Source organism: Oryx dammah, unplaced genomic scaffold (assembly GCF_014754425.2).
Source record: "Oryx dammah isolate SB20612 unplaced genomic scaffold, SCBI_Odam_1.1 HiC_scaffold_10, whole genome shotgun sequence".
NCBI lineage: Eukaryota > Metazoa > Chordata > Mammalia > Artiodactyla > Bovidae > Oryx > Oryx dammah.
The window spans coordinates 8,148,038-8,220,126 of NW_024070194.1; the positions used below are offsets into that span (position 1 = coordinate 8,148,038).

At 45.4% G+C, this 72,089-nt stretch overlaps 4 protein-coding genes across 4 annotated transcripts in view; all 4 read left to right on the forward strand.

Moving 5' to 3' along the window:
* The window catches only part of SLC13A3 (solute carrier family 13 member 3), an 84,216-nt gene extending 81,358 nt beyond the window's left edge, over positions 1-2,858 (forward strand). The window contains exon 13 of the mRNA XM_040248201.1: positions 659-2,858. Within this exon, the coding sequence (XP_040104135.1) occupies positions 659-835 (177 nt within the window). The 3' untranslated portion in view covers positions 836-2,858. The remainder of the gene's footprint in view (positions 1-658) is intronic.
* A 5,306-nt stretch (positions 2,859-8,164) lies between these two features.
* Positions 8,165-15,357, forward strand: LOC120869423 (osteoclast stimulatory transmembrane protein). The gene is given in 5 exon segments (XM_040248739.1): positions 8,165-8,208; positions 11,067-12,078; positions 13,869-14,354; positions 14,356-14,455; positions 15,350-15,357. Coding segments are annotated over 5 exon segments (1,650 nt in total).
* Positions 15,358-25,056: 9,699 nt separating this feature from the next.
* Positions 25,057-29,985, forward strand: LOC120869424 (thyrotropin-releasing hormone receptor-like). The gene is given in 5 exon segments (XM_040248740.1): positions 25,057-25,065; positions 25,281-25,403; positions 25,550-25,729; positions 25,731-26,363; positions 29,590-29,985. Coding segments are annotated over 5 exon segments (1,341 nt in total).
* A 41,608-nt stretch (positions 29,986-71,593) lies between these two features.
* Positions 71,594-72,089, forward strand: part of LOC120869425 (zinc finger protein 2-like) — an 11,604-nt gene continuing 11,108 nt past the window's right edge. Inside the window, exon 1 of the mRNA XM_040248741.1 lies at positions 71,594-71,720. Within this exon, the coding sequence (XP_040104675.1) occupies positions 71,594-71,720 (127 nt within the window). The remainder of the gene's footprint in view (positions 71,721-72,089) is intronic.

A 72,089-nucleotide genomic window follows, 5' to 3' on the forward strand; every position in this document is an offset into this window, starting at 1 on the left:
GTTCTTAGCTGATGTAGGGTCTCCAGGCACGGAGACCCCAGCAGAACAAAGGGAGAGAAAACAAGAGTGAGCGGCAGGAAGAGCTGACAGAGCAGAGAGGCAGCAGGGACCTGGGGAGACAGACATTCATTCCTTCGTTGGTTCATTCACCTTACAAGTGTTTGCTGAGCACATTCCGTGTTCCAGGCGCGGGGGTGGTACCTGGTAGGGGAGACACAGGCCTGCCTCCAAGGAGACAGGAAATGCAAAGCAAGGGGGATGTTTAATGATCAAAGCAGGTTGTTTTCAAGTTGTGTGATGCTGGGTGAGCCAACTGCTCTGGGCCTCATTTTCCTCTTCTATAAAATGGGAATAATAATAAGAACAATCCTAAAAGGGTTGCTTTTGGGGTAAATGACATTGCTCTATGACAATTGCATGTCACAATGCCTGCCACCTAGAAACCACTGAATGAAAGGGGACATTTTCAGCTCCTTGAGGGTCAGCCTAGGGCGTGTAAAGATGGAAGGGTCTTGGGTGTCAACCGTCCTGGGTTTGTGCTCCCCCTCCACCTCTCCCAGGTGTTCCATATTGGGTGAAAGACTTTCTGACTCTCAGTTTCCCCATCTGTATAATGGGCCTCGAGTAGAACCCTGCCTCACTCTGGGCTCCCTTGCAGGTGCGGACGGGACTCCTGATGAACCTGATGGGCGTCCTGCTGCTCAGCTTGGCCATGAATACTTGGGCACAGACCATCTTCCAGCTGGGCACCTTCCCAGACTGGGCCGACCTCCACTTAGCCAACGTCACAGCACTGCCATCCAGCTTGGCTAATGGCACATATCGGACCCTCTGAGCCCCCCTCAGGAACTCTCTTCGGGCTGGGCCCTCCCAGGGGTTTCGCCATCCTCTGCTGCTGGGACCCCACAGGCTGATCAAGCAATTCTTCTCTGTGATCCAGTACACGGCAAGCAAGGGTGACTTCCAGTGGTCTACTTGGGTCCACAGTCTTGTTATCTAGGATACCTACTCGTCTCCCACACAGTTCAGGGAGCCACTTCCTCCCAGTTCTGCTGCCTGAGAAACAAGCTCCTTTATCTCTGAGTTGATCTGTGGTTAGGATGCAAGAAAGCCCAGTTTCAGCAACAGTAAGCCAATCTGGAATGGCATTTGTCTTGAACAGCAGGGGCAGGAGACACCACTAGCATCCCTCACTGACAATGCGAGGTTCATCTGGAGAGAGCATCCTGCATTTAGGGGTCACCTTCCTTCCAGAGGCTGGGGCTGCCATGTCCCCGTCCAGCTGTTCCAGCTGTTCCCAGCTGGTGTGTGCTCTGCTTGGTGGGGGCCCTTTCTGTACCAGTTGTTTGAATATCGGCCTTGCTGATACCTAGAAGCCAGGTTTATTTTCAGTCCCTGGAGACGGGGGGAGAGACCGATGATATCCTGAGGACATGGAGACTGAGCAGAGCCTCTTTGCTGTTTCTCTGGGCTCCTGAGCATACAAGGGGGAATTCTAGACCTTTCTACCTAAGCTTTTTCAGATTTTCCTGATTAATCTGAATCAGTGTGGCCATAGTTCCAGGGTCAGGCCAAGCGTGGGCCGTTCCCCCCAACAGGTGGCCCATGGCTCCTCCAGCCAGGCACCTCCCACACGGGCCTTCTTCTTGTTCCCAGAGCCGCTTTTTGCCTCCCCACCCCCATCCCAGGTGGTAAGCATGTGTGATTAGCAAGGGCCACGTTTTCCAGGGGAGAAAGAAAAGTCAAAAGAGAAATCAAGGCCTTGTAAAACATCCAGTGTCTTAGGCAGGGAAACCCCGTAATCCTCTTCTACAGACAAGGATAACGTCCCCTGAGCTGGGGGCTGGTGGGGCCCGTCCTGAAGGATGTGCTCCTTCCATGTTTCAAGCGGGAACATCTCGGCACCCCCCACCCCCGGGAACAGTGCAATTTGGACACGACAGGCACTCAGGAAATCTCTCTGCGATCAGCAGCCAGACGTCAGCTCAGCTGAGGGCCCAGAAAGCTCACTGCCCCCCTTCCCACGCCTCCTTCGGGGGATGCGGTTCTGTGAGCAGCTCAGCTGGGGAGCCACACCCTGGGGACTATGCTTGTTCTTGGAACAGTACGTGTGAGTCATGGACCTTTCCCTGGGAGTGGCAGGGAGGGGGAAGAAGAGGTTCTCCTCCTTCCTGTAGGGGGTTCCTTCAGGATTTAGTCACAGTTACAGCCCACTGGGCTGGGAGGTGCCCTCCCATACGAAGGGGTAGGGGAGAAGTTCATTCACAGAGAAACCCAAGGCGCCTATCACCAGATGAATAGTGATTTCAAATACTTCTGATTGAAAATGCTGTAAAATAAAGAATGTTAATCAACCCTGGGCCTGGAAATCATTTTATGGCTGCAAAGCCCCACATGCTGGAACTTGGGGTGTCACAGAATTGACCTCACGTCCTTACTGCTCTCCCTTCTCCACTCCACTCCAGCCACACACTCCAGCTCTCCTGCCTCAGGGCCTTTGCACGTGCTGTTCCCGTTGCCTAGAACACTGTGCTCCCAAATATATGCCTGTTTCCTCACTTTATTCAGGTCTCTGCTCAAATGTCACCTCCCCATAGAGGCTTCCTTCGCCATCGGGTCTAAATATCACCACATTACTTTTTAACCCCTTGCCCTGCTATAGTTTTCTTAGTATTTAGTCAGGATGCTGTATTATTTTCTTTTTTATTAATTTTCTCACCCTCTAGAATATAAACCTATGAGAATGCAAACTTTCTTTTGTTCGGTGCTGTACATCCAATAGAACAGTTTCTGGCACATAGTAGGTGCTCAGTAAATATTTGATAAATAAATCTATGCTAGAAATTATGACAAAACAATCTTACTCTTTGACCCAGGGTTTTTTTGGCTTATTTCTTTATTCATTTATTCTTCCTTTTTTTCATCCAACAGTATTTATTTAGAACCTATTTTATGCTAGTTCACTGTCCCTAGCCACATAGAACTTATCCCTGGAGACAGGCAGTAGACAGGTAAACAAATAAGGTGACTCTGGGTCATAACATAGGCTAATAAGAAAATGAACTGACCAGTGTGACAAGTCTACTCAGGCTATGTTAGCTGGGGTGGTCAGGGAGGACTTCTCTGAGGGAGCAGCACTGGACCAAGGCCAGGAGGAGTCAGCCATGTGCTCACCTTACTGTGGGAGGCAGCGGGATGGCAGGGGTGGTACAGAGTCATTAGAAATATACCAGTAACTCATCTGTAACACACAAGAAATATCCAGAACTCAAAAGAGACAAAAACTTAGCAGGAGCTTACCAGTGGTTACATAACAAATCAGCCCAAAGTTCAGGGCCTAAAAATGTAACACATTTCTGCATTTAGTCAGAGTTCATCAGTATGGTTTTATCTCTACTGTACATGGTGTGGGTGGGGCCACTCCTCTGGGGGTTTTGCTGGAGCTGGAATGTCCATGGTGGCTTTGGACACCTCAGGGGTCATGTGGCTTCTCAGGAGCTCAGCCTGGACTGCTGTACACGACAGCGGATTTCTCAGAAGGCAAAAGCAGAAGCCACAAGGCCCCTTAAGGCCTGCGCTTGGGAGTCCAAAACATCAATTTTAATGCATTCTATTGGTCAAAGCAGGTCACAGGGTTAGCCTGGTTCAATGGGAGGGAAATAACTACGGTCCTTGATGGGAGGCGTGTCACCCACAAACAGGGGAGAAGATGGCTGGCCACCAACTTTGGAGGCCTTCCATCATGGCACTTAAGAGAAAATTGAGTGAAAGATACAAATATGCCATTCTGAAAAGGGATGTGAAAGTGGCCAGCAGGTTTCTAAAGAGATGCTCAAATCGCTTGTGATCAGATGTGTGCGAGTTAAACCAAGACTCAACAATGCACCCATCAGACTAGCAAAAACTAGAGAAGTAGACGGTGAATGATGGTGAAATGGGAAGACACAGAAACCCTCATGTTCTGTTGGCAAGACAGCGAACTATCGTTGTCGTCCTGGCAAGCACCTTGGTAGTAATCAGGGAGAGCCACTACTGGCATTCCCTGTGGCCCATCCAATTCTTGGGCTTATATCGCAGCAAAATTACCACCTGGATCCCTGAAGAGATAATATGGGAGGATATTCATGCCAGTGTTGTTTGAGGTACCACGGGGATGGAGGCCATCACTGGAGAAGGGGGGCTTATTTCACACGGGGGAAACATGGCCACAGGTGGGAATGATGAAATGCAGAGTGATAGAGAGGAAGTGGACAGATTTCAGCATGTCCATCAAATGGAAGAGCAGAGTCATGTGAGCAGAGGAGTGGAAACCCTGATGGGAAATAGAAGGGAGGGAAATAAAAATCACTGAGTAGAAGTTCAGTGAACCGCATTGGACACCTGGCTCCACCCATATCATCTGTATGACCTGAAGCAGATCCTTGTCTGTTTGGACTTTGGTTTCCCTATCTGAGAGATGAGCATCATAGTCAGGGTCTCAAAAAGAGATGGTAAACACACAAACTAGCTCATGTGAGGAGATTTTAGTAGAAGGTCTAGTTGCAAGGTGTGAGCAGATGGTCACTTATGGAAACCACAAGAGAAAACATGGACCCTGGTGGTGACGGGCGATAGGGCCAACCACGGAGAAGCACCTTCCAGCCCTGGGGCTCAAGGACAGATGCTGACCTGGAGCTGGAAACTTTAGTCCAGGGGCATATCTAGTCCTTGGTGACCCCATAGGGAGGGAGCCCTGGATCTCCCTCCTCCCCTTTCTCTCTCAACTCTGCTGGGGCTCCCCAACCCAGCTGTATTGGTCAGGGTTCTCCAGAACCAACAAGATGCGTATATATGGAAAGAGTTTCAGTTCAAGTCTAAGAGGAGTCATGGGGTGTCAGTCTTTTGTTCCTTGCAGGCCTTCAACTGATTAGATGAGGCCCACCACACGAGGTAGAGCAATCTGCTTTATTCAAATTCCATTGATTTAAATGTAAAATCTCATCTGGAAACACTTGCACAGAAAGACCTGGAATAATATTTGACCAAATATCTGGATACTGTGGCCCAACCAAGTTGACACATAAAATTTACCATCATGCCAACAGATGCCAGGATGCACGGGGATCCTTTGGTAGACCTCATCCAGGTCCCCAATACTTTTTTTATATTGATTACATGTTGAAAGGATAATACTTGGGAGGTAGTAGGTTGGATAAAATATTTTATTAATTTTAGTTTTGTATAACTATTAGAAATCTTTTAATTATGTATGTGACTCACATCATTTCTCTTGGCTAGCACGGCTGACTTGATAAGAATCTAGCCACCTCTCTACCTTCTCAAGCCAACGGGATGAATGGTGGCAACATACTATACCCACAAGCTGTAAAACTCAATGACTCTGATATTCTATGGACTTCTGATTATGATTCTAGATCTGAAGACTTACCACTTCCTCTTTCTGTTCTGTCTTATGGCTCTGAATCCTCTACCCAGAAATTCCCCTCAACAAAGTTCATTCTATTTTTGATGATTCAGACACTCCTTCTGGATGTTGTGGGCCTGAACTCAGACCAGCACTTATATAGGCAGAATTGACTGCCTACATTTGCTGAAAAAAGCCAAAAATATCTTCTGCCCCTTCCCTCCCTTTGCTCCCATCCTCCCAGATTTTATGCATCCACTAGAGGCCCTGGAGAGATGACAGTGTCTTCCCAAGACTCTCCCTTCCAACCACCACAAGGATCTGAAGTTTCCTTTGTGATGAGGCCCAGGCCAGGGCTCTGGTCCAGTGGGCATCACAGAGGCCTGTACAATCTGATCTGAGAAGCCTGGGGCTCACTCAGGCCAAGCTGTTAGCCGAGGTTGAAAGGAACAGGCCTGGAGAGTTTGTATATTATTTACTGGACCCTGTACATACATTATCACATTGAATTCTCAACCCTAAGAAGTAGGTACTAGTATTCTCTTCATAGCAGAATATATTAAAGTTCAGAGAGGGACAGTGTCTTTCCCAAGGTCACACAGCATACTAAGCGGCACAGCTGGCATCTCAGTGCAGGTCTACGGCCTCCAGCCCAGGGCCCCTGCAGCAGAGAAACAGCGAGACAGCCCCCTGCACCAGTCCGCTGAGGTTTCCTGCAGAGCCTGTGGTTCAGCGGCCCTCACACGGGCCCACAGACCTACCAAGATTGGCCTGCACATGGTCTTGCATTTTTTAAAAAAAGCTAGCTTTTAAATTGGGAGACTTTCCATAAAAATGGGAATGAGTGGCTTCTTTGGAAAAACTAGCCACTCTGGTAATGTTAGGCCTCATTTTCAAGGGGCTTCAACACAGTTCAGGGAGCAGAGTAGAAGCTACACTTCTCAAAGGGTCTCCACGTGGCAGCTCACCGCTCTTTCCATCGGGCTCACCCTGCTGCTTGCCTTGCAGGTGCCTGCGTTTCCTGCTCTTGATCTACTCTGGGTCCCCAGTCCTTGGCAGACTTGACGGTGGCCCGGCTTCCCAGGCTGTGATCCGGGCAGGGTGTTAGGCCCTCTGAGGGCTGCAGGTGTCTCATCCCAATTGCATGACTATGAGAATGTCACTTCCCTTATCTGAGCCGTGGGATGCCCTCCCTCAGGCCTGAGCAAGGGACCCAGCCAATGTCCTTAGAAGGGAAATGACAGGGAGTCTGGAATGTTGCCTAGGTGTGCCCCCTGCACCAGTCTGTCCTGCAGGGTGGGGCGCTGGGGGCTCAGGAGAGGCCTCCTGGGCAGATGGTCCTGCTGGCAGTGATGGGCACAGAGACCCCGGGTCGGGTGAGGGGCAGGGGAGGGGTGCCTGCTTTCCAGGAGAGATTGGCTTTCAGAAAAGCCTGGAAGTGTACCTGCAGGGCAGTGACTGCAGTAGAGCCCCCACACAGGGGATTCACGTTGAATGGCTGCTCTTGCCAGGGCCGGATGCATCCCAAGGTCAATGTGAATCTTGTGAATTCTTCCCTCCTCACCAGTAGGGCCCAGGGGCTGACCAGGAAATTCTGGAGCAAGACTGCTGACTGTAAATTGTGGCTCCAGCTATTACTAGCTAAGTGGCTGGATTGAGGGACTTAAGTCTCTGGATCAATTTTCTGAACTGAAGAATGGAAATAACAGCATTGTTGGGAGAAACAATTCTGTGGGTACGAATAGAAGCTACTTAGGAGTTTGCCTCATCCTTAGCAAGTGCTCAATAAATGCTAACTGTTCTTATAAGCACTCTTTGTTAAGAGGAGGAAACTGAGACAGAAAGGTGAGGTCACTTGCCCAAGGTCACACAGCTGGTTGGGTGGGGGTGGGGGGTGGCAGCGGGACAGAGCTGTGATTCAAAGCCCGGTCCACACTGGAATAAAGACAGGAAGGGAGCTGAGAGAGGGTCCAGAGCCACTGATGGTCAGAAAGAATCATAGCAGAGGTCCAGTGGTCTCCTGTGGGTTTCCACCCGCTAAGAGCTAGGGAGAAGGCAATGGCACCCCACTCCAGTACTCTTGCTTGGCAAATCCCATGGATGGAGGAGCCTGGAAGGCTGCAGTCCATGGGGTCGCTAGGAGTTGGACACAACTGAGCAACTTCACTGTCACTTTTCACTTTCATGCATTGGAGAAGGAAATGGCAACCCAGTCCAGTGTTCTTGCCTGGAGAATCCCAGGGGGGGAGCCTGGTGGGCTGCCGTCTGTGGGCTTGCACAGAGTTGGACACGACTGAAGCACCTTAGCGGCAGCAGCAAGAGCTAGGGACCAGGCTCCTCTGGGGGCACATAACTGTTCAGTGGGAGGGAAAGGAGAAGCTGAGCTGAGGTCTATCCCCAACACCACCACCAATGAGCTGCATGGCTTCCCTGAGCCTCAGTTTCCTCTTCTGTGAAATGGGACTAATTCTACCTTCCTGCTATCAGGTTTAGTAGAGTTGCTTATAAAAGACCATTTCTCTCCTCCCATACGTTCCACCAGCTCCTGCCGGCCAGAAGGGGATGAGGCAGCTTGCCCAACCCCCTGGGAGGTGGACCCAGGCAGGGCGGGACAAGGCCATCAGGAGCACTTGATTAAGGGCAGAAAAGCAGAAGTGACAGGGTTTCCCAAGTCCTGGAGGACACAATTCCCCCCACTTCCCCTCCACCTGCCATCGCTGCCTGAGCCCGCCTGCCCACATCTGCTGCTGTTCAGGAAGCATGAGGCCCCCCGGGGGGACATTTGGACACCTCATCAGGACCAGGTACGTCTGGGGACTTTGGACGCTGGGGGCCACAGGCAAGAAAACAGTCAACAAGCCTGATGGGTATGAGCCTCGGTCTCAAGCTCTGCTGTTCCCCGGTAGTGTGACCTCGGCGAAATCTTCACCTCTTTAAGTCTCACTTTCCTAAGCTGTGAAATGGGAGAACTGAATGAGAAAATGCGCACTTACTGCTTGCCATCGTGCTTGGCTCAGAGTAAACACCCAGTGAATGGCAGCGGATTCCTTATTCTTTACAACATTCAATGCACACCATGGTACACAATATGACTTAGAACTGGTTTTCCATTCCAATATCATTTAAATTATTAGCTATCATTTTAACAGCTATCATGTTCTGAATATGAATTATACAATAGAAAGCTTAGCTCCAAATTAAAATGCCATCAGGGGCTGGGAAGACTGTAATTCATCCTTCCTATCCTCAAGTGGGTCCTCAATGCTGCCCAGCATGTATATAACTTCCCTAGTTCATTTACTCGCTGACTCTCCTGGACAAATAGTTTAAACCTTCTTCTCCGTCTTCAAATTTCCATCATCTCTTCCAGCATTCTCACCATTAATGCTGATCTGGCTTCCTGCTACCCTGAGCAAACAGAAACAAACATGTAACAGTCTACAAATATTAACGGAGCACCCACTATACATCAGACCGTATTCTAGGTACTTGGCGAATATCAGTGATCAAGAGAGACCAAGTCCCTATACTGGTGAAACTGATGCTCTCACGATAGAGCTATGGCTGACATGGTCCTTGCTATGTGCCAGATACAAAATGACCCTGTGAGGTACCACTTATGTTGTACCATTTTACAGATGAGAAAACTGAGGCTGGTAGAAAGAAACTTGCCCAAGGTCACACAGATGCTGAGTGGTGAAGCAGGGATTGGAACCCAAGCAGTCTGGAGGTCACACACTTAACTATTGCTCTGTTCCGTGTGGATCAGATGATCCTGACACATATACATGTACACCTTGCCTGTCCGTTCATCATCACCGGCACCCATTTTCTCTGCCATCCTACCTACTACTGAGGATGAAAGGCCCCTGGTCCTTTCTAAGACCAGCCCTAGCTTCCACGCCCTGCCACCCACTGAGGGATATTACTCCAGGGATCCTCCCCTTCATCACTGTCTCCACTCTTGATTGGATCCTCCATCTGCCAACATGCTAGACTTTCTCTAACTTAAATGAACTTGGTCCCATTTCCCACATCAGCTATTATACCATTTCTCAGCACCGTTACTGCACAAATGACCTGAAACTGCTGTCTGCACTTGTGTCTCATGTTCTTCTCTGTCCAGTCTCCCATGGGTCCACTCTGGCTAGGTTTGGTTCAACATGCCTCCACGCTGCCCTTGTCCACGTCACCAGTGACCTCCAGGTGGCTAAATCCAATGGTCATTGCTCAGCCCTCATCTTTCTTGACCCACCAGCAGCACTTGGCACATTGGATTACTCCCTTCTTCTTGAAACACTTCACTGACCTGGCTTCCCAAGCCCCACTTGGCCTGGTTCTCAATCTCCTTCTCACCTCCTAGCCCATGAACTCTGGAGTGCCACGAGGGTCTGTCCTCGGAGCTCTCTCCTTCCTGGCTACACTCGGTCTTAAAGAATTTCATCTTCCCCATCTTTAAAGACCATCTATCAGTCCATGACTCCCAACTTTCTATCTCCTGCCTGGTCTCTCCTCTGAATTCCAGACTGTGTTTTTAATCATACACGGCAGTTCTGCCAAATGGCTGAACCGGTGTCTCAGTTTCTCCTCTGCCCCCTCCACTCAAGCCTGTTTCAACCGCAGGTTTCCCATCTCAGGAAACATCACCTCAGGGCTTTCAGCTGATCAGGCACAAAACCTCCCTGTCATGCTGACTCCCCCGTTCTTTCTCTCCCACCCACAGCCAATCAGTCTGCCAGTCGTGTTGGTTTTTCCAACAAAACATATCCAGAACCCAGCTCTCCTTACTATTCCTCTGCTGTCACGCTTCAAAGGAAGCTCTATGAGGTTAGAAATTCTCTGTTTTATTCATTCCTGTTTCTCCAATGACTAGCACATAGTAACTGCTTAACAAATGTTTGTCAAATGAATAAATAAGAGTATAATAGAAGAGAAATTTTCCTCAGATCAGCTGGTCCACTCTCTCCATCCTCTAAATTATAGAGGAGACACTGAGGTCTATAAAGAAGGAATGTCCAGGGTCACACAATGAGCTGACCAAAACTATGAAGTCAAGTGAAATAGCACCTCTCCCTGGGACTCCCTTGATAGCTCAGATGGTAAAGAATCTGCCTGCAAGGTGTGAGACCTGGGTTCGATCCCTGAGTCAGGAAGATCCCCTGGAGAAGGGAGTGGCTACCCACTTCAGTATTCTTGCCTGGAGAATTCCATAGACAGAGGAGCTTGGTAGGGCTATATACTCCATGAGGTTGCAAAGAACTGGACACAACTGAGTGACTAACACACCCAGCACCTCTCCCTATTTCTCTCTTGTGCATTTTCTCTTTCATCTGTGCTTCTTTCTCCGTGACTCTTTCAGTTCCCTGTATCAGTTGCCCTCACAAGACAAACAGCCCAGATACATATCCTCAGTAATCTGGGTTCTTTTCCTCATAACTCAGTGAGAATAGTCCTGGGGAAGGCTCTGATTGGCTCAGCTTGGGTCATGTGGGTTTGGGATGGATTACTCTGATTGGCCCACCAATTGGGAGGTGTGCCCACCTCTGTAGCTAAGGGGGTGGAGCCTGTTAACACTTGAAGAGTTTATAGGACAGGACCCCTGGGGAAACAGGCAACCCTCCAACCCTCCTGATAGAGGTTCCCCCGATTTACTTTTGTGCAGGTGGAGATACTGGTACCTGGGGCTCCACAAGGCCCTTGCCCTGCTGCAGGCCACCTGGATTGCCTACTCCCAGCCTGTCCCAGCCAGCTGTGGCCAGCTGCTGACCCAGGTCCTCCTGTGTGGTTCCCTGGCCCTTGCTGCCGCGAGTCTGACCTACTGCTGGCTGGCGTCCTCGCTGCTTTATCCTCTCGGGCCCTCGACCATAGTGGCCACTGTCTGCGGCCTCCTGGCTTTCCTGGGGCTGGTCCTGGTGCCCCCCGCCCGCTGCCTGTTTGCACTCAGTGTGCCCACGCTGGGCACAGAGCAAGGCCGCCGGCTTCTCCTGTCCTGGAGCACCGCCACCCTGACTGTCGCCGTGGTGCCCAACGTCCTGGCCAACCTGCGTGCTGCTGGGCAGGTGCTGAGGTGTGTCACGGAAGGCTCCTTGGAGAGTCTGCTCAACACCACCCACTGGCTGCAGACAGGATCCCAGGCACTGGGCCCTGACGGCCAGGCGGGCAGCCAAGGCCTGACGCTCCAGGCCCAGGGAGACAGCGCCGCTGCCTTCCGGCTCCACGTGCTCAGGGTCACCCAGCAGGTCCTGGAGGACTTCTCTGGCCTGGAGTCCTCGGCCCGGGTGGTAGCACTGGGGACCCAGAGGGTGGTCACTGGGCTCTTTATGCTGGGCCTCCTGCTGGACTCAGCCTGGTACCTCCACCGCTACCTGACCAACCTGCGGTTTGATAACATCTATGCCACTCGGCAGCTGACCCAGCGGCTGGCAGAGGTCGGGGCCACCCACCTGACTGCCTCCCCTCCAGCCTGGCTGCTCTGGGCAGCCCAGCCGAGGCTGTCCCAGGCGGAACTGCTGAGCTGTCTGGTGAGGCTGGGGCTGTTCACCCTGCTCCCACTGGCCATGGCGGTGATGGTGGCCCTGGACCACGTGGCCTTCCTCCTGGCGCAGGCAGCCGTGGGCTGGGCTCGGGAGCTGCCCGCTGTGCCGGTCACGCTCACCGTCAAGTACGATGTAAGTGCTGTGACCGGAAGGTGTGAACAGAGTCATTTCCTTGAGGCAAACGAATGCTGTTGTTTAGTCGTTCAGTCGTGTCAGACTGTTTGCCACCGTGTGGACTGTAGCCCACCAGGCTCCTCTGTCCATGGGATTCTCCAGGCAAGAATACTGGAGTGGGTTGCCATTTCCTTCTCCAGGGGATCTTCCTGACCCAGGGATCGAACCTGCATCTCCTGCATTGCAGACAGACTCTTTACAGTCTGAGCCATCAGGGAAGCCTAAGGGAAAGGATAGGGTTTGTTAAACCCTTGACTCATAATGGAGTTTTACTTGCCTGCACGTCTTTGTCCTTGGATAAGCATGAGATCCAGAGGCTTTGGCAGATGAACGCATTTAATTCTCAGGACAGACTAAGGCAGTGGGTTCTGTTTTCACCCCTTATCACTCTGGATACTGATACCCAGAGACATTCACAATAACTTGCCCCCCAGAGTCACTCTTCACGTGTGACAGCATGTCCCAGCCTCATTTTTCTCTTGTGTACAAACTGGATCAATCCTCCTTACCCTACAAGATTACCATGAGCCTTAAAAAGTGGTAGTCTCTAGAAGTGTCTAGTAGGCTCCATGCCACATAGGAGATGTGTAATAAATAGTGACTGTTATTAATAGATCACATCTATAGATAATAGACTAGAGGTGACCTTGCCAATGGTCAAGATCAGGAGTCCACCAACAAGAGCCACAGGCCAATTCTGTCAGCTTGCTGTGTTTGTAAATTGAGTTTTATTGGACTCAAATTAGCCACGTGCATGTATTGTCTATGCCTGTTCTATGAAGCCGAATATTTGCAAGAGGGATTGTATGACCTTCCAAGCCTGAAATATTTACTATTTTAATAGTGATATATAAAATACCATCTATTTACTATTGGAAAAATTTACTATCTCATCTAGTTTTGTGATTTTTAATCTTCTTTGGCCACAAATCTTTTTCTTTTTAATGGTGAGATCTCGCACAGAAGTCCACTGTGTAAAACGTGCCAAAGTATCAGACTCTGAGCTAATAATATTAGTAGTTAATATTTATTGAATACTTATTCTGTATGGGCTCCCCAGGTGGAGCTAGTGGTAAAGAACCCACCTGCCAATGCAGGAAACATAAGAGATGTGAGTTTGATCCCTGGGTGGGGAAGATCCCCTGGAGGAGGGCATGGCAACCCACTCCAGTATTCTTGCCTGGAAAATTCCATGGACAGAGGACCCTGGTGGTCTACAGTCCATGGGGTCACAAAAGAATCAGACATGACTGAGCATCCACATACGTATTAATAGAAGCAGAACATTGAGACCCACTCTGGCTGGGACTGACCCCTTGGCGGGTTGCATGTAACTCTCAGGGTGACCTTAGGTTCCCATCTTTTAAATGAGGCTCTTGATAGAATCAACCTCATACAACTGTGTTTATTTGATGGTTTAGAATGTCTGAAGTATGCACTAAAGGCTCAGAGGAGAGAAAACTGCCCATAGGCATGAACTGGCTTTCTCTAAAGCATTCTCTGCAAAGAGAATAATAATAATAATAAAATAGCATTTGTCTGGTGCTTTTCATTTGGCAAAAAGCCTGTTTCTGATTCCTGTTCTCATTCGGCCCTCCTCAAGTCCAGGAAGTAGGGGTTACTTCTGCGCCCAGTTTGCAGACACGTAGGCAGGGAAAGTTGGACCCGTCCAGCCCCAGAAGCATCTGTTTGTGGGGGAGGGAATGGCCAGGGTGTCTGCTGACTTTAACTTTCCCTCCTTTCTGAAGGCTAAGTACACCGTCCTGGGCTTCATCCCCTTCCTCTTCAACCAGCCTCCTCCAGAGAACCCTTACCTCTCTGCCCACAACTCCTTCCAGTGGGAGCTGCGCTTCACTGCCCCCGGCTGCCCGCTGCTGCCCGCCCAGCGCCCACACACGGCCGCGCCCCTGGCTGCAGGTGCCCTGCAGCTCGTGGCTTGCTCCACGGTCCTCCTGGAGACCTATGCCCGCCGCTTGCGGCACAGCATCGCTGCCTCCTTCTTCAGGACCCAGGAGGCCAGGAGGGTCCGCCACCTTCATGCCCGCCTCCAGCGAAGATATGACAGGCACCGAGGCCAGCCAACACAGCCGCAAGACGCTTCCTCCTGCTCCTGACCCCCAGGCCGGCAGCAAGCGCCCAGCACAGGTAGACAGACCTGCAGGACGCCTGGAAGGACACGGAGCAGTGAGACTGAGGGGAAAGAGCTTTGGCGTCGCCCAGACCTGAGTTGTAACCTTGGTCCCTCTGCTGCCTCCCTGTGTAACCTTGGGTAGATTGCTTCCCGTCTCTGAGCTTTGGTTTCTGTATCTGAATAAGGACTGCATAATGGCACCCCACTCCAGTACTCTTGCCTGGAAAATCCCATGGACGGAGGAGACTGGTAGGCTGCAGTCCATGGGGTCGCTGAGAGTTGGACATGACTCAGTGACTTCACTTTCATTTTCATGCATTGGAGAAGGAAATGGCCACCCACTCCAGTGTTCTTGCCTGGAGAATCCCAGGGACGGGGGAGCCTGGTGGGCTGACATCTATGGGGTCACACAGAGTCGGACACATCTGAAGCGACTTAGCAGCAGCAGCAACAACAATTAATGCGACCTGCTTTGCTCATGGAAACGTAGTAAGGATGGGATGAGACGGTGGGCAGCAAAGGCCTGGATAAACAGAAAAGGATGATACACAGTGCAGACAAGCTTCCTCTGGGCAAGTGGCGGTGGGGGGGGCTTCTGTCCAGGCTGCCCACTGCATTGGCTGCTGTCTCCCGTAGTTGGAAACTTTGCACCCTCATTGTGTCTGAAATGCCCCCTGGAACTTATCTATATGTTCCTGAATCCTCTGGACTTATTTATAGTCATTAAAATTTTCTCGGTTTTATAAATATATTGTCTTTATTAAATTCTAAATTAGATTGTTATTCCTTTCCTTCCAGTTCCTTCAGGGGTTTCCAAACTAGGGTTGCCAAGTTTTGCAAATAAATGTATATGATACCTGGTTCAATTTGAATTTCAGATAAACACCAATACAGGTTTTGTATAAGTACATCCTGAAGATACTTACATGAGACCCATATTTGTTGTTTATCTGAAATTCAAATTGATGGGTAATTGTAGTTTATGGCCACTTCATCCCTATCGAAATTATAATACTGTTGCAACTCCTTACCCTGTGGGCTTGGTACTCCCTGTCTTTCCCTCTAGGTCATTTTCTGCCCTTCTCTCTCTGCTCTCTTTCCCAGGCATCTGACCTTTAGTGATTCTGTCACTCCCTTGAGCTCTGACCTCTGACCTCTGGTTGGGCTCAGCCAACAGTATGCGCTGGCAGGAGGTCTAACGTGGGAGTGGGGTTAGAGGTCAGGATGTTAGTCTGGGAGACCTCCTGGCAGAGGCCTGTGTTCCCGCTCTGCGTGACCCCTGTCCCGTGGCTGCAACTCCTGCTGCATTTTCAGAGGTACCAATCTACCAGGTACAGGGCTTCCCTTCACCAAGTCCCCACCTTTGTGTCTTCATTAAACTCTCCTAAGTGATCCCTTTGAGATCTCTTTCCTGCCTGTGTTACAAATTCTTGACTGAGTCAGCCTCTCCCTCCCTTGCATGGACTTAAGCTCCCCAGAGGCTGGTTTGCACCTCAAGGCGATGTTCTTGCTATTCCCACATCCTGGAACACTCTTCCTTCAATCAAGGCCGGCTTCTTTGCATCATTGGGACATTAGCTTAAGTATCACCTCCTCAGAGAAGCCTTCCCTGACTACTCTACCTAAAATTGTCCCATCCCACCTAGTTCTCCTCTATCTCAGGAGTCAGCAAGCTCCAATCTGTGGGCCAGATCAGGTTTGTTTCCATGAATAGGTTTTATTGGACTTTTGATACACTTATTTAAGTAGTCTCTGTCTTCCTTTGTTATGATGGGAAATATGAGTAGTTCAGACATGGTGTAGGAAATCTGAAATATTTATCATCTGGCTCTTTAAATAAAATGGTTGCTGACCCCTGATCTCTCATATTAAATTGTTCCATCATCTTTATACATAATTCTACCAATATCCTTTATTGTCTTACATATGCATTTGTATATTTAGCTCTCTCCTTTTGTTTGTTTGTTTACTTGAAGGTGTGTTTCATGACATACCCACAAGCATGCAAACTCCATGCTATCTGTCTGGTCTTCCACAGTTTTCCTAGCATCTCAAGCAGAAGCTGAGCAAGGGCTCAGTAATGATTATGTACACAGCCAGATACCTGGCGGTAGAATGTTTTAAAATACTTGCTTATTCACTTATTTGGCTGCACTGGATCTTAGTTGCACGCGGGATCTTTAGTTGAGGTATGTGGGAGCTAGTTCCCTGCAGGGATCGAAGCCTGGCCACCCACCTTGGGAGCTCGGAGTCTTAGCCACTGGACCACCAGGAAAGTCCCAGGAGGTAGAATTGCATTCTTTCTTGCCTCAGCTCCTTCCTGAAGATCTGGGGCTTGCAGGAGGGGATGGTCAGGCACTGGAAGCAGGCTGAGTTTGTGGCCAAAGGGGAAGATGCTAAGCAGTAAGAGCACATCCCAAGCCAAGTGTTTCCACTTGAACAGCCAGTATGTTTGGGAGAATCGCATCAGACTCCAGCCATCAGCTTTGCGTGCCAAGGCCAGCTCCCTCAGGACCAAGCATGTGGTAGACAGAATAACTCCCCCCCAAAGCGGTCCACGCCCTAATCCTCAAAACCTGTGAGTATGTTACCTGACATGGCCAAAGGGGTTTTGCAGATGTGACTGTCAATGTCTTGAAATGGGGAGATTATCCTGAAATACAGTGTGCAGGGGAGGGCAATGTCATCACAAAGTCCTTACAAGAGGGAGAAGGAAGGACAGAGTCGGGAAGAGGGGATATGATGGCCAGAGCAGAGGTTTGGGTGATTTTGTTGTGAGGGAGGGGCCGTGAGCCAAGGAGTGTGGGCAGCCTGTCGTCCCAAGCTGGCAGAGTAGGAGAGAGTGGGGCTGTGGGGTGCCCAGAGCCAAGCACTCCTCTCTCCCCTGATGGCCTCCGCTCCCCTCCAGATTCTGGCTAGAGTGGATCTGCTGCTGCTGCTAAGTCGCTTCAGTCATGTCCGACTCTGTGCCACCCCATAGACGGCAGCCCAAATCCTGATTAAGTACCATAAAGCCATGAGTTGTCTTTTGTTGCTGTTTATAACAATAGAGATTTAAAAAACAAAATAGGAGATGCAATCTATTCATCATCACTCCTAAACATCTAAAAAAAGTTGTTTTGCTTCTGAGTCAGTTTCTAGGTCTTCCTTTGTGTGCAATCTGAGTAATGGTCCAGATAAGGTCACATACACACTCCTGTATTCAAAATGGATAACCAACTAGAACTTTACTGCATAGCATGTGGAACTCTATTCAATGTTATGTGCCAACCTGGGTGGGAGTAGGGTGTGGTCACATGTATACCACATGTAAAAAAGCTGGCTTAAAACTCAACATTCAAAAAACTAAGATCATGGTATCCCCTCATGGCAAATAGATGGGAAAACAATGGAAACAGTGAGAGACTTTATTTTCTTGGGCTCCAAAATCACTGCAGATGATGACTGCAGCCATGAAATTAAAAGATGCTTGTTCCTTCGAAGAAAAGGTATGACCAACCTAGACAGCATATTAAAAAGCAGAGAGAGACATTACTTTGCCAACAAAAGTCTGTCTAGTCAAAGCTATGGTTTTTCCAGTAGTCATGTATGGATGTGAGAGTTGGACCATAAAGAAAGCTAAGCACTTTGAAGAACTGATGTTTTGAACTGTGGTGTTGGAGAAGGCTCTTGAGTGTTTCTCGGACTGCAAGGAGATCAAACCAGTCAATCGTAAAAGAAATCAGTCCTGAATATTCATTGGAAGGACTGATGCTGAGGCTGAAACTCCAATACTTTGGCCACCTGATGTGAAGAACTGACTCATTTGAAAAGACCCTGATGCTGGGAGAGAGTGAAGGCAGGAGGAGAAGGGGACCACAGAGGAAGAGATGGTTGGATGGCATCACCAACTCGATGGACCTGAGTTTGAGTGTAGTACTCCGGGAGTTGGTGATGGACGGGGAGGCCTGGTGTGCTTCAGTCCACGGGGTCGCAAAAAGTCAGACGTGACTGAGTGACTGAATTGAACTGATACCCTAATACAAAATAAAAAGTTTGAAGTTTGGAAAAAAAAAGAAATATGAAACTAATTTGATCTAATTTGAAAAGAACTAATGTGACCTAAACTGGGTGCCCTCTCAGTTAGGGTTTGATTACAGATTAAAGAAAATTAGATATTTTAAGCCAGGAGATATTTAACACAGGGAATGAGTCCTTATGAAAGGTTGGAAGTACTAGAGGAAAGGACTTCCAGGAATGAGGGTCCAGAGCTGCCTTAACCAAGGAACTTGGCTCTGGGATAAATCAGGAAGGTAAGAAATCAGGAAGCAGGGTTCAAACTGCTGGCTCTCAGGATGTACTCTCTTAGCTGTGTCCACGGATGAGAAAGATGCCTCTGTAACCAGAGCCAGGCTGCATGTGGGAGACTTGCCCCCCAAAACATGGATGCCTAGGCTTGGCCTTTCAACTCCCAAAATACTAGTCCCCTAATACTGAGATCCCTGCACCTCTAGGGCAAGCGGTCCATAGCACGGGCCACATGAATAATGCATCCCCAGGTGAAGGGCTGAGCATCCCTACCTTGCATGGCTGTACATGGTGATCGGGCTTTCAGGACACTGCTAACCAACAGAAACAGAAGCAACGAAAGTGCAACTCTACTTTTACTTCACAAATTGCACGCGTGTGCTATGTCGCCTCGGGGTGTCAGATTCTGTGCGACCCCATGGACTCTGACCCAGCAGGCTCCTCTGTCCATGGGATTCTCCAGGCAAGAATACTGGAGTGGGTTGCCATGTCCTCCTCCAGAGGATCTTCCTGACCCAGGGATCAAACCCGTGTCTCTTACATCTCCTGCCCTGGCAGGCGGGTTCTTTACCACTAGCGAGAGAACCCCAATCACACTGGAATCCAATCTGTAAGGCTGGGAAACAGATTTCAGTTTTCCAAAGACTGAAAAACTATACTTTGAGAAGACAGGCCAAAATAATGACTTTGAAACTTTTTTGACCTCAGCCCACACAGGAAATTTCTGTTTCTTTGCAACTACACACACACACACACAAATAAAAGTTTAATGAAAAACAGTTTTTTAAAATTATTTCTTCATTCGTTTGTCCGCGTCGGGTTTTCGTTGCGGCATGTGGGATCTTCCTTGTGTCATACGGGGTCTTTGGTTGTGGCACGTGGACTCATTCATCTCACACACGCTCCAGAGCTCACAGCCTCAGTATTTGCCCCATGTGGGCCTGGTTGCTCCACAGCACGTAGGATCTTAGTTCCTGACCAGGGATCAAACCTGGACCCCCAGGGAAGACCCCACGTTTAGTCTTACCTTGTGCAATGCACTTTGATGTTTTTTCTCCTGTCCTATTCTGTCCCAGTCCATGTAATCATATCTGGTTCTGTTCTATTCTAGTGCAGTCTGTCTATTCCATTATGGCCTCCTCTACTCCACTGAATGCTACGGGTTAAGGTTTTACCCATTTGAAAACCCCATTGCAAAGGAGGATTGATTGGCTATTAGGAAGAAGAATGGATTGGGTATCACATTTGCCCTAGAGATGGATACTTTTCAGATGGGAGGCAGGCAGGTTAGAAATAAGAGGAAAAGAGAAAATATTCATAACGTTGCTACCCTGGAGGATGAAACACTGAGACACAGAGATGAGAAAAGGGGATTTTAAAAAACATTTTTGTGGTGTATTACTCCCCTTGGGGTTTTCTCCAGAAACTCCACTAAAAATAAAATTCCTTTCCCTTTCACTCTATGTTGCTACCAAAGTGTCTATCTGAATGCCAGGACTCAAGGCGAGCCCAGGGAGCCGGGTTCCCTGCAGTCACATGTCATTACAGAGGGGGGACACACAGATGGCGCTTCAAGCCAGCGCCTCTGATCCCTCCTTTAATGGAACTGACCTCCAAAGGCACATCCCGGTGGTTGGGTTTTCACAAGGATGGAGAACAGAAATCCTGCCATCCGCCCCTTCCACCCCCACGCCCTCAGCTCTGGGGTATTTTTCGGCTGTGAGTCAGCAATTGCACTGAGCTGGCCACCCTCCGGCCACTCTTCCACCCACTCCCCAAAGGTGTTTGTCCTCATCCCCGAGGAGCACGCTGGTCTCCCCGACACCCAGCCCCCATCACGTCCGTTCTCACAAAGCTGCCTTGTCATTTGCGTGGGCAGTGACTCACCCACACATTTTTAAAAAATTTCCCAAGTGTTACATGAACTTTAGCCCCTATAAAAAATGAGAGCATTACAGATAATAATAGCTAGCGTTTGCTGGGTGTGGGGAGTTTGCTAGTAAATGCTTAACAACTGGCTCTAAAAAAAAAAAAAAAAAAGCCCTCATATATAGTGTTTGCTGATTTCCGTGGTGTAAATACTCCTACCATGTGATTTCAAGCAACCCACATGTTGAATAGGAATAGATGCCTGCAACTGACTCTCATGAGCTGGCTCCAGCACGCCATCAGATGTGCCCCAAACTCTATAAAAGCCCCATGCACATCATCTGGCTTAAACTTCACAGAAGTGTATGAGATCAATGGTATTACTGTTATCTTTTTTTGGAGGCAAAGAAATTGAGATTCAGAGGGGTTAACTATTTTCCCCAAAGCCACACAGCTAACCAACAGCAGAGCTCAGACTCGACCGCTTAGTTAGTAGCTGTGTGACATTGAACAAATCACTAAGTTTCTCTGTACATCGTTTTCCCTTCCTTTCAGTGGGAGCTAACAGAACTTTCCTCTATCCATGTGAGATACGCATGGAAAGAAGCGTCTGGCCCAGGCTTTACAAATGTACGGAATTCACCAACATTTCATGTGCTGTGTGCTGTGCTAAGTTGCTTCTGTCGTGTCTGACTCTTTGTGACCCTATGGACTACAGCTCCCCAAGCTCCTCTGTTCATGGGATTCTCCAGGCAAGAATACTGGGTTGCCCTGCCCTCCTCCAGGGGATCTGCCCAACCCAGGGATTAAGTCACAATCACATCACTTACATCTCCTGCACTGGCAGGCAAGTTCTTTACCACTAGCACCACCTGAGATGTCCAACATTTCTTACATTTACTCAACAAATATTTATTGGACAACTCTGTATATTAAGCCCTGTGCTGCTGAGGTCTGGGGATCCAGTGGTAAAGAGGACACATGAAGCTCCTTATGAAACTTACATCCTAGATGAAAGACTGGCAACAAACAAGGTAATAGATTAGCAAGATAATTTCACCTGGAGACGAAGAGGGTGGTCAGCAATCTCAGATGGGGTGGCCAGGGAGAGCCTCTCTAAGGAGATAGCTTTTGATTTGAGGCCTGAAGGATAAGCAGGACACAGACCTGCAAAAAAAAAGGGAAAGAACATTCCAGACAGGAAAAGCTGCAAGTGCAAAGGCCCTGAAGTGGAGACAAGTTTGATGTTTGTGAAGGACAGAAATGATGAGGAGGAGGTTGTCAGATTGCTTGTCTGAGGCTCAGCTCCTTTCAGGACACCCACCGGGCTCCCTGCTGGGTGCCCGGCCCAGAAAGACGGAGCAGAGTAAAGGCCAGTTCCAGCCCTCCTGACAGTCCCACACTTTACCTCGGGAGCCTCTTCCTCTTTGGCCTAGAGACTGGAAAACACGGGGCTGGAACCTCCTTCTGTCTTCTATCCCAAGAGCCCCCTGACATGAGCAAAGGGACCATCGTCATCCCCAGTCTACAGATGAGAAGCCTGAGGTTCAGAGAGGATTATGTGATTTTCCCCAGAGTCACAAATGTGAATGTTGACCTTTCTCCTACTCTGACTTCAGAGCAAGTCAGATGGGCGAGGTGGTGCTAACTTCCCTTGACTGAGGTGATGGAGAGAGCCCTGGGGTCTCCAGCCGGAGACAGTGAATGGTCCAGGGACCTGGAAAGCTGGCAGCAGCTGACGCCCTCTGCTGGCTGCCACAGGACCATCCTTGGGATGAGTGCAGGAGGAAAAGGTACCAGGTAAGAAGGCCAACAACTCTACTGCCCCACCTCACTGCCCACCTGGAAATGCCAAGGTGATCCTAGACGTGAGTTCAAGTGCTGGGTTCCAATCTTGGGTCAAGGACTGGGCAACTCTGCAGCATCCGCTCTCAGGGGCTCTTGTCTCTTCCCTGTTGATCAGAAGGAAGCCAAGGAGGGGGGGAGCAGTCTGTGAAACAGCAAGACCACCCACCTGTGCTCAGGTCTCAGACCAGAGGTTCTTCATGCAGCAATTTACAGGAGTGAGAGGAAGGAGGCTCCCTCTCGTAACACCATCACAACCACTGGACTGCAGACGGCCTGGTGTGTCCCTCCTGTGACTCTCCTAGAGTCTTCCCTCCCCTCTCTCCCTCTCTCTCTCTCTTTCTCTGCCCCACCCCTCCCTTCCTCTAGAGCTGGTTATGTAAGAATATAACCTCCCCAGAGCACCCCCCCCAGCAATAATCCTTCATGATTCATTAACTAGAATTAGTCTCTCGCTTCTTTCCACCCTGATCACTGGGAGGGGAGATGGGACTAGCAAGACTGGCTGAAATGTTTTTCAAAGGATGGGCCACAAAACGTGGATCAGGAACCAGATTAACAGATGGCGACCAGTCTTTCTAAAAAATAAAATAGAATAGAAAATACCAGCACACGTTGCTCATAGTAAGCCCAAGTGTAATTTTGTAAAAATCGTTTCAGCTCGTTGTGTGCATGTGAGTGTGAGAGGTATACTAAGATACTATATAAAATTTATTTTCTGTGGATCCTGGGTGAAAAGAAAACTAGTAAGTTAAATTGTTTGGGATAGAATTGATGATGGACAAATAGAATGATCAGGAACTCTGCTTAAATGTCACTTTCTTGGGATTGCAGTTCCATGACTTTCCTGGTGGTCTAGTGACTAGGACTCTGTGCTTCTGATGCAGGGGGTGTGGGTTCAGTCACTGGTTGTGGAACTGAGGTCCCACTTGCTACACGGTGTGGTCAAAACCTAAAATAAAAAGAAAAAAAAAACTGGCTCTCCGACTCATGCTGCTATAGTATCTTCAAAACTCTTATGACACGTGTCATTATCTGTTGGCTTCCTGCCTTCCTCCCTTACTATACTATAAGTGCTAGGAAGCCAGGGGCCAAGTTTTTTTGTGTTCACAGTGGCCCTAACTGAAATGCCTTCAGAAGGGCAGGGTCTGGTGGAAGGTTTAGAACCAGATGGATCTGGTTCCAACACCGACTTTATTAGTAGACAGTAGAGACTGTCAATTAACACCAAGTAGGTCACTTCATCTCTCTAAAACTCTGTTTCCACATCTGTAAAATGGGAGCAATCACACCCACTTTGCCTAATTCTAAGTTGGCTATTCATAACAACAACCCAGCTCAGACCCTAACATAACAGAAGACCATCGGTGCACATGTGTTAAATTATTGAGTGGGTTTCCCTTCCCACTTTGATATTCTTTGCTTTCTGATAATTGAGGACAGTTTGGTTCACTTGTGTTCCGTTATCATTATCTGACAACCACCCATGTTATAGAGCTCACGGACTGTGTGTCAGAACTTTGAACAGGGCAGAGTGGGGGTCTAATAATACTTTCGCCATAGGACACAGAGAGTATAGAATTACATATTTGGGGAGCACACAGAGCATCGCCAGGCAATACCCGGTGGTTCATACACATTAGTCATCATTTGTGATAAAGACTGACAATGAGGACGATGGAATCTTGGCTGGTGCCCCCAGAATACTCCCTTGGCAAGTTCCCTCTCATTCTTTCTTCGTCCATTTATCAGATTTGTAGACAGAGCAAGCTCTTCAGAGAAGAAGGGGAAGAGGAAGGGGGAGGAGAGGGATAGAGCGATAGATGGATGGATGATAGATAGATGGATAGACAGAGATAGAACTGTAACTACTCATATATTTGCCCCTTGCCACAGTCAAGCACAGCTAAGTGTTTCACATGGATTTTCCCCACATCAATCATGTGAGCCTCCCAAGGACACTCCGAGATGTGTTCTATCATTATTATTCCATTTCACAGATGAAGAAATAATTTTTAGAGAGCATAATCCACGGATCGTCGGCAGCAAACAACTGTCAGCATCTGCTAGGTGCAGGCAGGAAGCTAGGCTCCCTGGAAGCAGCCTCTGCCTCTTATGAAGCTGAGTGTGGTCCCACCTTCAAGGAGCTTCCTCTAGTGAAGAGTCAAGTCCTTTCATTCATTCAACTACCCGTAAGCATCTTTTCGGCAGCAAGAACAGAGCTTAAGATTCCTAACAGGTTTGTGCCCTGTGAATGGCACCGTCTAGACGGGAGAGACTCTTGTGGGGCGGGGCACCCTCCAAGAATGTACAGGTCAGCTTCAGGAGGAAGGAAAGAAAATTGGGAAAAGTAAGCAAGAGAATGAAATGGCAACCTACTCCAGTACTCTTGCCTGGAAAATTCCATGAATGGAAGAGTCGTTGGGATCGCAGAGTCGGACACGATTGAGCAACTTCACTGGTTTAGGAGGAGACAGGAGCAACCCAAGTACAGAGAGGCAAGTAGCTTTCCTTTCCCGCAGCTCTGGGACTCTGCTCCCCGTTTGTCAGGAGCAGGGCTGAGGTTTCTGCCAGGGAGAATGGGATAGGATCCCGGAACTGTGTTGGAAACCCAGCGGGTCTTCGACTCCCCAACCCACCAGGCGCCCACCTCCGGGTCCAGAGGAGACGCTCCTGTAGAGAAAGAAGGGCGGAAGCAAAGCCCAGGGTAGGGGCGCACGAGCAGGGCGCACCGTTCCCTTTTCAACTTCCGTTCCCCACCGCACCGTCCCCGATCTGACCTCGTGCGGTGCCGAGCTGGGGCAACCGGAATGAGCCAAGTAGCATCAGTGGAGAGGACAAGGGAACAGTAGAGGAGCCTGCCTGGGGGAGTCGTGCAGAGCCGAGCGAAGTCCGTGCACCGAGCTTCATCGACTGGATCCCCGAGTCTAGAGTCCTGAGCCTCCAGAACTGGAGAGGAAAGGTAAGAGCTGAGAGCGCTCCAGCAGTTGGTCCTGAAGGACGCGGAATTCGGGTGCCCGGTCCCCTGCTACAGGGCGACCCTACAATCCAGAATGCTCTGCTGCAGTCAACCCCACCCCGGGAGCGATCGCGCCAACTGAGCAGCACAAGCCTAATTCCTGATGCCTCCGAGTTCCCAGCGTCCCGGATGGTGGCAGTGAGACCCTGCCTGGAGTTGGAGAAACCAGTTAAGCTGGAGACAGCTGCCAGACCCGCCCCTCCTCCCCGAGACGCATAGCTTCCTTCAGGGAGATTCTCCCAGGACACCTTTGCACCTGGGAGTCATTCCCCAACTCGCTGCAGCCTTCGCGGGGCAGCACAGACCGGGGCGCATGGAGAAGCCCACCGAGCACTCAGCGCGGAAACTCGTCGGGCCCGGGCTTCATGCCCCGCCCCCCACTGACTGTCCAGGCAGTGACCTTGACCCTGGTGCCCCTCGTGTGCGCCGTGGGGGTGGCGGGCAACGCCATGGTGGTCCTGGTTGGTGGCCCGGAGCCTCCACATGGTCACGTCCACCAACTGTTACCTAGTGAGCCTGGCCACCGCGGACCTGCTGGTGCTCCGGGCGGCTGGAGTGCCCGCTGTGACCGAAGCGGCCTCCGCCCGGGTCTGGATCTTCGGCGACGCCGGCTGCCTGGGCATCACCTACCTGCAGTACGTGGGCATCAATGCGTCCACGGGCTCCATCACCGCTTTCACGGTGGAGCGCTACCTCGCCATCTGCCGCCCTCTGAGCGCCCAGGCTCTGTGCACCGCGGCCCGAGCCAAGCGCATCGCGGCCCTGGTGTGGCTGGGCACCGGCGCCTACTGCGTGCTCTGGCTCTTCCTGGTGGACACGCGCGAGACCGCGTACGCCGACGGCGTGCGGGTGCAGTGCGGCTACCGCGTGTCTCGCTCCCTCTACCTGCCTGTCTACTTCCTGGACTTCGCGCTCTTCTACGCGCTGCCCCTGGGCTTGGCCACCGTGTGCTACGCGCTCATAGCGCGCGTCCTCTTCGCTGGGCCACTGCCTCCTGGCGACCCCGGACGGTCGGGCTCTGTGCACCAGGGCGGCCCCGCTGGCCAAGGGCACTTGTCTTTCCGTGGCAGGAGGGGTGCCCTCAACTCCCGGAAGCAGGTAGGGCCCTCCTCCCCCCTCTTTCAGACCCCTGTACTGAGCCTGCAGCAGATGGGTGGATGGCACTTTGGGCCCTTCTGGAGTCAAAAATGTAGTGAAATGGTTAGTGGCTCAGTCGTGTCCGACTTTGCCTCCCCGTGGACTGTAACCCACCAGGCGCCTCTGTCCAAATTCTTTAGGCAAGAATACTGGAGTGGGGAGCCATTCCCTTCTCCAGGGCGGGGGTCTTCCCCACCCAGGGATGGAACCCAGGTTTCCTGCATTGCAGGCAGATTCTTGACGGTCTGAGCCACCAGGGAAGCCCTCTGGAGTCAAGCTCAAATCCAGGTCGTGGCACTTATTGGGCTTGTTTTGGGAGAGATCACTTCTGCCTTTCTGAGCTTGTTTCCTCTCCTGTTGTATGAGATAAGGGCAACGTGGAGCACTTTGGAGTGCCCACAGAAATGGAATAATTCATTTAGAGTCAATGTCACAAACGGGCTTTCCTCTTGGCTCAGGTGGTAAAGAGTCTGCCTGCAGTGCAGGAGACCAGGTTCAATCCCTGGGTTGGGAAGATCCCCTGGAGAAGGAAATGGCAACCCACTCCAGTATTCTTGCCTGGAAAATCCCATGGACAGGGAAGCCTGGCAGGCTACAGTCCATGGGGTCTCGAAGAGTCGGACACTAAAGGCTAAATTCATGTTGGTTTATTATTATACTTCCTCAGTGAGTCCCTCCACCATAGCTGGTATTCCCCTTCTTCTACTGATGAGGAAAGTGAGGCTCAGAGAGGTGAAGTGACTTTCCAAGACAATTCCACACCCTCTGGTGCTAAAGCTGCTTCAGTGGACAGTCTGAAAGCACAAGAGGAGAAAGGATCCTGGGGAGGAATCCAGCATTTACTGAGTGCTTGCTGTGTGCCTGATTATCTGACGGTTCCTGAAATCACTCCTGTTTGGGAGGTTTAGTACCTGAATTTAAGGACAAGGCAACAGGCAGAGAGGACAGGGGAGGGACCGAGGTGACATGGCGGGGACCTGGGAGCAGGAACCCAACTGCCCCTCCCTGGACCTTCATCCCGGTTCCAGCAGTTTCACCATGCCACGGGGTTTCCAGGAATGGAGGTGGGAGGAGCGCTCTCTGGGTCCAGCTGGTCTTTATCTTCAGCCTGCCACCCCGACCCACAGCTCATGTGGGAGGCAGAGGCACCTCGTCCTGGCTGAATCACTCCTGAGCCAGGCAAGAACCATCTGTGCCATCTCCCTCCCTCTTGGAATGGGCACACTGTTGAGGGCGCTCTTCCAACTGCCCACAAAAGCCCCTTTGGCCCATCCTGCTTGCAGAAAACTTAGATCAAAGTAGTTTTTAGAGGGAAGGTGGCAGGAAGGCTGAACAGGTCTAAAATAGAAAGTTTGGGTTCCAGACAAATGCAACTCCTGTCCTCACACTTATTTACTACTGTTTCTGCTCTCAGGCTCAACCTGGAAGGACTGGGATCAAAATCCTGCCTGACCTTTGCTGTAGGTGAAACTTACAGAAGTGAAACGAGTATTCTAGACCTAGGTTCTGGCCCCTAGCTTTGCTAATGTCTTGCTGTGTGGCTTTGGGTAAGTCACTTCATCTTGCTGAGACTTGATTTCTTCCACTGGAAAATAAAAATAATTATAGTGTCTATCTACCTCAGTGGATGGTAGTAACTATAAATCTGATGTATAGTAAGTGTTCAGTATATGGTACCTATTGCTATTGTTTTGTTGGGGCATTCATGTTTTATTTTTATAACGTTGAGTTTTTACACCAACTCCGTGATGTATCACGTCATCATCTCAGAGGAAACTGGGTCACAGAAAGGCTGCCCAAGGTCACAGAGTTGGTAAGTGACAGAACCCAGATTTGAACCCAGGAAACCTGGCTCCAGAGCCCACCACGCTGCTGGCATTTCTCACCCAAGCGAACGCAAAATAGAATGGAACAGGATCTGAATTTGGTACAGTCAGAAGTCAAGACCTTCTAGGGAATTCCTGTGATTTTTCATGGTTCCTGGAGAATATTATATAACAAGAATTTATTGACTCAGCCAGAGCCAAGCCTCTTAGGAGAGGAACTAAACTCACAGACTCTAAGAAGTAATTGTACGCTGGAAAACCAGGCTAGCTTCTGCCTTGATGAGAAAGTTGTCTCTCTCCTGTTCCCCGGAGCTGATTGAATGTATCCAGGGTTTGCTGGTCACAGAACCGGTGACAGGACTATTTGAGCAGTTGCAGCTCATTAAGCTCATCAAGGACTATTTGAACAGTTGAAGCTCATAACGTTTGCCACCATGTTTGGTCTCTGGAGGGGTCACTGAGGACTCCAGGGTCCGGCGCTGGTGGGCGCTGCTAGCCTCCGCAGTGTTAGTGATGTCCCAGCTCCCTTGACAGACGCCCCCTTGTGGCGATTTCATTCCAGAATTTAGAAACTGCATCTTTTGAAACACCTTCCAGTGTGCCCTCCTCTTGGAGGCTTCATTTAGTCTGCTTTGAGGGAAGCGCTGCGGAGATCTGAAGAGTTAGGAAGTGAAGAGGAGGGAGCAGGGAGAGGCAAACAGGTGGCCAAGAGCAAAGGCAGGAAGGAGAGTCAGAAGGGAGGGGGCAGGGTGAGTGAAAGAGCCGGAAGGAAGCGTGTGGCTGGGTCTGTTGGGGAGAAGCGATGTAGCTGGAGAGAGGGACAGTCCGAGGCCAAACAGCTGGTTTGCAGTGGAGCAAGGATTCTAACCCAGCTGTGCCCGCTCTGAACCTCACACAGTTGCAATAGTGGTAGTAGAGGTTATATTAGTAGCAGCAGCAGCAGCAGTAAACCCACAATAAACCCACAAAAGCATCTCTCATATGCCTGGCACTATTCTACATTCTTTACTGGCATGAACTCCTTCAGTTCTCATGTCCACCTATGATGACAGCAGTACCGTGTCTCCATCTTATAGAGAAAGGGCCTGAAGCTCAGTGGATGAGTGAATTTGCTTCCAGTATGTGGGAGCCGCCCATTCAAAGGCTTTGGAGGTGGATTGGAGCTGGGAGGTATCCAAAGACTTGAGCAGAGCAGAGAAGGATACGGAGCGGTTTTCTCGGTGAGGATGGAGTTGAAGTGAGGACATGTGTCCAATCACAGATTGGTCAGGCCCGGACACTCTTGTGTTACAGAGAGACCTGGAAGCCAGGATTCTCCCTTGGCGCCCATGCGTTTCTTGTTTTCCTGTCTCACCCGGCAGGTCGCCAAGATGCTGGCTGTGGTGGTGGTCCTTTTCGCTCTGCTGTGGCTGCCCTCCCGCGCCCTGGTGGTGGCGAATTCCTTCCTGAGCCCGCCCTACCTCAACCTTGGCTTCCTTCTCTTCTGCCGCCTTTGTGTCTACGTGAACAGCGCTGTCAACCCCATCGTCTATGCCCTCATGTCCCAGCATTTCCGGGAGGCCTTACTGTTTCAGTGCCACCTGGCCCGGCCCAAGCCCCCGCCCCAGGAGGCCAGCCCTGTTTATGACAGGGTCGTCGGAGACTGTTCCCAGGACAGACTGGGCTCTTGGAAGAAACCAGGGAGCGTGATGTCCATACAGGAAGGGGATCCTGCCACTTCACGGCGAGACCCCCCCCATTTACCCCTATTGAGGTGAAGGGGTCTCCATGCATCTGAGGAGACACGGGATTGGAGGAGAGAGTGGTGTCCAGGGCTGCTCAGGAGAGGTGCATGAGCTGTGCACTGCACAACCCTAGGGGTCTCTATTTACATCATAGACAGCCTAGATTTGTGTATTTAGTAAAACAGTTTCAATAAATATACAAATATTTAAATAAATATACAAATTCAATAAATATACAAGTCTAATAGATGCTCCCAAATATTTATTATATGAATAAATGAATGAATGAAAATGAATGTTGCTCAATCGTGTCTGACTCTTTATGACCCCATGGACTATACAGTCCATGGGATTCTCCAGGCCTGAATACTGGGGTGGGTAGCCTTTCCCTTTCTCCAGGGGATCCTCCCAACCCTGGGATCGAACCTAGGTCTCCCCTATTGCAGGCGGATTCTTTACCAGCTGAGCCACAAATGAATAGATAATGAATAAAAACTAATTTTAATCCTAATACTCAAGACCCGTTGCTGAGATCTGGCTTCCAGTTTGAGGAAGATTTGAGGTGCAGATTGTGACTTGTTGTTAAGTTCTTTGTTGGCAACAGAAAGTATCTCTGGCTAATGAAATCAGAAAGGAATTGGTTGGAGTTGGAAAGAATTGTAACCAGGATAACACCAGGGATCCACATGGCAGGAGTTAATGGGCAGTGACTTCATGGCATCCATATCAGAATGAATCAACTCCACCTAGACCAGAAGTAGGATGGGTAGCTTACTGGACCATCATTCCATGGCTGACACTGACGGTTATGTGGGCTGAGTACTGCTTGGTTCCAGTGGGCACCACCCAGCAGTCTAAAATGGACAGATCCCATGAAGTTGTGCAGTGCACAGCCTATGTGAGTGTATATGGTAGACCTTAATGGGAATAGGGTTGTTCCCCAAAGAAAAATGGGAGTGCTTGTTATCAGGAAAAAGTGGTATAGATGGCAGGAGGACCAAACAAAAGCCATCTGCTAAGTCGCTTCAGTCGTGTCCGACTCCGTGTGACCCCATAGACGGCAGCCCACTAGGCTCCTCCGTCCCTGGGATTCTCCAGGCAAGAATACTGGAGTGGGTGGCCATTTCCTTCTCCAACACATGAAACAGCGAAACAACTAACAATAATAGATATCCATCACAGAGGAGTCGACCCAGATTAACAGCCGCGGGAGCCTTCTGCCCTCAATGGCCGCTGATCTGCGATAATACCTCCACCTAGTGGCCACAGTGGAAACTGCATAATCCAATATCTGCTTGCGCGTTTGCCTTTTTATTGGTTTCTTTTCTTTCCTATCTGCCCTCCAGCCATCTACCCTCCAGCCATCTACCCCCTCTCCTACCCCTCCCCTCCCCCTAGACTCCCTGACTAATCATCACCTCCGAGGACCAGTCCCTGAGCTCTGTGATGACAAGCCTGAGGCGTGGAGTTGGAGACCTAGGAAGCTATAGAACTCAAGACCCCAGCCCCTTTCCCTGTTTCCACTCATTCTTGCAATATCTTTCTAAATTTTATCTAAATTTACACAATCATATGTATTTTATGTACCTAACTTTATCTAAACGTGTATATGTTAAAAAAAACACCAGAATTATGCTTAATAGATTTGTCTTATGTTTTATCTCTTTAAAAAATATTATGTGGACAATTTTAAAAGTCTTTATTGAATTTGTTACAATATTTCTCTTGTTGTTATAGGCTGGCTTTTTGGCTGACGGGAATGTGGACTTCTAGCTCCCCGACTAGGAATCTAACCTGTGTCCTCTGCCTTCACTCCCCACTGCTGCAGCAGGGACCCCAATAAAGCCTTGCCTGAATTTTTTGTCTGGCTTATCGATTCCTATTGATTAAGGAGACCAAGAACCCTGGTCGTTAACACTTTGTTACACAGTCATAGAAAACTAATACAAACACAAAGATCTTCACAGTTTTTGCCCAGTGCCATAGACTGCCGGGAGAAATGTCAGTAACCTCAGATGTGCAGATGACACCACCCTCGTGGCAGAAAGTGAAAAGGAACTCAAAAGCCTCTTGATGAAAGTGAAAGAGGAGAGTGAAAAAGTTGGCTTAAAGCTCAACATTCAGAAAACGAAGATCATGGCATCTGGTCCCATCACTTCATGGGAAATAGATGGGGAAACAGTGGAATCAGTGGCAGACTTTACATTTTGGGGCTCCAAAATCACTGCAGATGGTGACTGCAGCCATGAAATTAAAAGACGCTTACTCCTTGGAAGGAAAGTTATGACCAACCTAGATAGCATATTCAAAACCAGAGACATTACTTTGCCAACAAAGGTCCATCTAGTCAAGGCTATGGTTTTTCCATTGGTCATGTATGGATGTGAGAGTTGGACTGTGAAGAAAGCTGAATGTTGAAGAATTGATGCTTTTGAACTGTGGTGTTGGAGAAGACTCTTGAGAGTCCCTTGGACTGCAAGGAGATCCAGCCAGTCCATTCAAAAGGAGATCAATCCTGGGTGTTCATTGGAAGGACTGATGCTAAAGCTGAAACTCCAATACTTTGGCCACCTCATGCGAAGAGCTGACTCATTGGAAAAGACCCTGATGCTGGGGGGGATTGGGGGCAGGAGGAGAAGGGGACAACCGAGGATGAGATGGCTGGATGGCATCACGGACTCAATGGACGTGAGTCTGAGTGAACTCCGAGAGTTGGTGAGGGACAGGGGGGCCTGGCGTGCTGCAATTCATGGGGTCGCAAAGAGTCGGACACGACTGAGCGACTGAACTGAACTGATAAATTCCCTCTTTTCCCTCTAATATTCTTGTCTGCATTCAATCCTTCAAGCCTACTCTTTCCAAGCCACTAAACCAGGCAACCATGCAACACACATTTTTCTGATTGCTCCCCTATGAGATCCAGGCCATGGCAGAAGGCTTTCTCACATGTGAAATGCTCAGTGGGCATACTCCCCAGTGCATTTTCTGATGTTGAGTGGGAACAGCAGCAGGAAGAATAAGGGACTATCAGCTTCTACTGTTTCTGCTGCTGCTAAGTCGCTTCGGCCTGTCTGACTCTGTGCGACCCTATTGAGCTAGCCCACCAGGCTAGAATCCATGGGATTCTCCAGGTAAAAACACAGAAGTGGGCTGCCATGCCCTCCTCCAGGGGATCTTCCGGATACAGGGACTGAACCCGCATCTCTTACGTCTCCTACGTTGGCAGGCGGATTCTTTACTTGTAGCGCCACCTGGGAAGGCCTTCTGATGTTCCTAGAGGTTTAAGAGAAGCATAAGGCCTGGGGAATGACTTGCATTTGGGGGGACATTTCACATTCTGTCATCTTCACTTCTCATCTGTAGTCTTCGATGAAGTTCATATGCTCCTTTTCTTTTTGTATTAATGGTTCCGGGCAATCACCCAAGCCGGGTGATGACCCCAGAAACTCCTCTATGGAACCCCCGCTGTGGGCGGCAGCCGCGGCGTCTTATGGAGAATGTAGTCCGGAAAAGCGTGGACCGCCCCTTGTGGAACCCTGGGGAGGACGGCCCAGCGGCCTCTTCTGCGCACGCGCCGTTGCCAGTGAGCTACCTACCGTGCTTTCCAGTTTTCTGCCGAGTTCGTGTTCCAGTTCTGTAGGCTGTTCCGGGGAAAGAGTCCTGCAGCGTCCGGAACCCGCCATTCCGTGGTCACCTGGGCGAAGCGGGTGCACCCGCAAGTTAAAGGGTTGGCAGGGAGCTCTGAGCCCTCGGGGCGGGGGGCGAAGGGCTGGGCGGAGCTGGCCTTGGTACGCGGAGAGTGGACGCGCTCTCTGCCCGCATCCCTTTCCAGGGACGCCCCGAGGTGGGTTCCCCTATGGTCGATGGTCGGGAGAAAGGCTACAGAGGGCAGAGCTCCTGACTTGCAGGCCTCCTGACAGGAGCTCCCTGCAGCACCCCTTTTGAAAAAAGAAGGTACTCTGAGAAGGTGCAAGGTTTGTACATAGCTAAAGAAGGCAAGGCAAGAAGGCAATGGCACCCCACTCCAGTACTCTTGCCTGGAAAATCCCATGGATGGAGGAGCCTGGTAGGCTGCAGTCCATGGGGTCTCGAAGAGTCGGACACAACTGAGCGACTTCACTTTGACTTTTCACTTTCATGCATTGGAGAAGGAAATGGCAACCCACTCCAGTGTTCTTGCCTGGAGAATCCCAGGGACAGGGGAGCCTGGTGGGCTGCCGTCTATGGGGTCGCACAGAGTCGGACACGACTGAAACGACTTAGCAGCAGCAAAGAAGGCAAGAGGAGAAGGGGGCAGCGACAGAGGATGAGATAGTTGGATTACATCACCGACTCAATCGACATGAGTTTGAGCAAACTCCAGGTGATGTACAGGGAAGCCCTATGTGCTGCAGTCCATGGGGTCGCAGAGAGTCGGACACAACTGAGCCAGTAAACAAATAGCTAAAATCTTGTCCCCAAAGTTCCACTGATGCAACTTAGATCTGCAGCCTGTTGGGCTGGGTTGAAGAGTAGTGGAGAACAGCAGGGAAGGGAAGGAATATTTATTATAGAAACAACTATTATAATCATTGTATTAGTTATTTTATACTGTGCATATATTGGAAGAAAAAAATGTGAGCTTCAGTTGGCGGGAATGGCCAGGGAGCAGATTTGACTGGAAAAGATTTCAGGGGGCTGGGGGGCCGGGGTGATGTCCGCTGTGCCGCATGAGGTTTTAAGAGCACGATATTTGTGTTTAGACCAGATCCTGTCACAGTAGAGCACTGATTCCCAGGGCATCTTATTTACACTCATCATGTTTTCTCATCTAAAAAGTGAGCCTAGGAATAATATCTGCCTCATTGGGTTGTTCTGAGGTAAAACGAGATAGCACTTGTAAAAAGCAAGCCCATGGGACTTCCCTGGCAGTCTAGGAGTTAAGACTCTGCACTTCCGCCACAGGGGTCTTGGGTTGGATCTCTGGTCAGGGAACATAAGAGCCCACATGTTGCAGGGAGCAAGCCAGAATACAATACATTCCGGACTTGTATCCCTTGTGATCAATGTTATAAAGACTTTTAGATATCTCACTCAGTCCACCCAACCAGGCTGTGAAGTTGGCATTACCTCACCTTTAGGAGCACATTTTATAACTTTGTTCACAGGGAGCTAAAGTGATTTATTCCCTGGTAAATGAATAAATTTTAAAACTGTTTAAAAACCTGTTTTAGTGAGGTCTGTTTTACTCCCAGTCTCATTGTGGGGCTTTATTTGTGGGGCTTCCCAGGTGGCCCTGGTGATAAAGAACCCACCTGGCAATGCAGGAGACGCAGGCTCAATCCCTGGGTCAGGAGGACCCCCTGCAGGAGGGCATGGCAACCCACTCCAGAATTCTTGCCTAGAGACTCCCATGGACAGAGGAGCCTGGCAGGAGTCCACGGGGTCGTAAAGAGTTGGCCATGACTGAAGCAACCTAGCATACATGCATGATCTCTATAATATGTATTGCCCCCTGCCTACCCTCATTCGGTTTTTTCTGGCATGATGACTTGCCTTCTGTATGCCCTAGGAAGCAATTATACTATGTATTTTGATAATCACAGCATTGGACCTATTTTCCTTAGGTCATAAGGTATAATCAAGGCTTCTCAGCTCGTTCCGCCTCCTGCAGCTTTGTCTCACTCTGCAGTCTTAATTGGACTTTAGAAAAGGTCCAGCTCACCAGGCACTTGAACACTGGGAGTCCAAATGCAGAGTCCAACTGATGGAAATGTGGCTGCTATGCCCAGGTAGAAACAAAACCATCCCAGTGAAGGAAAAAGCAGGAGGCCCCAAGGACAGAAATCACACCTGGAAGAACATATTTCTAAACTGAAACCTCTCCCTAGGATTTTAAGGCAGAGACCGAAGAATCCCTGAAAGAAGAGTTTGGGGGCCAGAATTTTCCTCTCCAGGGTGAGCAAAACCTGGGTGATCCACCATATTAGAAGACCATTGATTGATCATTGTGATTCATGAAAGCCTCAGTTCAACTTTCAGAAGAAAAAATGTGCATTACAATGGAAGGGCAAAGGAAGGGTGCAGATGTGTTAAAGAGAAAAAGACACTTCCTGAGGATTCATCCCATAGAAAACTGTCACTTTATTCTTTGGTTGCTAAGTCACCTCTGACTCTTTTTCTACCCATGGACTATAGCCCACCAGACTCCTCTGTCCATGGGATTTCCCAGGCAAGCATACTGGAGTGGGTTGCCATTTCCTTCTCCAGGGGATCTTCCTGACCCAGGGATCAAACTTGAGTCTCCTGCATTGGCAGGCAGATTCTTTACCACCAAGCCACGAGGGAAGCAAGCCCACTACTTCCATTTTCTCAGTATAAAAAGTTCTACGTGATCATTTCAGAACTCTGACAAGTGGATAGTCCCTCACTGCATTGCTTCCTGTGCTTCTTGGACCAGATGGATCAAAGGGCCATTTTCTTGGTAAATAATAGTAAGAGCTGCTGTGTTAGATGTCTCATGATTCCATTCTTCATTCTTTCTTATCCAGCTTTGAAGTCATCACTCTTGGTTCTCTTCTTTGAAGATAAACAAATCCCAGGTTAGTTGTTTAGGGATTTACTTCCCACGTTTTGGAGTGGATCTCAAGAGATTTGAGAAATGGAGTTGGTCATGGATAGATCATGCCTGCTTGATGATGCTGCCTCCATAAAAATCCCAACAGAATGGGGTTTGGAGAGCTTCCAAGTGGAGTTTCTGGGTGAATGACAGGCCCAGAAACCCCAGGCCCCTTCCCACATACCTTGCCCTACACATCTCTTCCATCTGGATGTTTGTCCATATCCCTAATTTCCTTTTACAATAAGCTGTTCACCTGAGTTGCTCTAGCAACTTGCTCAAGCAAGTTCTGTGAATTGCTCAGGCGAACTCCAGCAGGCAGTGGGGTGTGGTCAGAGGAACTTCTGATTTAGAGCCGACCTACCAAAGCACAGGTGACCACCTAAACTTGGGATTTGAAGTTAGGGATGAGGGGCAATCTTTTGGGACTTGGGCCCTTAACCTGAATCTGACACAATCCCCAGGTAGATAGTCAGAATTGGGTTGAATTATGACCCCCAAGCAATATCACAGAACGGCTTGGTGTGGGAAAACCCCCCACATCCCTGGTGCGAGAAGTGTCAGTGTGGTGGTAGTGTGAGAGTTAAGGAGAACACAGGAGAACTGAGTTTTTCCTGCACACGGGGGTTAAGACTTCAGTGTATCTTTCGTTGGGGGCCAGGGGGTAGCTCACATCAACACCCTGTTGGATTCTATCCTCAAATGTGTGACAGTGAAAACTCAATTTAAATAAGGAATTAATTATTAAAAGCAAAAAGAAAAAGTTGTACATGCTAAGTTAGTGTTTAGATGACATTTTAAATCTCTATATAAGCAGTTCTCGCTCTCTCTCCATTTATCATACCAACAACTCTTATTATTTTCTTAAACAGTAGAAATATCTTATGTGGTTTTAGAAATTTTTTCAGCTGAAACTTTCCAATGAGAATGTCTTGAATGGCCTAACTTTTGCATAATGGCTATTTCCTGTTTTTATTTTCTAACTTTTTCCTTTTTCATGTAGTTAGAGACTTAGGGTTTATAGTGATTATTCCCAGGAATCATGGCAACAGATATTAAAAAAAAAAGTTGCCATTTCCTTCTCCAGGGATTGAACCCAGGTCTCCCACATTGCAGGCAGATGCTTTAACCTCTCAGCCACCAGGGAAGCCCTCCCCTACCACCCCCCCAAAAAAACATTTATTGAATCTAGGTTTCTATTGAATCTGTTAGCAAATTTGGAATACTAGACTTTTTAGAACAAGCTGTTCTGTTAAGCTTCTTTCTTTCCTCCTTATAATATAGACTCCAGAGTTAAGAGCCATGTTGGAAATTCTTAATATATTTTAAACACGTAGAATAGTTCCCGTTTAGCCAGAATTTTAAAGACTGAAGGAGTAATTGCCCCATTTTCCCCTCCTTACCCCAATAACCATTTTACATTTTCATAATTACATTGATCACATTTATTTTATACTCATCTTTTAAACTTCTTTCAGTTGCATTTTCTTTGTATATATAACTCAGACACATAATTTTATAGGTTATTTGCAAAAAGTGAGCTTATGTCCATACCCTTTCTTAGAGATTAAAAAAAAAAGCACATAAGGAATTGACATGGGATGAGAAGCTGCCTCCAGTGATTACACAACAATTTAGCTATGTGGCAGCCACTATAATACTCTAATATCTGGGAAAGCAGAGGTCAGAAAGATGAGAGAATGACCCTCAAAGAAGAAACTGAATGTCCTTCCATCAATTTCTATGGCTTGAGACCAGTCCTAAAGAGACGTGTTCGAATACACCCAACCCCACTTGACTGAACAGGGCTAAGCTGCCACCAATGATTATGGGAACTGATTCAGAAAAGCGTAGATTTCTGACACAAGAATTGAATGTATGCATTTCCCACCAGTGTTAGCAGGCCCTAGAAAATTTGTGACTTATTTTTCAGGGAATACAGGAAATCCACTTATTTTGAATAACACTACTATGGATTCTCCAAGTCCTGAATCGAAGTCATAGAATTGTTGCCATCTCTCCTTCTCCTCTTGGTTCTCTGGATACATTCAATAATGGTGCCAACTACTCCAGGAAGCTGGATGTCTATGAATTCTATCCATTTAGACAAGGAGCAGAAACATTGTCTTGTAGCCCACTGACCCACCGCCTTTAAATTTCTCATGTCTTCCCTCTTAACTTTCTCTTAGGTTTTTAAATTGTGACCCACCTTTTGTTTTCATTGTCCACTGGCAAAGTTTCTTCTTCTCTGAAGTTTCAATTCCAAAGAAATGGCTTTTGTGGTTCTTACTTACACCTAGATCAGAGTTGTATCCCCTCCATACAAAATAGAGAGCCACCTCTGTTAAAACTAGGATTTTACTCATCCAGTGAAAATAGATAATGAACAATCAGCAAAATGAGTCTACTCTTGTTACTCCACCCTCAAGCTGCCTATGAGTCTACTTCCCATCATAGGAACTGCTGTTTTCAGGTTCAAATTCTGCTTGGGCACATTTAGCTGCTTTTGCTCAAAGAACTGAGTCAGTGAAATACAGAAAATATGTCTCTGATCACATCTCCCCATTTCTTCAACTTGTATTTAAATTTCTAAAATATTCCACACAGGATGAATTCATGCAGAAGAATTGGACTTTGGCTAACACCCTTCCCACATTGATCTATTTGGTTTAGATTTTCGATTTCTAGTAAAAGGTAAATGATTTCTAAATGCCTCCCTACCTCTTCTGCAGTCAGGGATTCTTTTTATCATGAGTTTGCAGATGTCGAGACAGTTTCGAATTTAGACTGAACGCTTTTCCACATTGGTCACATACAAAGGGCTTCTCTCCAGTATGGATTTTCATGTGCTTACTAAGATTTGAACTATGGTTAAAAGCCTTTTGACATTCACTACATTTATAAGATTTCTCTCCAGTATGAATTTTTTTATGTCGGTTAAGGTCAGAGTAATAGCGAAAGGTCTTTTCACATCCATCACATGGAAAGGGCGTCTCTGGCCTCTCTTCAGAATGACTTTTCTGGTGTCTAATAACATTTGACTGATGTTTAAAGGTTTTTTCACAAACATTACACTTGTAGGGTCTCTCTCCAGTATGGGTTCTTTGATGTCGTGTTAGATATGAGAAACGGATAAAGGTCTTTTTACAATGATCACAGATGTAAAGTTTCTCCCCAGTGTGGATTTGTTTATGACGCTTAAGATCTATGAGCTGGGTAAAGGTCTTCTCACATTCATTACATGAAAAGGGCTTCTCTCCAGTATGAATTTTCTGATGTTTGTTAAGATTTGATTGGCTTTTAAAGGATTTTTCACAATCATTACATTTGTAGGGTCTCTCTCCAGAGTGAACTCTTTGATGTAAGAGAAACTGAGAATATGGGTTGAAGTCCTTTTTGCAGTGATTACATGTGTAATATTTCTTTCTAGTATGAGTTTTTTGGTGTTGAATTTTTTCTGAGGAACTGTGAAAGGCCCTTCCACAAAACGTACAGACAAAGAGTTTCTTTTGTGCAGGAGTTCTCTGATGCTGAGTCAGTCGTGGGCTATTGCTGGCATGAAATCTCTGATGTATAATCAAGGATGAAAGGAACTGGAAGGCCCTCGGACACATGTCACACTTGTGTGGTTTCAGACTGCTGTGGGTGCTCTGATGCTGAATGAACTTTGAAGCTCTGTTAAAGGTTTTGCCACACTGGTCACATTCAAGGTGTTTATCCAGAGTGTCGATGCTCTGGAGCCTTGTAAATGATGTGCGGTGCCTAAAGGCCTTTGTCTCTCCGTCGTCTCTGGGGGCTTTCTCTACCTGGTGAATCCGCTGGTGTTCAGCAAGCTGTGAGCTACAACTGAGTGCCATGCTGCAGTCGTCACATTCATAATGCTGAACGAAAACAGAAAGTTCTTGATATTTCGCTTGGTGAGGGTTCTGCCTGAAGGTACTCATAAATTCATAAAGGGCATGATAATCCACCAGTGCTGGTTGACATGCTAATGGGAAGACAGCGGGAGAAAAATAAAATTAAAGCCAGGCATCACAACAAAGGAGACCGCTAGTCGGGGAGTGGGGACAGAAGGGCTCAGGACTAGGGACTCGGGAGGGGAGCAATGAGAAGCTGGAGTTTACCAGGAGAGGAGCGCAGAGAGAAGTGCTCTCTGAGCACAAGAATAATTGAAGTGGTCAACATATATCCAATGCAAAATGTCTCTAAACTGGAAATGCTTCTTTTTGTAACTGAAAAATGATTTTCTGCCATTGTAATCACCAAAACGGAAACGTTTCAAGACTCTAAAAGCAGCCACAGGTGATTCTAAGCAAGGATTAAAGTTTTACTTTCATTAAGGTCCTTTAAATTTTCTCTCTAGAGATGCAGCAATTTGTGAAAGTAATTAGACTTTAAATAACTTTCCTTTGAGCAACAAACTGGGAGAGGGTCTGTCTGTGAGTAAATATGAACCTGGTCTATCCATTGTATTAATATTTAATATTTTACTGCAGGACAGGGCTATTATTGATTGGGCCAGAGCTCTACTTGGATGTTTGAGCTCTGTTCATTTTGTTATTTCTAAGAACACTAAGAACAGTCATATATATACACTTTGTTAATTTGTTGAAATGTATTCTAGACAGATTCTTAGTAATGAAAAGGAGCCTTATTGTTTATATATACCCACACCTACTCAAGTTCTTACATTGCATGAGCTCATCATTACTTTCCATATCTTAATCACTCTAGACTTTATCAACCTTATGACCCCCCCAATTTGACAAAAAAGATAATTTCTAGTTTTTTTGGTAATAAAGAAATCTAAATAAAATGGATTAACTGCTAGGAACTTTTTAATTAAAAAGGTTAATTGACGATGGAGAACTAGCATGGGTTTCTGTTACCTTTATCATTCTAGATCTTAAAATGCTACTGAAGTTATTAGAAAATGTATGAATACAGAGGAACAGTTTAAAGACACACACAAGTGATATGTATAAACAATAAGACATTGCCCCATAAGATGAAATCTAGTGGTGAAAATTGGTTTGGAAATACAATATTTCAACCGAATAATTCACATGCACAGAAACATTGTATGCCAAAGACAAAATTATATAATCAAAGACAACACAGTAACATGGGAAACCTTGTTGGAGAACCCGGAGGGAAAAGGATGAAGAAATAGAGTATGTAACGCAAAAGTTAGAACAGTCAGGATTCAAAGAGAAGTATTACCATCCATAAATATAAGTCCCAAAAGAAGGATAAAAATGTTAGAAGATTTGCCAACTTCAAATGGCTTAATATATGGGCAACTAGAATCTCTGAAAAGAGATGAGAAATGGAGAAAGAAGGACCAGAGAGAAAAATACTTAAAGAAATAATGGCCAAAAAATGTCCAAGCCGAGTGAACACTTATAAACCCACAGATCCAAGAAGTCCAATGAAGTCAAACATAGGAAACATGAGGAGAATCACACCAAGACATCATTGTCAAACTGCTCAAAGTCAGTGATGCAGAGAAAACTGTAGAATCAGCTAGAGGGGAAAAAGATGCTGTACATGTACATCAGATTCTTCATTGAACACTGCAAGCAAAAAAAAAAAAAGAAAAGGAAAATCTTTGATGTATTAAAAGAAAACAAAAATCTGTCAACCAGAGTTCATGACCAGCAAAACCCTTTCAAAAATGAAAGCAAAAAAAAAAAAAAAGACATTTTCTCTCATACAAAATTTGGATTTAACCAAAGGAATGAAAAAAAAAAATCAGAGACCATACCTATATGCTAAATATGTAAGTTTGTTTAATAATGATAAAGAGATTTAATCTGAAGCATGGCAAGCTTAAATGTTTATGCACTTACAGACTTGGTATTCGTATTCTATTGAGTTTTTTTCCTTATTGAGAAAGTTTATTTGACTGAATAAATAACACTTGTATAAACTTAGTTGTTTTTTAAGCAGTTCTTTTAAAAACATGGTCTTTTCCCATATCATTCATAAATGAGTAATCATTATAAAACACTGCACACAATTTAAACTATCATAGCCACTTAATTTAGTTCATAAAACAATTCATTTTTGCACACATCTATTAGGTCATGTATATTTTTTATGGTCATAATTGTTTTTTATGAGACTTTGAATATTGGCCTTTACTGTGTTATGTTGTGGAGAAGGCAATGGCACCCCACTCCAGTACTCTTGCCTGGAAAATCCCATGGATGGAGGAGCCAGGTAGGCTGCAGTCCATGGGGTTGAGAAGAGTTGGACACGACTGAGCGACTTCACTTTCACTTTTCACTTTCATGCATTGGAGAAGGAAATGGCAACCCACTCCAGTGTTCTTGCCTGGAGAATCCCAGGGACGGGAGCCTGGTGGGCTGCCGTCTATGGGGTCGCATACGACTGAAGTGACTTAGCAGCAATGTTATGTTGAATAGTTTTAATAAAAGAACCAAAGCAGGAGGAGGCTCAGTTTTAAAGTATCAAGTAAGAGTATTAAAACACAGACATCAGTGGAAGAATCCATTCCATGAATAGGTAACTGATTTTAGACAAAAGAACCAATGGGAATACCTCCCGAGTATGAATGAATACTCCCTAGGAAACTAATAGGAAGAATATGGTACTAACACAGAACAGACAAATACATTAATGGAATGAAAGAACAAGTTCAGAAGATGACTTATCTGTATAGACACCTTATATGTCCCTGGAGAAGGAAAAGGCAGCCCACTCCAGTATTCCTGCCTGAAAAATCCCATGGACAGAGGTGCCTGGCGAACAACAGTCCATGGAGTTGCAAAGAGTTGGACACGACTGAGCGAGTAAGCAGCAGCCTTATATGTGATAAGGATGGCATCACAAGTCAGTAAGGACAGGATAAATGACTTGGTAGTGTCATAAAAACTGGCTCACTATCCAGGAAAAAAATGGGGCTGATTGATTTCTTACACTGTGTACAAAAATCTCTCTCTCAAAACCAGAGAGATTAAAGATGTAAGTATGAATTTTAAGCCTCAAAAGTTAACAAGGGGCTTCTCCAGTGGCTCAGCAGTAAAAGAATCTGCCTGCAATGTAGGAGTTGCAGGTTCAATCCTTGGTTTGGAAAGATCCCCTGGAGGAGGGCATGGCAACCCACTCTGGTATTCCTGAGTGGAGAATCCTGTGGACAGAGGAGACTGGTGGGCTACAGTCCATGGGGTCACAAAGAGTCAGACATGACTGAAGCCACTGAGCATGCATGCAAAGCTAACACGAAACTGTGTGTGTTACCTAGGATGGAATGGGCTTCTTAAACAACAACAGAAAGATATTAAGTAAAAGCTACCACAAAAATGTGAAGGATGCGATTACATCAAAATGAAGATTTCTGGTCAAGAAAAGCTTCAGAATCAAGAGGCAAATGACAGATTGGCAGAAGTTTTCATATGTCTTAAACCAAGCAAAAATTATCTAGAACATAAAAGAAAATTCAATTTCCAACAAAGAAAAGAGAAAACCATTGGAAATGGGCAAAGAATACAAAGAGGCAATTCAGAAAAGCTGAATACTGAGTGGATAGCAAGAATATCATGGGAGCTTCATCTTACTATTAGAGAAAGTAGAATTAAAGCAAGGAGGTAACACTTTACTATCAAAATAGAACAATTAAAATGCAGATTATTACCAGGCATTGGTAAGATGCAGGAAGAGGACCTTGTACAATTAACAGATATTAATGCTTGTACAATTAACAGATGTCCAGAAAAAAATCTGGGAATATTTGTGAAATTGTTTAGAGATGCCCTGTGACCCAGAGAAATTATTACACAGGTTCTTAAAGGAACATGCGAGATTTTGATCAGAATGAGTTGGAGAGATTTAGCCACTGTTAAGCAAAACTTAACACTGTTAAGCCACTGAACTATAAAAGAAAACGTGTATATTGAACATGTAAAGATCTCAAAGATAACTGGAATGATAAGAAAATTTTACAGCATGCCATTTAAATTAAAATGCCATATATAAAACAGTGGTGTGTATTTTATAACAAAGGTCTGCATATTTAACAACATAGAAAAGATATTAAACTGGTGGTTGTGGGACAGGAAGATTAATGAAATCATAGGCTACAGATGAAGGGAACACAAAAGAATGGATTCTCATATGATTCTCAATAATCAACAGTGATTATTGACTATAAACTGAACAATATGATTGGTTCTGTTCTCTGTACCTAAAACTTCTAGCCCTCCTGTCACTTTGCCAGACAAAGGATAAAGACAGACCAACATATTAATGAAATAGAGGTGAAAGTTCAAAAGATGACTCATCTGCATAGATAATTTGGGGGTAGGAGAGAAGTTGGGGGTCAGCTTATTAAGTTTTTTAAAACAAAGAAAGCCCAGGATTACTTGGAATTCTAGTGAACAGTTCTTATAAAAACCTTTTAATTTCTTCCTGGATTACAGGCTCACTTTCCAAAATGTCTATGGCTTATAAGCATTTAGCATTTTTTGAAGCATTTAGTAACTTACTCAGCTCTAAGGATGTCCAAAGCCCAGATCACCATCTGGGCAAACTTAACTTTTTGTCCCTCGACTTTCAGAGGCCTGTTAGTGAGCTATTATTATACACTGAAATTTAGAGTTTCTCTGAAATTTCTGGATCATCTTGCATTCTGGCAATTTCTACTTTCTATTTGTGATGGGCTTGCCATTTCTCTCCAATTAGATGGTAAACTTGATTACTTTTTTCATCTGTTATTCAGTGTCTAATTAACCTGTTATCTGAATAGAGAGAGAAGACAATCTCCCTAACTCTTTCTTGGGAAAAAAAGTGAGGGAGCTTTTCAGGACACTCTTCTGAGCCCATCCATTCTAATCACTGATAAATTATTTGACCAGTTTAGCTATTCATACCTCTGTCCATTCGTGTGGTCATATAAGTTTCAAAATTTTACCAGCACACCATTTAGTATCCTAAGAGTAGAGATCAACAAGGGGAGTACAGGTAGAGGAATGAACGTGGGTAAAAATTGGATTTCTTTGGGGAGTTCGCTTCTCGTCACCTTGGGGGTCCGGGTCACTCTGACCAGTTGGGGTATGAGTGGGGACAGCCTCCACATGTTTGTTCCTTGTCAATTACCTGGGCATGGAGCACTCGTCACCTCTTTCTCCAGTATCCAGGGCTCCTTCCCTTGCCTCAAAGAGGACATCACTTCTGCTTTGTAAGCCCAGTGTCCTAAGAAAAATCAATGATCTTCACCATGCTGTAGTAATTACAGAAATCCAACCTAGACTTCTAATGACATTCATTATCACCTCAAAAATCTTTCAGGAGCTGTTTTTTTGTTTGTTTGGTTTTTTTTAGGTTTTTTTTTCTTTTCTTTTTTTTTTTTTTAGGTATTTCTTAGGCAGACAGTAGCCTAAGAGGCATGATGTTTTTTAAAAAGTGTGATGGTTTGGAAGACGATGGAGAATATGAAGAATCCATCAGCACCGAATGATAATGCCCTCTCCTATCATCACAAGGAGATCCAACCAGTCCATTCTGAAGGAGATCAGCCCTGGGATTTCTTTGGAGGGAATGATGCTAAAGCTGAAACTCCAGTACTTTGGCCACCTCATGCAAAGTGTTGACTCATTGGAAAAGACTCTGATGCTGGGAGGCATTGGGGGCAGGAGGAGAAGGGGACGACCCAGGATGAGATGGCTGAATGGCATCACTGACTTGATGGATGTGAGTCTGAGTGAACTCCGGGAGTTGGTGATGGACAGGGAGGCCTGGCATGCTGCGATTCATGGGGTCGCAAAGAGTCGGACATGACTGAGCGACTGAACTGAACTGAATCATCACACAGCACCAGTACTTTACTGAGGAACATCGAGTTGAATTCAGCCAAATGTTTCTAGGGCCCTTGCAGATATTCCCATGGAAGGAAAAATTCCACCTTGGGCAATTTTAAACTAACAAGGAAAGATCTTCTTACCCAATGACACAAGATGATCACAAGTATCCAGCATCACATCCCGATACAGTTCTCTCTTTTCAGGGCTCAGATGAGCCCACTGGTCCGGAGAAAAGACCACAGCCACGTCTCTAAACTTCACTGATTCCTGAAATAACAGTTGATACTGTATAAGTATACATGCTTCTGTGTGGCCCTTGGTAGAAAACTTTCAAATTGTCCATAATAGGGAGGTAGGCAGAACAAGGAATGAACACACACACACACAACAGAAACTGTAAGAAATAAACTTTGTCCTTAGAGAGTTTGGAGGGCAAAATTACCTATCCTCGTGGAAAAGTAACAGCTAAAGAAACATGCCTTTGGTGTATGTGTTTGGCTGAGGAGTCAGTGGGGTGAAGCTACCATCTGTGGGATTGTGACTGCAGGCCTCCAAGTCAGAGTCCCGGGCAGGTGGGACGATAAGGACAGTGTCCTGACCGTTGGGCTAGGACATCAGTCTGTTCCTGAAACACCCCTCTACTTGAGTTTCAAGCCTGCCAGACTTCAGACCTGGAACTTACACCATCAGCTTTCCCCATCTCCGGTTGACTGCAGATGTTGGGACTTCTCTGCCTTCATAATCACATTATTCTCAGCCTTATCATAAATCATTGTATTTATTTAGATAGATAATATGGAGATCCTGATGGTTCTGTTTCTCCAGAGGACCGTGATTAATACAGTCACTTGCTCAGTGTCAGACAGCGTGGACTGATAAGGACTGAAATTCTATGGGCCGAAGCATCAAGGCAGACCTTCAAAAATGAAGTCAGCTTGCTGCTCCTGCTGCTAAGTCACATCAGTCGTGTCCGACTCTGTGCGACCCCATAGATGGCAGCCTACCAGGCTCTGCCATCCTTGGGATTCTCCAGGCAAGAACACTGGAGTGCGTTGCCATTTCCTTCTCCAGTGCATGAAAGTGAAAAGTGAAAGTGAATTCACTCAATCATGTCCGATTCTTTGCGATCACATGGACAGCAGCCCACCAGGCTCCTCTGTCCATGGGATTCTCCAGGCAAAACTACTGGAGTGGGGTGCCATTGCCTTCTCCGGAAGTCAGCTTGACCTGTGCTTTAAATGAAAGAACCGACACCTTTGGTTCTACCCATGATGGAGTGATGTGAGAATTGGATGTGAGAGTACAGATGTGAGAGTTGGACCATAAGGAAGACTGAACACCGAAGAACTGACGCTTTCAAACTGTGGTGTTAGAGAAAACTAGAAGACTCTTGAGAGTCCCTTGGACAGCAAGGAGATCAAACCAGTCCATCCTAAAGGAAATCAATCCTGAATTTTCATTGGAAGGACTGATGCTGAGGCTCCAATACTTTGGCCACCTGATGTGAAGAACCAGCTCATTAGAAAAGACCCTGATGCTGGGAAAGATTGAAGGCAGAAGGAGAAGGGGATGACAGGGGACAAGATGGTTGGGTGGCATCACTGATTCAATGGACATGAGTTTGAGCAAACTCCAGGAGATGGTGAAGGACAGGGAAGCCTGGCGTGCTATAGTCCATGGGGTTGCAGAGTCAAACGAGACGTTAGTGACTGAACATCAGCAACAATGATAGAGTAGTTGCTTTAGTTACCCTCTCACTATGAAAGAGCAGGAAAAGCTAGATAAATAAACATACCCTTACATTTACATATTGGAAAACAACGTATTCAAGGGCTGTGATCCTTGACAGAGGAAAAGCACATATCATCCTGACATTTTCTTTGATGGTGTTTCTAGAGCCACAGGGTAAGGACATAGAACCCAAGTAGAGAGCAGTGACCTTGCTGGATGGAGGGATTGGACACCAGAGTTTGGAGCTTTCAACACAACTGGGCTTGGAGGGCAGGGTGCTAGACAGGGAGCCTTAAACACTGATATGAAAATTTCCCTTGGGTCCATAGCTGACCACAGGGCCAAACTTGTGAGAACAGCTGCTGGGATACTGAGTCAAACAGAAGTTTTGAAGGTCACGTGGTGCTGGTAAGAATGTGGGGTTCCAGCCAGAGTGGAAAATGGAGTAATGGGGCATTTGGTTGAGGCCCTGTATCTGGAGTTGTATACCCAGGGAAGATATCCTTTAAAAATGAAGGCAGATAAAAACGCGTCAATTTGGACTTGAAAATTTGATGAACCAGGGACTTCTCTGATGGTACCGTGGCTGAAACTCCCAGCTTCCAGTGCAAGGGGTCCGGGATCCATCCCTGGTCAGGGTACTTGATCCCGTATGCTACTAAGAAATCAGACACAGCAACTGAAAAAGACCCTGCGTGCCACAACTAAGACCCAGCACAGCCCAATAAATGAATGCTTTTTAAAAAGCAGAAAGGAAGTTGAATAATGAATGACCATAACAGAAAGAGAAATTCTCTCCCAGAAGAATCCTTGTTAGGTTTTTGTGTCGGGCCGTTATGCACTCACGTGTGCATGCTCAGTCTCAGTTATGTCCGACTCTTTTGCGACCCCATGGACTATAACTGGCCAGGTTCTCCCTCCATGGGATTGTCCAGGCAAGAATACTGCAGCGGGCTGCCATTTCCTCCTCCAGGGGATCTTCCCGACCCAGGGATCCAACTCACATCTGCAGCTCCTGCACTGACAGGCGGATTCTTTACCACTGAGCCACTTGGGAAGCCTGTGCATTTATAGGTCCCAGAACGACAGGCTTCCCTCGTAGCTCAGATGGTAAAGAATCTGTGTGCAGTTCAGGAGACCTGGGTTTGACCCCTGGGTCGGGAAGATCCTGGAGAAGGAAATGGCAACCCACTCTAGTATTCTTGCCTGGAGAATCCTATGGACAGAGGAGCCGGGCGGGCTACAGTCAATGGGGTCACGAAGAGTCAGACATGACTTAGTAACTAAACCACCACCACCAAAAATGATACATGGAAGTCGTGACCCCCAAGACCTCAGAATGTGACCTTACTTGAGAATAGGGTTTTTGCAGAAGTCATCAGGTTAAAACGAGCTTCAGGTGGGCCTTAATCCAATGGTTTAGGAAGGGGAAATCTGGATACAGTGGCAGACATGCACTGAGGGACCACTGTGTGAAGAGACCCAGGGAGAAGACAATTAGAGGATAAAGGCAGAGACCGCAGCAAGGCACCCGCAAGCCAAGGAATGCCCAGGACAGCGAGCACCCACCAGAAGCCAGGGGAGAGACTTGCAGCAGACTCCCTTGCGGCTCCAAACAGCCAAGGATTATTAGGCCGGTAAATTGGTATTTAGGAAGGAATTCAGAAGTAAGCGGTTGATTCACCTGTGATATCACCTTCAGAAATGAAAGAACCACGTTTCCTCCTCCTCCTTCCATTCTCAAGGCAAAACACTCCAGAGAGGTCACACCTTAAAACTGAGAGCAGAAGTACATGAGACCAAAAGTCCAAACCCCCATTCCCACCCCAAATCCCGACCACCTCAACCACATACACAGAGGAAGCCAGGAATGCAGGACAGCCTCCCAGCCTCAGCCTGACACATCGCCTCTTCTCCCGGGCTCTACAAGGAGCCCACGTGTGAGCCTGCGGCAGCTGGAACTGCAGCTGTATGGGGCCTGTGCCCATGCGCCAGAGCGTGCCACTCTATTTCCCAGGTATGCAGTGCACAAAACGTCCTCTGCTTCCCAGTGCAACAGAGCACGAACTCACCATCCCACACAGATCAGCTCCTGCACAGCCAGCAAGCCCAGCGTGCACCAAGGGCCTGCTTATATAGAGCCCAGCTCATCACACCCAGAACCTTCTCATTTCCCAATCAAGGCCCATCACCGCCTGCAGGACTCTCAGCCCTTTTGATCTTGAGTATATTAGACACAGCAAGGATTAGGGGATGTGGTGTGTAGGTCAAGATTTAGGCTGGAAATTCCCTAGTGGTCTTATTCACCCCCTACCATGTATCCCCACTGTGTCATGTAACATACCCTCTGGTTGATTCTCTTCCCGCTTGAATCTCTGAGATGAGGGGGGTGTCTCACTTGGTGCCCCTGCCCGACATGAGGCAGCTGCATGAAGGAGGAGAGACAGTTACCTGCTTTCGGTAGGAAGATGGTATCTGATAGCACCTCCTCTTCCCCCATGGCCCATCATCAGTAGCAGGCACAGGAGAATCCCATGTGCCGCTTGCCCCAGACAGGGTCTGGAAATGATGCGCGGTATGGTCCACAGGATAATGACCATCACCACCACTGCGGCAAGAGGACCACATCCTGATTCCCGGAACCTATATTACCTTACGTGGCAAAAGGGACTTTGCAGGTGTGATTAAGCACACGGACCGCACCCAGCCCTGAGATGCCCCCCTGCTCCTTCACTTCTTATCTGGCCCTCGTGCAGGGACCACTTGATTCACAGGCACAAGAGGAGGAAAGAGGAAGAACACATGGGGAGAGGACGTGCCTGAGAGCATCTTTGAGATCAGAACCTTGTTTCTCAATCAACTGACAACTTCCCAAGAGTCTGTTTTAAGAATGAATGTGGGGACTTCCCTGATGGTCCAGTGGTTAAGACTCCACGCTGCCAATGCAGAGAGCACAGGTTTTGTCCTGGGCTGGGGAACTAAGATCCCACATGCTGTGTGGCAAGGCCAAGAGACTTACCAATGAAAATAAAAGTACAATAAAAATTTACTCATTTAAAAAAAGAAAAAGAATGAAGATGTGAAACTGCCTTAGAGTGATATGAATATGTTCCCTGCCATTATTTGTGGCTGAGCAAATAGAGTTGGCTTAGACAAAAAGTAAAGGGCTTCCCTTACTCAGATGATAAAGAATCTGCCTGCAATGCAGGAGACCTGGGTTTGATCCGTGGATGGGGAAGATCCCCTGGAGAAGGGAATGGCTGCCCACTCCAGTATTCTTGCCTGGAGAATTCCATGGACAGAAGAGCCTGATGGGCTACAGTCCATGGGGTCACAAAGAGTCACACTACTGAGCAACTAACACTTTCATCATTTCAGTTCAGTCGCTCAGTCGTATCTGACTCTTTGTGACCCCATGGACTGCAGCACGACAGGCCTCCCTGTCCATCCCCAACTCCCGGAGCTTACTCAAACTCATGTCCATTGAGTCAGTGATGCCATCCATCCATCCATCCATCCATCCTCTGTTGTCCCCTTCACCTCTGCCTTCAATCTTTCTCAGCATCAGGGTCTTTTCAGATGAGTCAGTTCTTTGCATCAAGTGGCCAAAGTATTGGAGTTTCAGCTTCAGCATCAGTCCTTCCAATGAATATTCAGGACTGATTTCTCTTAGGATTAACTGGTTTGATCTTCTGCAGACCAAGGGACTATCAAGAGTCTTCTCCAACATCACAGTTCAAAAGCATCAATTCTTCAGCGCTTAGCTTTCTTCATGGTCCAACTCTCACATCCATACATGATTACCAGAAAAACCATAGCTTTGACCAGATGGACCTTTGTCGGCAAAGTACTGTCTCTGCTTTTTAATATGCTGTCTAGGTTCATTGGAGAAGGAAATGGCAACCCACTCCAGTGTTCTTGCCTGGAGAATCCCAGGGACGGGGGAGCCTGGTGGGCTGCCGTCTGTGGGGTTGCACAGAGTCAGACACGACTGAAGTGACTTAGCTTAGCGGTCTAGGTTCATAGCTTTTCTTCCAATGAGCAAGCATCTTTTATTTTCATGGCTGCAGTCACCATCTGCAGTGATTTTGGAGCCCAAGAAAATAAAGTCTCTCACTGTTTCCACTGTTATCCCATCTGTTTGCCATGAAGTGATGGGACTGGATGCCATGATCTTAGTTTTTTGAATGTTGAGTTTTAAGCCAAGTTTTTCACTCTCCTCTTTCACTTTCATCAAGAGTCTCTTTAGTTCCTCTTCGCTTTCTACCTTAAGGGTGGTGTCATCTGCATATCTGAGGTTATTGATATTTCTCCCAGCAATCTTGATTCCAGCTTGTGCTTGAAAGTAAAGATGTACCTTTTACATACCTTATGGCCATTTTAGCCAGATCCTGAGAACCTAGCTAAGTCATTCTATACTCATGATCGCATTCCCTGACACAGTCACCCTTTAAAAATAATCACTATTCTTATTTTGGAGACAAAAAGGAGGATTCGAGAAGTAAGCTATTTGCCCAAGGTCACATAGCACCGGGGGACAGCACAGGGCTTCCCAATCTGGCCAACTTTGAAAGACGGCTCTTTGGCACACCCTTCAGGGCATAATCCTGGGCTAAGTTCGCATTTCTAAGCCTTCCTCACCTGGACCATTTGTTCCTTAGCCCAGCTCATCAACCACCAGTACTAGAAACCCACTTATTTTTCATACTTCGTGCTGCACAGATTTTTAAAAATATGTTGTTCTCTCTTCCAAGACTTCATTCATGGACTAGAGACTGTGGCTTCTCTCTTTCTATACAAAATTTTTCCTTCCAGTGAACAGTGCTTAATGTGCCCCCAAAGGACATTATTTTGAGAGTATCCTATCACCCTCCATTGCACTAGCATGAATTATTTTATTTCAGCATCTTGAAATCCTACTGGTATAGATACAGTTGTTAATTCATTTTAGTGACAAGAAATCCAAACAGGTTATTTTTTTATTATACAGCCAGACAGTTGTAGTACTGATGGGATATACCCCAAATTTCTTTGAACCCAGGGCTGGATATCTTGACAGTTGCCACCAGACACTCTGACATTGTAATTATAGAGGCAGAAATCATGATCATCTCCTTAATATTCACAGTCTTTTGGGTTGGGATGATCCCCTGGAGGAGGGCATGGAAACCCACTCCAGTATTCTTGCCTGGAGAATCCCCATGGAGAGAGGAGCCTGGCAGGCTACTGTCCACGGGAGTTGCAGAGTTGAACACTACTGAGCGACTTAGCACTTAGGGGCTTAGGTACTTTCACCTCTGTTTTCTCATCTTTATTTTTTAATTAATTTTTATTGGAGTACAGTTGCTTTAAAATGTTGTGTTAGTTTCTACTGTACAGCGAAATGAATCAGCCACACATATACATAGGTCCCTTCCCTTTTGGACTTCCTTCCCATTTTGGTCACTGCGGTGCATTAGTAAGTGGAGTTCCCTGTGCTGTACAGTGTGTTCTCTTTAGCGATCTACTTCATACATAGTAGTGTGTATGTGTCAATCCAATCTCCCAATCCATCCCACCTCCCTTTCCTCCCCTAGGTGTCCATATGTGTCTTCTCTATATATGTGTCTCTGTTTTTTCTTTGCAAATAAGATCATCTCTGCCATTTTCTCTAGATTCCACATATATGCATTAATGCTTGTTTTTCTCTTTCTGACTTACTTCAGTGTTGCCTAAGCATTTGCGGTTTAGGTGATGGTTATACCGTTCCTAGAGAGAGTACGTAAAGGGACTGCTCAGATCAAGTTTGAAGTCTGTGATTCTTACAGATGTCCAAGCCACAGACAATGCGGCAGGGACTAGGGCAGAGGCTCAGGAATAGAGACAATCAAACATATACTGTAAATTCTGACTTAAGTTACAAAGACACACCAGATGCTAGAGTAGGAGAATGCTGGAAAATTGAAGTTGATTTTCAGAATTCTGCCCTCCATCCTGCAAAGATATCTCTCTGTAGTTCTTTTGTATCTCATCATCTTGGTCCTGTTGCTTGGAAGCAAGAGCAATACTAGTCAATTTTTTAAATGAGATGTTTAGAACATATAGGTTAGACGAGATAGTATAGGTCCCCAACTCTTTGTGATAGAAGGCAGCTGTGTTCACCTCTGTACCATCAACACCCCTAACTCTTTGTGATGGAATTAGAATCTGAATCCATTCTTCCTACAGGCCAGGCCCACTTTGACCAGAGCAACTTTGTTGGAGCTTAGTAGCTCCTCAAAAGGGTGACCATAGTATCCATATAAAAGATTAAATGACAAAATTAAAGAAAAGTGGACGTGTGTATAAATACTGTTATAATCAGATATTCCAAGATAAATATGTCATTCATGACTATCATTTTTGTATTGAAAACATTGTGTTAAATGTAGCAAACATATCTATATGTATAATAAATAATAAATCCATTATTTATAAATGGATATGTTAAAAAGTTTACATACATTAAATTAAAAGCATATGTTAAACATAAAGGGTATGTTAAAAGTTAAAAGCATAAAGTGATTTTTACCTGGATTTTCTCAATCATGTCTTTGGATGACCAAAATTTTATGAGTGCCTTTTTCTTTACCTCTTAAACAATTAAGTTCAAATGGTTAATTCAGAGGCTGAGACTGGCTTACAGTCCGTAAAAACCCCAAACAAACATGGCAATGTGGGGACAGGAGAAAAATATTAGTTTTGATTTTTTTTTAATGATGGGCCTATTACTCATGTACTGATAGCCTATTTGTGAATGCCAGCTTTTCAGAACAAGTTTCTTTAGTGTTATATTCAGCTTCTTTGTTTTCTTTCCTGTCATTTGGATTCAGGTGTTGGAGTGATGGTTCCATCGGGTCATCACTATACATATGCCATTTAATTTGCAGGATTTTAGGGATCAAAGATGGGGCTTCGCTGGTGGCTCAGCAGTAAAAGAACCCAGCTGCCAATGCAGGAGACTCAGATTCAATCTCTGGGTTGGGAAGATCCCCTGAAGAACGAAATGGTAACCCACTCCAGTATTCTTGCCTGGGAAATCTCATGGACAGAGGAACCTGGTGGGCTATAGTCCATGGGGTCACAAAGAGTCAGGCACGACTGACTGACTAAACAACAACAGCAAAGGACACAACGATGGGGAAGGTGTCGTGATACGTATTAAGTCTTTCCTCTGTCTCGTTAACTGAGGAAGTCATGAGTTACCTAGGCCAGTAATGTACCTATCTTCATGACCATGTTTATAATCTCATTTCTGTGTTCTTAGCTATTTCTCAAATATTTTTCAGCCAAGTGCAATCAGTTTCAGCTCCTCCAAGTTGAATTCAATCAAAGTGGAATGGGTCCTGCAGAGGCAAGAGAATTGAGGATTTGTTTCAACTGCGACTTGGAGAATCACGCATGTTACTCTTTAGGCTGTTAGTGAATTGGGCATGCAAGGCTCATCTGGGAACCCAAAGCCAAATTTTCTTTGGAGATTATGTTTTCTTTGGGTGCTCAGTCATGTCCGACTCTTTGCAGCGACATCAACTGTAGCTCACCAGGCTTCTCTGTCCTTGGAATTCTCTAGGCGAGAATACTGGAGTGGGTTGCCATTTCCTTCTCCAGGGGATCTTCCTGACCCAGGGATCAAACTCAAATCTCTTGTGTCTCCTGCACTGGCAGGCGGATTCTTTACCACTAGCGCCACCTGGCAAGCCCTTTCTTTGGAAAAGCCATCATAATATCAGACAGAGGAGTGACAGGGAAGAAACAATAACTTAAGGTCATATTCCCCTGTTGTCTGTGCATTAGAATCAGGCCTGGGAAACTTATTAAACCATACCCTCTGCCTTAAGCTGGACAGGGGAACTTTGTCATTAATGGCTGAAGGAATTCATCGAGCAATGTGAGATGGATTCTGACTCTGTGTCAGAAATCCACTATGCAGCAATGCTCAAAAGCTTTGTGTTTACTTATTAATCCATTAAGAAATGTAGTTCCTTCCAAGTAAAACATGACCATAGATTCTCCATGTTCAGAATGGAAGTCCAACAGCCTTCTATTGCAATACATCATTTTTCTCTAAATAACTGCACAAGCCCAGATAGCACAGGCATTACATCCATTCAGACAAGACAGCAGAAACATTTTGTCACTCTCAGTATTTTAATTTTTATTACAGATGTCAATACCCGTCACCAACCCCTATTTTAGTTTCAGATTTAAGGAGCAAGTCAGTTAAGGCTTTTAGTCTCTGTAGATAGGAATTTTCTTTGGTTTTAATCCTAGGAAGAGTTCATATCACTTCTGCCCACTTGGATTTGATATATAGTTTTCTCTCTCAAGTCTTTTTATCATTGACCATGTTGCCTCTATTTTTAAAGATTTGTTCCTGACCTAATTTATTCATCCATTGAAATAAGATTATGAGCTAAATTTATTTTTTCTTATTACATTAGTCTTCTTCCCTTTCTACTCTCAATGTAGGGACTATGATGAAAGCAAAGCCTTGGCTTATTTCAAATCCTAGGCTGAACCTTCTCAGTCATTTTTCTAGTGGATATTTCCAAGAATCATGATCAAAGTAAGAGAAAATATTAAATCTGTCATCCTATGATGCTGTTTCCTTGCATTGTAAAAAAAAATGCTAAATTTCATATACTAGTTTTATTCTAAGATTTTTCATGCAGTGTACATTCTGAGGAACAAGCATGGAATCTTATAATCAACATGCAAAGTTATTTAGCTATAAATAGGGTTTCTCAGGATAAATTCTCAGACATTTAATAAAGACCATGTGATACCCAAAGGCCTTTTCAGTATTACCATGATTTTAGAAATTCTATTTCCTATGAATTTTCTGATGTTGAACAAGGTATACTTTCCTCATAAAAGATTTTTCACACTGATCACAAGCAAAAGGTTTCACTTCTAAGTGAGTTCAGTTCAGTTCAGTTCAGTTGCTCAGTCGTATCTGACTCTTTGCTACCCCATGAATCTCAGCACGCCAGGCCTCCCTGTCCATCACCAACTCCCAGAGTTCACTCAGACTCACATCCATAGAGTCAGTGATGCCCTCCAGCCATCTCATCCTCTGTCGTCCCCTTCTCCTGCCCCCAATCCCTCCCAGCATCAGAGTCTTTTCCAATGAGTCAACTCTTCTCATGAGGTGGCCAAAGTACTGGAGTTTCAGCTTTAGCATCATTCCTTCCAAAGAAAGCCCAGGGCTGATCTCCTTTAGAATGGACTGGTTGGATCTCCTTGCAGTCCAAGGGACTCTCAAGAGTCTTCTCCAACACCACAGTTCAAAAACATCAATTTATCGGGGCTCAGCTTTCTTCACAGTCCAACTCTCACATCCATACATGACTACTGGAAAAACCATAGTCTTGACTAGACGGACCGTTGTTGGCAAAGTAATGTCTCTGCTTTTGAATATACTATCTAGGTTGGTCATAACTTTCCTTCCAAGGAGTAAGCATCTTTTAATTTCATGGCTGCAATCACCATCTGCAGTGATTTTGGAGCCCAAAAATATAAAGTCTGACACTGTTTCTCCATCTATTTCCCATGAAGTGATGGGACCAGATGCCATGATCTTCGTTTTCTGAATGTTGAGCTTTAAGCCAACTTTTTCACTCTCCTCTTTCACTTTCATCAAGAGGCTTTTTAGTTCCTCTCCACTTTCTGCCATAAGGGTGGTGTCATCTGCATATCTGAGGTTACTGGTATTTCTCCCAGCAATCTTGATTCCAGCTTGTGCTTCTTCCAGCCCAGCGTTTCTCATGATGTACTCTGCATAGAAGTTAAATAAGCAGGGTGACACTATACAGCCTTGACATACACCTTTTCCTATTGGGAACTAGTCTGTTGTTCCATGTCCAGTTCTAATTGTTGCTTCCTGACCTGCATATAGGTTTCTCAAGAGGCAGGTCAGGTGGTCTGGGATTCCCATCTCTTTCAGAATTTTCCACAGTTGGTTGTGATCCACACAGTCAAAGGCTTTGGCATAGTCAATAAAGCAGAAATAGATGTTTTTCTGGAACTCTCTTCCTTTTTCCATGATCCAGCAGATGTTGGCAATTTGATCTCTGGTTCCTCTGCCTTTTCTAAAACCAGCTTGAACATCTGGAAGTTCACGGTTCACATATTGCTGAAGCCTGGCTTGGAGAATTTTGAGCATTACTTTACTAGTGTGTGAGATGAGTGCAATTGTGCAGTAGTTTAAGCATTCGTTGGCATTGCCTTTCTTTGGGATTGGAATGAAAACTGACCTTTTCCAGTCCTGTGGCCACTGCTGAGTTTTCCAAATTTGCTGGCATACTGAGTGCAGCACTTTCACAGCATCATCTTTCAGGATTTGAAACAGCTCAACTGGAATTTACTTTATGAATTCTAAGAAAAGATGCAACTCTGAAGGTCTTGCCACACTGGTCACATCTATGTGGTTTTTCTCCAATATGAATTCTTGCATGCTGGATAAGCTCAAAGTTACTGATAAAATTATGTCCACATACTTGACAATGAAAAGGCTTCTCTCCAGTGTGAATTTTTTTATTCCATTTCAAGACCTCTTCTTGGCTAAAGGTCTTTTCACATACATCACATTTGAAGGGTTTCTCTCCAGTATGAATTCTCTGATGTCTCCTAAAGTATGAGTAAAACCTAAAGGACTTTTCACAGTTGTCACGTTTGTATGCTGTTGATTGAGTATGCGTGGCCCAATCAGTGAAATTAAAAGACGCTTACTCCTTGGAAGAAAAGTTATGACCCACCTAGATAGCATATTCAAAAGCAGAGACATTACTTTGCTGACTAAGGTCCATCTAGTCAAGGCTATGGTTTTTCCTGTGGTCATGTATGGATGTGAGAGTTGGACTGTGAAGAAGGCTGAGCGCCGAAGAATTGATGCTTTTGAACTGTGGTGTTGGAGAAGACTCTTGAGAGTCCCTTGGACTGCAAGAAGATCCAACCAGTCCCTTCTAAAGGAGATCAGCCATGGGATTTCTTTGGAAGGACTGATGCTAAAGCTGAAACTCCAGTACTTTGGCCACCTCATGAGAAGAGTTGACTCATTGGAAAAGACTCTGATGCTGGGAGGGATTGGGGGCAGGAGGAGAAGGGGATGACAGAGGATGAGATGGCTGGATGGCATCACTGACTCTATGGACGTGAGTCTGAGTGAACTCCGGGAGTTGGTGATGGACAGGGAGGTCTGGCGTGCTGCGATTCATGGGGTCGCAAAGAGTTGGACACGACTGAGTGACTTAATTGAACTGAACTTAGCCTGATCAGTACTTGTTGCCCGGGGAGTTGCCCGGTGTTCCATAAGCTTTGAATGACTGTCAAAGATGTCCTCACACCTGCTACATTCAAAGCTTTGCCCTAGAGTGTGAGTTTCTTTATGTCATTGCACGGTTGACTTTTGGCTGAAGGCCTTTCCACACCTATCACACTGAAAGGGTTTCTCTCCAGTGTGAACTCTGATGCTGAATAAGGAGTGAATAAAAATTAAAGGCCTTGTAACATGCATCACATTTGTATCATTTCAATCCCATATGCTTTTTCTGATGCTGCATAAACCCCGAAGCTCTAGTAGAAGTATTGCCACAGTTATGACATTCAAAGAGTTGCTCTAAAGCATGAATGCTTTGGTGAGTAGTAAATGGATGTCTAAAGGTCTTTGCATACCCGTTATATTTGTATGATTTCTCTACTGAAGAATTTTCTTATGTTGAATTAAGTGTGAGAGATGACTGAATGCTATTCCACAGTTATCACACGCATGGCTTTGCCTTAGTTTGTAAAATCTTTGCTATGCACTCAAGTGTGAGCTCTGTCAGAAGGCACCCATGGATTCATGAAGTTCAGGAGAAAAATCCAAAGTTGGTTGGCAGGCTAATGGAAAGACAAAAAGAAAATGAAATTAGACTGTCACAGTTCAGTTCAGTTCAGTCGCTCAGTTGTGTCCGACTCTTTGCGACCCCATGAATCGCAGCACACCAGGCCTCCCTGTCCATCACCAACTCCCGGAGTTCACTCAGACTCACGTCCATCGAGTCAGTGATGCCATCCAGCCATCTCATCCTCGGTCGTCCCCTTCTCCTCCTGCCCCCAATCCCTCCCAGCATCAGAGTCTTTTCCAATGAGTCAATTCTTTGCATGAGGTGGCCAAAGTACTGGAGTTTCAGCTTTAGCATCATTCCTTCCAAAGAACACACAGGGCTGATCTCCTTCAGAATGGACTGGTTGGATCTCCTTGCAGTCCAAGGGACTCTCAAGAGTCTTCTCCAACACCACAGTTCAAAAGCATCAATTCTTTGGCGCTCAGCCTTCTTCACAGTCCAACTCTCACATCCATACGTGACCACAGGAAAAACCATAGCCTTGATAGACGGCCCTTAGTCGGCAAAGTAATGTCTCTGTCACAACAGAATATAAATCACAAGCTGTTTGTGCATGTGTCAGGGAATACAAAGATACAGCGGTAATATGTGATTGGAAAGTGGCAGAGTGGTAAAGAGTGGTGAAGAGTAAGTGCAGCCTTGCATTTCGAAGGTTATTATTTAAAAGCAGTATCAGGAGACTTCCCTAATGGTCCAGTGGGTTAAGACTCTGTGCTTCCAGTGCTGGGGGGGTACAGCTTCGATCCCCAGTCGGGGAACTAAGATCTCTTATTTGGCATTGCCAAATAAATAAATAAAGTTAAGTTTAAAAAAATAAAAGCAACATCAGTATTTTTAAAAATAAGGCACTGACATTGTTTGAACTGAATAATTTCTCTAAGAATTTCCTATTAAATGGTACACTAAGAAGTTACACTCAATAGACAAAGGGTTTTACACCTATGTTTTTCTTTTAGCCATAGATTTTGATGAGTTAATATGTGCACACATGCTCCATCACTCAGTCGTGTCTGACTCTTTGTGAACCCATGGACTGTAGCCCAGCAGGCTCCTCTGTCCATGGGATTCTTCAGGCAAGAATACTAGAGTGGGTTGCCATGTCCTCCTCCAGGGGCTCATCCCGACCCAGGGATTGAACTTGAGTCTCCTGCATTAGCAGGCAGATTCTTTACCATTGAGCCACCTGAGAAGCCTGAGTTAATATGTGGCTCAATATAAGTAGTACTCTAATTTGGATGCTTTTTGAATACTAAGAGTGCCATACTAGATCTATCCATCGATTTTATTACAAGGAACTTGCGTTATATCCATTTGTTAACGTAAGGAGTGGTCCATTAACTTGTGTATAGACCTCTGTGAATTTCATCACCAGTACGTGTGTGTGTGCTTAGTTGCTCGGTCATGTCCAACTCTTTGCAGCCCCATGGACTGTAGCCCGCCAGGTTCCTTTGTCCATGGGGATTCTCCAGGCAAGAATACTGGAGTGGATTACCATGGCCTCAACTAGAGGATCTTCCCAACGCAGGGATCAAGCCCAGGTCTCCTACATACTATGTTTAAAGTCACAGAATTACTCTTTCGAAGAGGTATCTCAATTATGTATGTTCCACATGTTGAAGCATAAAACTCAAGTAAGTTGCCAGTTTGAATTCTGAACTCTAGTACATGTATGAATCATTGCTATCACTTTCTATAGCCCTGGGTTCTACCAGTATTTTATATTTTTGCTAATCTGATACTTAGTTTTATCAGTGATCTTTTTATCTCCAGGAGATCGTGAAGGACAGGGAAGCCTGGTGTGCTGCAGTCTATGGGGTCACAAAGAGTTGGACACGACTTAGTGACTAAACAATAACATTCAGTTGTTAGATATTTGGGTTTTGCTTTATGAGATAAAACAAATTACAAAAGTATAAAGTAAATATAAGACTCTCTACCACTGAGGCATGGCCCAGATGGCAGAGTAGGAGGACCCTGAGTTCACTTCCTCCCATGAGCACACCAAAATTACAACTGTTTAAAGAGTAACTATTGATGAGAAAGATCAGAAGACTAGCAGAAAAGATCTTCTAAAAGATTTCAAGAAGGAGCTACAACTAGATGGGTAGGAAGGGCAGAGACATGGTATAGTCAAGACTCGTACTTAAAACATGAAAAAATGTTTTGACCAACCCAATACTTCCGTTCCAAATGAGTGGTGAGATTAGAGTCATTTCTTACATTTTCTTTTTTGAAACTTTGTAGATTGAACCTTTTGAAAATATAATTCAGGGAAAGAATATTTTCTCATATTTTACATAAATGATCCCAACTCAGATTTTGCTGTCTTGCAATCAAGTTTATACTTTGACTACTGATGGGAAGCTTATTAAGGTCACCTTGAGGGAACAGTTTTTAACCCAGGAAATAAATACCTGGATATTATTTAGAATTCCAATGAATGATTCTCAGATCATTAAAAATTTTTTCAACATTTTTACTATATCTGATTCTTTTAGCTTACTTCTAAGTTCCCAGCCCACATTACAAACTGACTACAGCTTATCTACATTTGATCATTTCTTTCCTATTCTTTGAACCTAATGAAGATGCAAAATAAAAATATCCCCCTGCCATATTTTCCCCTTAATTTTTAGGAATTAATGGACAGTTATTTCTTCCCAAGTTCTTTAAACTTTAATAGGAAATTATATTTTACTATCTCTGAACTCTGTATTGGACCTACATTCTATCTGATTAGAAATCCTGCTCATTTCTACATTGATTTTTTTAAATTTTATTTTTGGCTGTGCTGCATCTTTGTTGCTGCACATGGGCTTTCTCTAGCTGCAGCGAGCAAGGGCTTCTCATTGCAGTGGCTTCTGTTGCAGACCATGCCTCCAGTAGCTGTGGTGCAGGAGCTTAATTACCTCAATGCCTGTGGGATCTTCCCAGACCAGGGATCAAACCCGTGTTCCCCATATTGGCAGATGGGTGCTTAACCACTGGACTCCCAGGGAAGTCCTCCACATTGATATGATCATAGCTTGTCTCCTCCATTTGACATAAACTTCTTATTAATTTATGAAGTTTTAGTCTCCAGTTTTCTTATTGCTTTACCACAAACATTTTTAAAAAACTCCTCCACAACCATTTGTTAAAATATTTGTGATACTTGTCATTTGGTAGATTTTGGATTATGATTCTCTCCTTCATTTTTGCCCACTGAAACTATTATCCAGTTGAGCAATTCATGTATCTGTTCTTTCAGTCAAATAAAAATGTTAAAAATGAAAAAAAAAATCAACGTCTAAGGAGTCATGGTTATGATGGTCCATCACCCATCACTTAGTCCTGAGCCCTACTGCTCTTTCATGATTAAGTCACTGCTCCTTCCACCTGTTGAGAGATTGGCTGCCTATGGCTCACAGCTGAGTAAACTTTTGGACCACTGTGCTTGAATGAAGATGGCTGCCTCACCGGAAGTTACACTCCTCCTGTAAGTGTAAGGGGTACAAAAGGACAGGGGTGCAAAAGTCCAACTTCTCTGCCTCAATTCAGAACCACTCCGAAGGGCCATCTGAGGTTCAAAAGTCCCTGTAGGACTGGATATGAAGCCTGAGTTGCAATAGCACAATAGTTCAATTTCTCCCTTGGCTCAATCTAGTTTCCCCTCTTCACAGATGTTGTTCCCAAAAGAACTCCAAAACCTCCTGCATGCAAATATCAGATATCAGAGTCTATTTTTCCCAGATCCTGACCTATGTCAAAGGTCTGAGGGATGGGATGGGGAGGGAGGTGGGAGGGGGCATTCAGGATGGGGAACACATGTACATCCATGGCTGATTCATGTCAATGTATGGCAAAAACCACTACAATATTGTAAAGTAATTAGCCTCCAATTAAAATAAATTAATTTCTAAAAAGTATATGCACATAGACAGGTGAGAGTATCTGCCTCTTTAAAAAGAGAGAGATGACAAGAAGGGCTCTAGAAAAATAGTGATGGGATAAAAAGATCCACTAGAGTATTCTTTTCTGTCCTATATGGAAACCCGTGCACAGAGTTCATCTGTCATCACCTCAGGGACCCAGGTTACTCTGACCAGTTGGGGTGGGAATTGTGATGACTTTCACCTTGCTCACTGCATGTCAATTACCTGGGCATGGATCATCTGTTGCCTCTCTTTTCAGCATCCAGGGATCACTCTCTTGCTTCAAAGATGACATTGCTCTTGCTTTAAAAGCCCATTGCCCTGCATATAGGGAAGCAAAATGATCTTTTCAGTGCTTTAACTGTCAGAGAATTTAAACCCAATCTTTTGGCCATAAGCGAGATGTCTACAGGTCTCAGTTTGCTTTCATTATCCCAGCATAATTTGTAACATTCTCTTTCACTTCCAACATCACTTAGGATGGAAGAGACGTTATATATTGATACCTGGTAAGGAAAGAGATCTCCAAGGAAGCCTGGGAGCAGCATTCTTTCACAGTTCAGTCCATAAACCACCTGTGCTTTTTTTTTTTTTTTTTTTGACCTGTGCTTTAAAAGTAGCTCTACCAGTGATCCGGGGTCCACAAGAGCCTTAGGACAATTGTCTTCGAGAAATGTATGAAGATTTGAGGAAATTGGGTACATGAAGCTTGAGTGTTTGAAGCATGAATGTGCTCATTTCTCCCTTCAGAAAGCTCTTACAGTTAATTTAGGGAACTTAGGTCAGCACTTCACGAGTTCTATAGATATCAGTAAAAGAGCAAGAAAAAGCCTCAAAATAGGCAGCTTATCAACTGAGAAAATTTATTCTTACCCAAAGTCATCATATGTTCGTAGTTGTCCAACATCACCTTCTTGTACAGGTTTTTTTGACCAGCGTTTAAGCATTCCCACTGCTCCCAAGAGAAGTCAACAAACGCATCTTTAAATTTTGCTGACCCCTGAAAAAACAAGTACTTTGATTCTCCAACTGCCCATTTAGCCAAGTAGTCCTATAGAAATACTAGTCTTAATATCTGAGATATAAAAAGTAGGAGGTTGTATGTGAGTCTAAACTTGATACCATGGTGGATTCAGGGGGTAAAGGATATTGTCAATATCAGAAACAAGAGTGGCCATCCCTGCAAGACCCTCCAGAGAAGAAAAGGATCATAAGGGAATTGTATGAACAATTCTACATACATACATTAGACAACTTTAATGGTTCAGTACTTCAAAAAGCACAAACTTTTATAGCCCACCCAATATGAAATAGATCATTTGAACAGGCAGGGCAGGAGGAGAAGAGGGTGACAGAGGATGAGATGGTTGGATGGCATTATCAACTCAATGGACATGAGTTTGAGCAAACTCCAGGAGACAGTGAAGGACAGGGAAGCCTGGGTGCTGCAGTCCATGGGTTTGCAGAGTCAGACATGACTGAGTGACTGAGCAACAACAGGAAGGAAACTGAATTCATAATTCAGATTTTGAGATAATAAATAATTTATAAAATTTTTAAATGGTTAAAGTACATCTTCTGATACCCCTTGGTTAGTACCTCCTTGAGTACTTTGTTGAATAAATATGTGAATATTGGATGAGAGGAGAAGGCAAGGGAAGAAACCCTCTGCTTTCTGACTAGTTTCAGAAGTGGAAATCATACCACTTGATGTGGCCTCTTAGTATGAAATTCTAGAAAACCTAATGTGTAAAGCTAATGTGTTAGGAGCTGAATATCAGCATCTCAGAAAAGGAGACAAGAAGTGAACTCACCTGAGTCATCACTTGGGACATGGTTTTTAAAAATGAAAGCGATTTTATCCTCCCTCTTCTCTTGTAGTTTTCTCACTAGCAAAGAGCAGAACTCTGAGAAACCACACCTTGGAACCAAAAATAGGGTCATGAGAGCCCACGACCCCTTCCCCAGCACAGCACACAGAGGGGAAACTGCAGCAGCCTCCCCGGCGCTGACCTCACCCCCTCTTCTTCGGCCCTCAGGGACGCCCCATAAGGCTGCCTTGGAAGCCAGGAGTTACGGTAGAGCAGGCTGCTCCAATGTTTTACCGTCTAGAACCATCCTCACCAAATCTGCCTCGAAAAAACCAAGCTGCTACTCCCAACAGAGAGGGAGGGAGTGAGCACCCTTTCTTAGAACTGGAAATCCAGCTGCTGTGGCAAACCATGCCCCCCTCACCTGCTTATATGGCGCTCCGATAAACACACCCAGGATCTTCTGGTTCCTCAATCAGGGCCAGTCACCTGCCTGCATATCTCCCAGCCTTCTGGCTTAGAGTGTGGCGAGGAGAGGAAAATGAAAGCTGTGATTCTCAAACCTGAGCTTGCACCAGCCTCCCTTGGAGGGCTTGTTAAAAAAACATCAATTGCTAGTCCCCTCACCAGACTTTCTGAATCAGTAGGTCTAGGACCATGCATAATGTTAGGGACAGAATTAAAACTAGAAATTGAAAGGAGGCCCCTGCCAGTGCTTTTAGGTGAAATAAATGAATTTGTAGAAAAACATCAATTACCAAAACTGACAACAGAAGAAATGGAAAATCTATGTAATTTTGAACTATATTAAATTATTTTTGAGATTGAATCCATAATTGAAAATTTAGGGGTCCAGATGTCATCACTGATTAATTCTACCAAATACATAAAGAAGAAGTAACCCAATCTTTCTGAAATTGTTTTAGAGACTAGTAAAAGAGGAGACACTCCCCAACTTATTCTATTTGCTAGCATAACCTTGATATCCAAACCAAAGAAGGGGCTTCCCTGATGGCTCAGTGGTAAGGAATCTACTTGCCAATGCAGGGGACATGGGTTCAATCCCTGGTCTGGGAAGATCCCACATACCGTGGAACAACTAAACCCCTGCACCGTAACTACTGAGCCAGTGCTCCAGAGCCCACAACTTCTGCCCCCACATACCAGACCTGCTGCACCTAGAGGCCATGCTTCTCAGCAACAGAAACCACTACCGTGAGGAGCCTGTGCAGCAAAACTCTCCACAACTCGAGAGAAGCCTGGCAGCAATGAAGACCCAGCACAGCCGTAAACAGATAAATCCTAAAAAAAAAAAAGAGAGATAAGTATGAAATTAAAAATAAGTCTCATTCTTGAATAAGAGTTATAAGCAAAATATTAGCAAATAAAATTGGGCAATAGTTTTCCAGTTTTATTGAGATGGAAACTGACAGAGCACTGTGTAAGCTTAAGGTGTACAGCATAAGGACCTGACTTACATATAATGTGAAACGATTGCCACGTAAGTTAATCCATCATCTAAGTACCAAAAACAGCAGTATTTTTACAAGGTAAAATATCTTAACCAAGTTGGATTTAGGCTAGGAATGCAATATTTGTTTCACTCTTAAAAAAGTGTTAAGAGATGAGTTATATTAGCAGGATAAAGGTCTATCAATAATATAGGAAATAATATGGAAAGTGCATCTGTTAAAACTCAAAATCTGCTCATTATTTTAAATATATGATTTTTAAAATCCTTAGCAAACTAGGAAGAGAAAGAATTCCCTAACTATGATTGATAATAAGAAACCTACAGCCAGTATACTAATATCTCATAGGTACAAATTTCAATATAAGTCTTCCAAAGTTTTCACAGATTGTAAGGGACCATATAACTTATAAGATTATACAAAGTTAGTTTCTCAGTCGTGTCTGACTCTTTGCGACCCCATGGACTATAGCCTGCCAGGCTCCTCTGTCCACGGGATTCTCCAGGCAAGAATACTGGAGTGGGTAGCCATTCCCTTCTTCAGGGGAACTTCCCGACTCAGGGATCGAACCCAGGTCTCCTGTATTGCAGGCAGATTCTTTACCATCTGAGCCACCAGGGAAACCCAAGTTTGTACAAATTAAGTACACATTTCAATATAACCGCATAACTTTCAAAGTTTGTACAAATTAGGTACAAATTTCAATATAAGTCTTCCAAAGTTTCCACAGACTGTAAGGAACCACAAAGCTTATAAGCAGTAAAGAGCACTAATTGTGAGCTGTGTTTAAGTTGTTGAGATTTGGCTGTATCACTCTAGCACATGAACTGAAACATACCTGTTTCATAATCAAGTCAGGGTTGCTAGTGTCCTGGCTAGTGAGCACACTTACTAATGCTGTAGAATATTTTGGATGATTTTATAATTTTGACTATTATTTTAACATTCATTGTTATGAAAAATTTTAAATCTTTCAACTACTACTCCAGTCTCATCCGAATATTCATTAAATGGTAGGGCCCTTAGGGGGCTTAAAAATTCATGAAGACCAATTACTTTGAAGTGGAAATTAGATGTTATACTACAAAGACACTTAAACAAACACCGCATCGCACTCTGCAGTTAATTTAGTGGTGAACACTCAATACAACATCAGAGCTAATGCTAAGAGAATTTAAAAAGACAGCATTACAGCAGAAACCCTCCACAATGAATGTAAATTTATGCTCCCTGAGAATGGATTCTTCCTATCTTCCATCTATTCCTATGGGGATATTAGACTATTCTCCTGTATATAGGTAATTTCCAATTTTTTTTTGGTTCAGTTTTGTTCCTGCATTTGATTTTTACATTTGCTTTAATACTCTTAGGAGACATTGATGATTTTTACAGAAAAGATCGATACCTTAAAATCTTGTGTAAAGAGCATTTTATTTAAAAATATAATAAAGATATAAACTCCCCCTTGTCAACTAATACATCTCATTGTTCAGATTTTTAATGGTTACCTAATACCCCACCTTATAGGTTTCTACAAGCTCATTTCTTTTCTCTCTCTTTTTTTCCCTACATTAGACTTTTGACAGTGTGTTTTTGTTAACATAAACTTTAAGAAATGTATTTAATATACGTGTATCTTTGGACAATTATTTTCTTAGGTCATATTCCTAATAATAGAATTGTTCCATTAAAGTGCAGGCTATTTTTAAATCTTGGTACAGAGTAGCCTCCAAATTGTTTTATAAATAACATTCTAAATAGAAATTTATGAGAATAAACATTTCCCCAAATGTATGCTCCCCTGGATATCATTTTTCTTTATCATCTTTGCCAACTGTAAAGGCAAAAAAATGTATTTAAACCATTGCATTTTTTATTTGCAGTCCACAGGCTGCTTTCACATATTTATCCCTCATTTGCATTTTCCCTTTTATTACTTTTCCTTCATATCCATAGATCATTTTTATGGTAGGGTGATCTTCTTATAAATGTGTAAGAAATAAAGTCAGTAAACCATTTCTTTCATATAGTTAACAAATATATTTTCACCTGGGTTTTTTTGTTTCTTTTTTTCTGAAAGTAAGGTTTTAAATTTTTCTAGAGCAGGGCTTCCCTGGTGGCTCAGTGATAAAGCAGGAGACACAGGTCTCAGATTCTTGATCCCACCTGCTGTGGAGCAACTAGGCCCTTGTGCCGCAACTATTGAACCTGTGCTCTGGAGCTGGGAAGCCCAAACTGCTGTATGCGGCAACTCCTGAAGGCTGCAAGCCCTAGAGCCCGTGCTCCAAAACAAGAGAAGCCAGTGAAACGAGGAGCCCTCGCGCTGCGGTGAAGAGCAGCCCCTGCTTGCCACAGCTAGAGAAAAGCCCAGGCAGCAGTGGACACCCAACACAGCAGAAAATAATTAATGACTAAATAAAATAAAATTATAAATTTTTCTGGAGTAAAATTCGGCAGTCATTTTGTTTATGGCTTGACAGCCTGCCATCCCTACTCAGAGATTAAATGAGAACATTCTTTTCTATTTTCTCTAGGTGCTTAACTATTAAAATGTTAAATCAAGAATCCATGTGAAATTTATGTCTATGAAGGGTGAGAGAGGTCATCTTCCCACACTGCCTCCAGTTTCCTAACATATTTTCTTGACTACTTCATTTTATGCCCTCTCCATGATGGCCTACTTAGAAATTCCACCTTAATCATAGTGTAAATTCTTATGAACTCTTGTTCTTGTCTCTGTTCTCTAATGAGCCAGAGGCAACTTCTTGAATATTATGTTAATGTTATTCATATTCATGTCTGATAGGAAATACAGGTAACTCTGTTTGTTTGTTTGTTTAAGTCCTGGCCACTTCCCTAGGTTTTTTTGTTCTTCCAGATGAAATTTAGATGTGTTTTATAAAGTAAAATAAAAATTAAAGAAACCACATCATTCAACCTACTGAGATTTAATTGGGATTTTGTTAAAGAATGATGTTTTCCTATCTAGAAAGACAGTATGTGTCTCTGTTCACATCTTTCATGTCACACAGTAGAGTATAATAGTGTCTTTTGTGTAAATTCTGCCCAATTATTATTAACCTAGTTCTAGATACTGAATGCTACTGTATTGGGACTTATTTTCTGTTAACTACGTTTGGCACGAGAAACAACTGATGTAAAGGTATGTTGACCTGCACATCATCTTAATTATGGAATCAGTTAATATTACCAAAGTGGGACAAACTGATATCGTGTGTATGAAACTGATCTGGTACAGTTTACTGAGAAGAATTTAATATCTATTATGTATGCCAAGAAATGTATAACCTGAATTTGACAAAACAGTCAGACAAACCCAGATGAAGGAACAGTCTTCAAAACAGTGTCTGTCCTCTTCAAGTTACCAATGTCATAAAAGATGAAAAAGGCTGAGAAACTAGATGAAAGAAGTCTAAATGATACAACAGGATGTAAGGAACTGGCTGAATCGGATGCTGGATCAGAAAAAGCAGTGTTACAAAGGACCTTATTGGGACAATGAGTGAAATTTGAATATGGCCTGCATATTGTATGATAACATATCAATGTTCACTTTCTTGAATTTGATTAGTGGTGATTATGTAAAAGGATGTTCCTGTTACTTAAAATATATGCACGCTTTATGGGTGACAGTTCTTGTTTGAACTTACTCTCAAATGGTGAGGAAGATGAGAGAAACTGAGTGAATGCAAATGTGGCAAAATAATACTTGAAGAGTCTCAGTAAACATTTCACAGGCGTTCATTCATAAGGAATCATTCTTGCAACTTTCCTGTGAGTTTGAAAATTTTCAAAATAAGGTAAAAACAATAAGAAAATTACTAACCTATTGTTTAATGACAATATCAAAATAACACATTGAACTTTTAGGGTCCTAGTTTAATAAAGATATCATCTAACATGGGCATTTCTGGAAGAGGAAGTTATGAGGGCTCCCTTCTGATCAAATCTTCATTTGATTTGGGCTTCCCCGGTGGCTCAGCTGGTAAAGAATCCACCCTCAATGCGGGAGACCTGGATTCGATCCCTGGGTCGGGAAGATCCCCTGGAGAAAGGAAAGGCTACCCACTCCAGTATTCTGGCCTGAAGAATTCTATAGACTGTATAGTCCATGGGGTCGCAAAGAATTGGACACGACTGAGTGACTTTCATTTCACTTCACTTCATTTATGTGTATTTGCCATAATATCCACAGTTTTGGTCACTTCATTTGTGTGTATCTGCCATTTTATTCACAGTTTTGGTGCGTTGCTTTCGAAATCCAGTTTTGAGTATAGGTGGACAAATGATCCAACTCACCAAATGAGGCAGGGGCTCTTCTGACATACTGTGAGGAAGGGGACATGGAAACTAATGGGTAACAGATGGATTACAAGGAGGAGAGGGCAGGGAACTGGTCCCTCACAGCTCCCTCTGCGCATGCGGAGTTCGTCCTCCTTGTTCACTCGCTAGGCATCAGCTTCGAGCTGCAGATAATCCTGGAGCCACCAGGTCCGTGCATTGTTCAGTGACTGGGTCCTGCACGAGGGGTATGCGCTACAGGTAAGAACCTAGTTTGGAGGGGTTTTGTTTTGTTTTTGCTGAACTTAGGATAGGTTTTGTGCCCACTGGTGGAAGCAAAATCTTGCGCGAATCCCATGTAGGCTGAGACGCTGTATAGCACTTGTTCTTGAGTCTGGTCTGCATTTGAGCCTAAAGAAAGCCAAGTGATAGAGCAGCTTGGCTTCCATGAAGGGACTAAGGGAGAAGCACAGGTTACTAGGTCAAAATAAATGCGCTGAAAGCATCCAAAAGTTAACGAGCTGTTCCAGAAGCTCCTCGAGTTTGCAAGTGACCTGGCCAATCATTCATTATCGAACC